At 47.4% G+C, this 71,050-nt stretch overlaps 2 protein-coding genes across 6 annotated transcripts; one reads left to right on the top strand and one right to left on the bottom strand.

The window, feature by feature from the left end:
• The first annotated feature begins 32,319 nt into the window (after positions 1-32,319).
• HAND1 (heart and neural crest derivatives expressed 1) lies at positions 32,320-35,683 on the top strand. 2 transcript variants are annotated; one of them, XM_019963675.2, is made up of 2 exons: positions 32,320-33,142; positions 34,693-35,683. In XM_019963675.2, exons 1-2 carry the CDS (start codon positions 32,591-32,593, stop codon positions 34,795-34,797), a joined length of 657 nt encoding a protein of 218 aa, XP_019819234.2. In that variant the 5' UTR covers positions 32,320-32,590; the 3' UTR covers positions 34,798-35,683. The 2 variants fall into 2 exon arrangements, with proteins under 2 accessions (XP_019819234.2, XP_070648323.1); XM_070792222.1 differs by having other exon boundaries at positions 32,489-33,142; positions 34,696-35,683.
• A 13,074-nt stretch (positions 35,684-48,757) lies between these two features.
• Positions 48,758-62,485, bottom strand: SAP30L (SAP30 like). Of its 4 annotated transcripts, none has more exons than XR_011567770.1 (5): positions 61,669-62,475; positions 57,728-57,850; positions 55,457-55,555; positions 52,792-53,935; positions 48,758-51,426 (listed from the first exon to the last, which is right to left on the bottom strand). XR_011567770.1 is itself a non-coding variant. In XM_070793892.1 (4 exons), exons 1-4 carry the CDS (start codon positions 61,864-61,866, stop codon positions 53,807-53,809), a joined length of 549 nt encoding a protein of 182 aa, XP_070649993.1. In that variant the 5' UTR covers positions 61,867-62,475; the 3' UTR covers positions 48,758-53,806. The 4 variants fall into 4 exon arrangements, 2 of the variants coding, with proteins under 2 accessions (XP_070649993.1, XP_070649994.1); XR_011567771.1 differs by having other exon boundaries at positions 48,758-49,451; XM_070793892.1 differs by having other exon boundaries at positions 48,758-53,935.
• Positions 62,486-71,050: the final 8,565 nt, after the last annotated feature.

The following is a 71,050-nucleotide window of genomic DNA, read 5'->3' as shown; positions in this document are numbered from 1 at the left end:
TGGATGGCTGTGTCTCTCTGGCCCACCCTCATCATCTTGGTGGTGGTCCTGGTTGGTAAGAGGAGCTGGTTGTGAAGGGAGTGAGGAGAAGCTGCCACCACTGGGGCATTTGATTGCCATAATCTTGAGAGGGATGGCCTCTTGGCCTTCACCTTCCAGATCTCCAAAAACCCCACTTCTGGCCGACTCTAACCAGACACCTACAAGGAAGGGCATTTGGGGAAACAAAGTTGCTAGCTTAACCAAAATGACTGAGAACAGATCACCACATGGGACGATGGTGGAATAATCTACAAGACACACCGGTAACTGAAAAACACAGAGGAAAATATGGATGGCAGACACGTTTTTTTTTTAACTCTAGTAAAAGACATATAAATTTTACAATTTTAACCATTTAAGTGTATAATTCAGTGGCATGAAAGACATTCCACTTTGTTGTGTAACCATCACAGCTAACCTGCTCTAGAACTTAGTCATCCTAAATTGAAACTCCGAGCATGTCAGCTTTTCAGTACACACACACACACACACATGCGTGTGTGTGTGCGTGCAGTCACAGGCATCCCTCTATGGCTGTGTGCACAGAATCTCTTGGAAAATATACTGAAGAAAATTCCATGGTTATCTCTTGAGAGGGAGACTGGCAGGCAGGGGTGAGAAGGAGATTTACTGTTGGAGACCTAGTTTTCATGTTTTATTCTTCTATGCTGTTTGAACATGTATTTTTATTTATTTTTTCCCCTGGAAGCTGCTCTCATCCCTTCATTCTGATTGTGTTTAGAAGGAAGGTGTCCTCCCCTTTATCTAAACGAAATCAGAGCGCAGTGGCTGCTGCCCCAGTACTCTACCCCCAGGAGCACAACCACCTCCGGCACAGTTAGGTGTGGGATAAAGATGGCTGGCCTGTGTGATTCACCGTGTGGCCTTAGGCCAGCCCTTTCCCTCTTGGGGCCTCAGTGTCCCTGTCTGTATGAGGAAAGGAATCGATGGCGCCTAAGAGTCTGTGACACTCGGGGATGTCTTGATTCTAATCAAAGTTGCAGAATTCGCCTGGAGGCTGGGTCTTTGCAGTAGGCAAAGCAGCAGAGATGCAGGGAGATAGAGGGACTCGCTCAGAACTACATGGAAAGGTAGCAGTGGGGCTGGGATGAGAAACAAGAGATCCCAGTTACCTGCTGCTCAGAGACAGCCAGGGTCTGCCCGGCGCCAAACAGACTCAGCTGCAGTAATGGAAGCAGTGAGTCCCATCAAACAGTCATGGGCACTGCAGGCTCCCTCGTCACCCTAGTTTTATCTCTTCTTTTACGTAGGAAAATACATTCATAACTATTAAAACAACAGATGCTCACTTTGTATGATGTAGAGTCATCGGGTTTTCCATACTTGGGGAAACACTGATCTGGCCAAATGTGTTCACTGAACAGTGAGTATGTCTGGTACCCTGGAGATGGAAGTACTGGGCGTGGGTAATACCTTTGGATTTAGGCCGACTACCATTTCAGCTTGCCCAGCACATGGTAAATGCTGCCTTAGTGTTAGTCATTACTATTATTACGTGCTATAAAATGAAAACATCACACACTGTAATATTAAAACAATGAATTTATAATCTTGTGTTTAAAAACTAAGATGGATATCATCTCTACTAAATTAGGCAGCGAGAACCTTCAGAAAGATTCTTGGGACACTGAAATTCGTGGGCTGCCTCTAGAGACAGGGTTGGGGGCTTGGGAGTGTGCTGTACACTCTGTACTTTCAAGAATGGCTGGACTTGTAAACCTTAAAACTGTACAGCTTTTTAAAACAAATTAATAGGCTGATTCCAGGCCAGGGGCAGAAATGTACAAGATGATCATGCAACATCTTATAATACTACAGAGCAAGGAAGCTCTCAGAGACCACTGGGGTCATGCTAACCTGAAGAGGCTCCCACTGCATGCAGACAGGAGTGGGGTGGAAGAAGTATTAAAAAGGATAAACAACTGTAATACATTTAGAGTTCATTAAGAATCATAAACCAACAAACAAATACCTCATGGGTCTCCTGTGGAAATGCTGGGTCTGGCTAATGGCAAAAATGGACCCAGTTCCTCATCCTTTCCTGAACCTATGGGGAATTCTGCAGCTTCTCCCACTGGGAGGTGTAACCCCTCTCTCTGCCAGTTGAAGTTGGGTTATTCGATTTGCTTTAGTCAATAGATGCTAGTGAATATGACCTAGCAGAGTGGAGATGTGCTTACATGGTTGGGCTTGCCCTTTATCTCCTGTCCTCAACACGCTGATATGTCCTAGGGTAGCCAACTGGCCCCAAGAGAATACAAAACTAAACACAGAACAGCCCGGAACAGATCTGAGCAGAACAACAGCCTATGGCCAAGCCCATCCTACTTTGACCAGCTGCTCCACCCACGTGGCAGAGAACCATATGCCTGTCTTCTATGCAACTGAACTTGGTTTGCTTTGTTACTCAGCATTACTGTGGTGTTAGCTGACTGATACAGATGTGATAATGGTATTGTAGTTTACTTTAACAGAAGACCCTACAATTTAGATTTACAAAATATTTTCAAATTAAAAAAATGAGTTCATTTTCAGGGAAAAACCGTACCCTGTCATCATATTATATGTTTAGCCATGTGCCCCATCTTGAGTTTACTCGAGTCTCAGTGCCCCTGAGGCGTGTGTCTTCTCTCCCGTAGTGATTCCAGGGGTCTGGAATCCTGGAGGGTCACAGTTAGGAGGGACTGTGGATCAATCTGTCTGTGTCCTCATTGAGGGAGTCTATAGACTGTGGAAGTGAAGGGACTTGCCAAAGATCCCTGTGAGCTGGGACTCCCACCCTGGACTCCTGACACCTCAGAGTCGGACACGACCTACTGACTAAACAACAACACAATGCTGCTAAGAGCAGGAGGCCACGCCTGACTCTGGGCATCTCCTCCCCTTCACAGGTTCCATCTCTGACTTGACCCAGAAAAATCAGAAGTGCCAATGAGCACAAGGAGATAACTTCCAGTCTTCACCCTCTGACTGAGCAGAAGTCCCATGAAAAGGCCTGTCTGGATCCCTGAGGGCCTGGTGCAGACTCAGGACACAGGAAAGGAATGGAAAGGGAAAGCTGGTTCTTAAGCCTAAGCCCAGCTGTGTCTCCCCTATTCCTCTGTCCCCCCAAACCCTGAGGGGCCCAAACCATCACTGTAACACCAGCCCCTCCACATGTTCTAGGCTTTTGATACACACAGACACATGTCCATTGGGACATTATTCCGGCCCCATGTGACTGGAGGAGCCAAATGACAACTCCCCCCCGCCCCCGCCCCAATTTGTAGATGAGGATACAGAGGCCCCAGGGAGCCTTTCCAAATCTCTTGGGTGTCAGAGGCTGTCCAACCAACTTCCATGCGCCTAGGGCAGCTTGACAGGAGCAAGTGTTCACTGTCTATGGCTGGGCAGTTTGGGGTCCACTGACTGGTCTGCTCTGCTCTGAGTATCCTCTTCCGACGTCTGCATGGGTGACTTGCTCACATCCTACAGGTCTGTGTCCCAAAGCTGCCCTACTGTGAACCTTGTAAATATGATGCTAAGGGAAAGAAGCCAGACACAAAAGGCCACGTATCATATGATCCCATTTATATGAAATATCCAGAACAGGCAGATCCATAGGAACAGAAAGTAGACCAGGGCTCCCTTTTGTCTACTGAACTCCAGCCTCATGGATGCCTTTTAGGTCTTTGAACTTGAAGCCCTCTCTCTTACTGCTGGTCTCTGCACACTCTGTGCCCTCTGCCTGGAACACTGGTCCTGCACCCCACTTTCCTTCAGGGCTCAACTTAAATGTGGCTTCCTCCAGGAAACCCTTCCTTGATCTTCCAGACTCAGTGACACCCCAGGAAGTGCTGTGCACCCCTGCTTCACTTTCTGTGCTGTGTCATCTGCTTATTTTTCTGCCTCACTCCTTGTAACTAGGGGGGTCTTGTCCAGCACAGGGGCCTGCCAAGGCCTGCTGTATAGCAGGTGCTCATGAAACATTCCCATCAACAAATGAAAGAATGAATGCATGCACCCTTTCGTCTAGGCCTTCCTTCGTGCCTTTCTTCCTGTCTCCAGTCCCTCCTTCCTCCTTCCTCTCTTTCCCAAACCTGCCCATCTGACCAGGTATAGTGAGAGTCCTACCTCCTCTGGAAGCCTTCCCTGATGACACTAGCAGAAATGCAACTCTGTCTCTCTCACTGCAGAAATGCAGTGCCTGCCCCGGCACTGAGGGAGCACACCCTGAGCACCTGTTCTGTCCACCCCTTCACACTGCCAGCTATGCGGCCAGCCCCAGCCCCAGAGGCTTGGGGCTCAGGAAGGACACAGATAAAGCACTAAGTGCAGACGGTGCTTGGGAGACAGAGAGGAGAATAGTGCACAAGTGTGTGCCACCCGAGTTCACAGTCAGAGGGGCTGATAGTCAGTGCAGATCTCAGAGCTGTGCATTACACCTGGCCTCCCAGTGAAGGGATTTTACTAATGATCATGGAGCACTCACTATCTGCCAGGCCCCCACTGAATTCTTTATCACAGCATCTCATACAATCATCACAGCTGCCAATGAATCAGGTACTACTAACACCCTCCTTATACATATGGAGACAGTGAGATTCAGAGAAGTATAGTAACCTCCCCTGGGTCACACAGTGAGCAAATACCAAAGGAGAAATTCTTAATTTCTCTTAATGACTAAGGTATATGCCACCTAGACAGCATCGGCCACAAATGAATATCCAGACTCCACTTGCATCCCACTTGTCAGAGAGCTCACTAGACATGAGGCCATTCATTTATTCTTTCCATTAATAAACATTTATTACACACCACTGCATTTGTCACTGGGGATGAGGGATGCATGAGACATCCGCTGTCATGGAGCTTACAGTCTAAAAATGAGAAACTTAGAGAACAATGGAAAGTAAAAATGACAGTGATAATTCTAGGCAGAATTAAAATAGGCTGAGGTAACAGGTTTTCTTGTGCAGTGATTGCTTGTTAGGGACTTGGAGGACAGAGTTAGAGTCTGTGTGACCCTGGATGGGTACCTCCATCCTCCCTGGGTCTCATTTTCCCTATCTCAACCTGAAGGAGCTGGAACTTGTTCTCTAAATGTTTCCCTGGCCTGAAATGTGAGTCTCAGGCTCCCCATCAGGAGTCTTGGCCCCACACAGGACTCAGGGAGGTGGGCAGAAGCACTGGGGAGATCACAGCTGCCCCTCTCCCCAGGGCCTCTGCTCCTGGTACTGGAAGCAGAGATACAGGAAGGACCACCCTGATGTTATCAATGCACCCCACTCTTGCTGGCCCTGTTCTGGAGGGGGTCTTCCCCCAGAGTTGCTAATTCACTTTTCTTAACCAAAACTGAAAAGAAGCTGGTGAGAGATTCTGCTCCTACCTGATGGATAATCTCAGGCAGGCCCAGATTCTCTGGGACTGTTTCCCCAGCTCAGAGCTTCCTGGCACCCAGGAAAGGAGCTCTCAGCAGACCTCTGGGTGGCAGCTGGGTCACCGTGGTGGCAGGCTGACCGGCATCCAGTGGCTCCAACGTGCAGGGTGATGGTGCCTGAGTGGGGCCCTTTGTCAGGGGGCAGTCAGCAAGGGAGGCCCACATAGGGAATGTGCTTTACCCACAGGAGCAGGCCCAGGTCGGGTTGCAAGTCTGGTTAATGCCTCCCTGCATTAGGCCTGTCGCCTGTTGACAGGATTTTTTGTTTAATTGGCGGCATAAGAAAACAATAACATCTGTCGGCATGAGGAAAGTGGCAGGAGCCCAGCAGAGAGAGCTCTCAAGGAGGAGGGTATGGGGGAGTCTGGGCTCTGCTATCCTGGCTGGGTGACCCTGGGCAAGCACATTTTCTGTGGGCCTCCATCATGCTCACCAGCGATGAGCAGGCTGGACCACAGCTAGCTGACTCCAAGCATTGTCCAAAGAGCACCTGCCTCAGGATTTTCCCAGGAGCATGCTAAATTTGGATTCCCAGGCCTGGTCCCCCTCCACTGACCCAGAGTCTCCTGGGGATGAAGCTGGTGAAACACCATGTCCCGAGTGTGACTTGGGAAGCCCTGCATCGTGGGGCAAGAATTAGCACTGTGGTTCCCAGATGTCAGCACAGGGTCTGGCACACAGGAAAGGTTAGCTGTCTCAATGAGCTAAAAGTCAAAAGGATACATGACAGAATGTTAATGGATGGGAATTCTAGTAATTTCAATTATTTCCTTTTTTTTACTTTTGAGTACTTGCTGATTTTCCTATACTGAGCATATACAGCAGTGTAACTGACAAAAATAATTATGGACCAAGGAAGTCAAAGACTTACATTCTGAGAACTATAAAACATTGATAAAGGAAATTGAAGATGATTCAAAGAAATGAAAAGATATCCCAGGATCTTAGATTGGGAGAATTAATATTGCTAAAATGGCCATGCTGGAAAGCTCTCCTGATGGTCCAGTGGTTAAGAATCCACCTGCCAATGCAGGAGATACTGGTTTGATCCCTGGTCTGGGAAGATCCCACATGCCTGGAGCAACTAAGCCCGTGTACCACAACTACTGAGCTTGCGCTCTGGAGCCCATGAGCGGCAACTACTGAAGCCCATACTCCATAGGGCCCGTACTCCCCAACAAGAGAAGCCAATGAAGTGAGAAGCCTGCACACCACAGCTAGAGAGCAGGCCCCACTCCACAACTAGAGAAAACCTGTGTGCAGTAATGAAGACCTAGTGCAGCCAAAAATAAATAAATAAATATACATATTTTTAATGGCCATGCTGGGACTTCCCTGGTGGTCCAGCGGTTAAGACTCTGTGCTGCCAATGTAGGGAACATGAGTTCAATCCTTGTTTGGGGAACTAAGATCCCACATGCCTCATGGCATGGCCAAGATTTTTTAAAACAAATAAATCTATTCTCTAAAAACAATTTAAAAAATAAAATGGTCATACTACCCAAAATAATAGACAGATATATTGTCAGTTCAGTTCAGTTGCTCAGTCGTGTCCGACTCTTTGTGACCTCATGAATCGCAGCACGCCAGCCTCCCTGCCCATCACCAACTCCAGGAGTTAACACAAACCCACGTCCATCGAGTCGGTGATGCCATCCAGGCATCTCATCCTCTGTCATCCCCTTCTCCCCCTGCCACCAATCCCTCCCAGCATCAGAGTCTTTTCCAATGAGTCAACTCTTCGTATGAGGTGGCCAAAGTATTGGGGTTTCAGCTTATGATCAGTCCTTCCAATGAACACCCAGGACTGATCTCCTTTAGGATGGACTGGTTGGATCTCCTTGCAGTCCAAGGGACTCTCAAGAGTCTTCTCCAACACCATAGTTCAAAAGCATCAATTCTTCGGCACTCAGCCTTCTTCACAGTCCAGCTCTCACATCCATACTTGACCACTGGAAAAACCATAGCCTTGACTAGACAGACCTTTGTTGGCAAAGTAATGTCTCTGCTTTTGAATATGCTATCTAATGTGATCCCTATCAAATTACCTGTTTTTCACAGAACTAGAATAAATAATCCTAAAATTATATGAAACCACAAAAGACCCAGAATTGCCAAAGCAAACCTAAGGGAAAAGAACACAGCTGGAGGCACAACCCTCCCAGACTTCAGATAATACTACAAAGCGACAGTAATCAAAACAGTGTGGTACTGGCACAAAAACAGACATATAGATCAATGGAATAGAACAGGCAGCACGGGGACTTCCCTGGTGGTCCAGTGGATAAGACTGTGTGTTCCCAATGCAGGGGGCCTGGGTTTGATCCCTGGTCAGGGAACTAGATTCCATATGCCGCAACTAAGAGTTCGCATGCTACCAAAGACCTGACTCAGCCAAATAAATAAATATTAAAAAAAAAAAAAGAATACAGAGCACAGAAATAAACCCACACACCTATGGTCAATTAATCTTTGACAAAGGAGGCAAGACTATACAACGGAGAAAAGACAGTCTCTTCAGCAAGTGGTGCTGGGAAAGTTGGACAACTGCACACAAATCAATGAAGTTGGAACACACCCTCACATCATACACAAAAATAAGCTCGAAATGATTTAAATACTTAAATATAAGACATGATGCCACAAAAATCCTAGAAGAGAATATAGGCAAATCATTCTCTGACATAAATCATAGCAGTGTTTTTTAGATTAGTCTGCCAAGGCAATAGAAATAAAAGCAAAAATAAATAAATGGGACCTAATCAAACTTACAAGTTTTGCATAGCAAAAGAAACTATAAACAAAATGAAAAGACAACCTACGGAATGGGAGAAAATATTTGCAATGATATGACCAAAAAGAACTCAATTTCCAAAATATACAAACGATTCATGCAATGAAATATAAAAAACCAACCAATCAAAAAGTGGTCAGTAGACATAAATAGGGGGCTTCCCTGGTGGTTTAGACAGGAAAGAATCTGCCTACAATGTGGGAGACCTGGCTTCCATCCCTGGGTTGGGAAGATCCTCTGGAAAAGGAAATGGCAACCTATTCAGTATTCTGGCCTGGAAAATCCCATGGACAGAGAAGCCTGGAGGGCTACAGTCCGTGGGGTTGCAAAGAGTCGGACATGACTGAGCAACTAACACCTACGCTTACTTACTTACTTAAACCTAACTAGACATTTCTCCAAAGAAGACAGACAGATGACCAACAGGCTATGAAAAGATGCTCCACATCATTAATTATTGCTGTTGTTATTCAGTCGCCAAGCTGTGTCTGACTCTTTGTGACCCCATGAACTGCAGCACACCAGGCTTCCCTGTCCTTCACTATCTCCTGGAGTTTTAGAGACATGCAAATCAAAACTACAGTGAGGTATCACCTCACACTGGTCAGAATGGCCATAATCAAAAAGGTCTACAAACAATAAATGCTGGAGAAGGCGTAGAGAAAAGGGAACCCTCCTACACTCTTGGTAGGAATGTAAATTGGTGCAGCCACTATGGAAAACAGTATGGAATGTCCTTAAAAAAAAACAAAACTAAAAATAGAAATGCCATACAATCTAGCAGTTTCTCTGGTGGCTCAGCAGTAAAGAATCTGCCTGCAGTGCAGAAGACACAGGAGACTTGGGTTCAATCCCTGGATTGGGAAGGTTGCCTGGCAGCCCAGTTCAGTATTCTTGCCTAGAGAATCCCATAGACAGAGGAGACTGGTGGGCTATAGTCCATAGGGTTGCAAAGAGTCAGACACAACTGAAGCAACTTAACATGTATGCACACACACATGCACAATCCCAATCCTAGGCATATATCCAGAGAAAACCATAATCCAAAAAGATATATGCATCCCAGGGTTCACTGCAGCACTATTCACAGTAGGCAAGACATGGAAGCAACCTAAATGTCCATCAACAGAGGAATAGATAAAGAAGAGGTGGTACATATATATAATGGAATATTAGCTATAAAAAAAATGAAATAATGCCATTTGAAGCAACATGGGTAGACCTAGAGATTATCATACTAAACGAACTCAGAGAAAGACAAATACATATTACTTATGTATGTAATATAAAAATAATGACACAAATGAACTTATTTACAAAATAGAAACAGACCAACAGACTTTGAAAACAAGCTTATGGTTATCAAAGGGAAAGTAGGGGAGGGATAAATTAGGAATATGGGATTAACAGGTACACACTACTTTATATAAAACAGATAAGCAATGAAGACCTGCTGAATAGCACAGGGAACTATATTCAATGTCTTGTAAAAACCTCTAATGGAAAAGAATCAGGAGAAAAAGAATATGGATATGTACTATATATGTGCATAACTGAATCGCTTTGCTGTACAGTTAAAACTAATACAATATTGTAAAACAACTATACTTCAGTAAAAAAAAAAAATAATTATAGGTACAAATGAGATGGTTTTACAGGATTATAGTAAGTCTTGGTAGGCAGTCCTGCAAGTGTATTTAATTTTTTTTTCTTAATCGTATGACTTTCAGATTACAACAGCAGTGCAGGCTTCCTAAAAAGTAAAACGGCAGAACACAAATGTATGCACATGAAGGAGTTCCACGGTGGCCCAGTGGTTAGGACTTGGCTCTTTTACTGCCGTGGCACAGGTTCAGCTCCTGGTTGGAGAACTAAGATCCCGCAAGCTAGGCGCGTGGCAACACATACACACATGTGTAGGCACATGAGAAGTTGTTATCTAGCCCTTCCCCATCCCTACCGCTGAGGTAACCAATGCTAACAGCCAGTGGGGATCACTCCACACTGTTCCTCTGGTTCACACACAGACATGTACACCCTGGCACATGGTCTTTCAGGGATTTGTATTGTTACTGTTGCTTTCACAGAAATCAAATCCTCTTATACAGTAACCTACAACTTATTTTTCTCTCTTGACAATATTTCCTGGACATTCTTAGAAGGAAAGAAACAGCTTTATTTTTTCAGAGTTGCTCAATATGTATTTAATTTTCTTAACTTCCCTGGTGGCTCAGATGGTAAAGCGTCTGCCTACAATGTGGGAGACACAGGTTCAATCCCTGGAGAAGGAAATGGCAACCCACTCCAGTATTCTTGCCTGGAAAATCCCATGGACGGAGAAGCCTGGTAGGCTACAGTCCAAGGGGTCGCAAAGAGTTGGACATGACTGAGTGACTTCACTTTCACTTTCTTGTCTCTAAAAACGGAAATAAACAAAAATAAAAGCTACTCTGAAACTTCTAGTTTTGAGCTTTGAGATGGACCGATTCCATACTCTTCCCCTTCAACACACACACACATGCCCACCTGCCTTCTTTCCTCTCCATGCATTTTTGATGAACATGAAATCTCACCCCACGAATCCCTACCTCCTTCTAGAGCAGAAAGTGGGTCTTAACAACCTGGGTTCGACTCCCAATATGAAGTCAGACCTTCTCTCTAAAGGAGTGTTGAAAACCAGCCAAAGGCAGAGGCAGTTCCCAGAACCAGTTCCACCTTCAGACTCTGGAGATGAATTCTGCTGATTTGGGAAGAAGGCAGCCTTCGCTTTCACACAACCATTGACCAAAGCCTTTGACCCAGAGTTGCAAACAAAGGCTACATTCAGCCACAGGTGGACTGCTGCTACTGCTGCTAAGTCGCTTCAGTCGTGTCCAACTCTGTGCGACCCCATTGACGGAAGCCCACCAGGCTCCCCTGTCCCTGGGATTCTCCAGGCAAGAACACTGGAGTGGGTTGCCATTTCCTTCTCCAATGCGTGAAAGTGAAAAGTGAAAGTGAAGTCGCTCAGTCATGTCCAGCTCTTTGCGACCCCATGGACTACAGCCTACCAGGCTCCTCCATCCATGGGATTTTCCAGGCAAGAGTACTGGAGTGGGGTGCCATTGCCTTCTCTGACAGGTGGACTGAGTTTGGCCTAATCAGCATTAAAAAAATGCACCTAAAGTTAAAACCTTTAGAAACTAGGAAATTTCACATAATAACTTAGACTCTCTGCTTTTCTTGAAAACCCCAAGATTTGGCTGCTTTGGGCCTAAATTCCCAAATGGCTATAAGCAGCGGATTCTGATCATTGCTACCTTCTTAAGATGGAACACGGCCTCTGACTCCACGCAGCCCCACTAGATCCAATCCAGTCACCTGTGCCACCTGCCTGGTCTCTCAGGCCTATAACACTCTGCAGGCCCTTGGTGGGGGGGTGGGGATCCCTCATGGTCTACCTGGGATAAGGACAGAAGGCCCAAGAGAACACCGGGAGCCCAAAACAAAGTCCTCACCATGGGGCTCCTCTGGCCCTTCACTGGCTGAAATACATTCCAAATCACTTCTGTATGACAGTAAGTGGCAACACAACAGCAATTACTAACAGCTACCATTTCCTGAGTGCCTACTACATACTGCATACCAGGCTAACCACTTCACTTTTAGGACCTCCTTTAATCCCCCAAAGATCCTATCTGGACATTATGGCCACCATCGAACCAATGAAGAAACTGGGACTCAGAAAGCTTAGGTAACTGACCCAATTGACACCATTACCAAGAGGCTGAGCTTGAATTCCAACCTAAGATCCAAACCCAGGTACATAGTCTGCACCAACCCACTACCTGGAGGATCAATGGTGACTCGCTCATTGCATGTTAATCTAACCAAGAGGAGGTGTGGAGGACTGTGGCTCACACCAGCTTGCTCTTCCCCATGGAAATAGCACATCAGAATGGTTAAAAGCAGGGCTTTGCTGTTAGATCTGAGCTCCTAGTAATACCATTTACTAGCTGTGCGACCTAAGGCAGGTGACTATACCTCTCTGAGCCTCAGCTTCTTATGCGCCTAGGATGATTGGAGGATTGAGATGGTTCATTTATGTGCCCTATCTGTACACTTCTTTGGTGGCGGGCATAAGAAAGGGAGTCCGGCTAAAAAGTGAGTAAAAGGGAAAAGAAGGATGTGGAATACTCAGAATACTCAGAAGAACCAGAGGAGCTCCAGAAATCAAAACAGCAGGAATAACAGACAACCTGGTCAGAGAGCCAGGTTGCAAGGTGCAACAGTAAAGTGCTAACTCTTTCACTCCCATCCTTTATTCAGTGTCTTGAGAGACTGGCCCACCTTGGGTCACATTCCTACCTGTGTTATGCAGGGCTCCCTTGAAGCAGAGCTTGAGAAGTGGATTCTTGTGCAATGGAGTGTATTTGTTGAGAGAGGGCTGAAGCGGGTAGGGGGAGAAGGTGGTCAAAGATGTGGTTTCAGGAGACGTCTAGTCTCAACTGATCCCAAGGGCCGTGCTGGAGCATGGATTACACCTCAGAGTTTGTTCCCTCTTGAGGCTGAGGAGGCTGCATTTATCCTATATTAATCAGCCATGGACCACGAGCAGCTCCAGGTAATTTACCTGGAGCAATCCCCTCTCACGACAAGGAGGCAGCTGTGAGCTATTAGCATCCAACACTCTGGGAAAGGGGTACCATGCACATCTGCTGTATACCCCAACAGCCCACACACAATGAGGGAGAGGCAACGACCTGAAAAGAAATCAGGACGCTGGTTGCAGAAGAAGGAGAAATGAATACAGAAAACTGAAAAAACGAAAAAGAAAAAAATTCACTACAAATGGTCAGCCCTGAGCCTGCCCTATGTACAGTAAGCATCAAATCAAGGTGGCCATTCAATCCCTGGGTCTGGAAGATATCCTGAAGAAGGCAATGGCAACCCACTCCAGTATTCTTGCCTGGGAGATCCCATGGACAGAGACTAGTGGTCTATAGTCCTTGGGGTCACAAAGAGTTGGACATGGCTGAGCGACTAAACAATGATTATTATGAGTGTAATGAGATATTAAAATGGAAATGGAAGCTGAGAAGCCGAGATATAACAGATGGCACTTCCAGGGCAAGGTGCAAGCCTGTGGTACACAATTTACAGAGGGGACAAAAACTGGCTGTTCTCAATCCCTCTGTGGGTGGGTTTTAAAGGACTGAGAGTAGTTGAGGTTAAGGGGGCAATTTTTTAAGAGAGCGGTTGATGTGCTGTAAATCTTCCCTTCAAAAAGGAGTAACGGGGACACTTCCTCTTTCATTTCAAAATAGGAGGGGTGGTACTGTGAGTAACATATCTTCAAGCTCAAAATGTATCTCCTACATCTCAGTGTACACAATAGGCTGCTTCTTGACCTCTGCCCATCGCATTTAAAGGGCAACCTTTGTGCTGGCCGACTGCTTTGACCCTGGAAAACGGGAGCCGAGCCTGAGCCGGGTAGCTCACTCTCAGAATTGATAGGAGCAAAGGCTCTGCTGTCTGCGGGGAGGGGGCACTCATGTGGGACAGCTAGAGAGGGGGCCAGCAGAGGGACGGGGGATGCCTCGGGCTGATGAGGGAGAGCCGCCAGGTGGTATGGAGTTGCATTCACCTTGCCAAGGACCTGCAGGTGAGCAGCTTCATAAATGGGGAGGGCAGAGCGAGTCTCCAAAAGACGCACAGGAGAGGCCCCGGAGGGAGTCTGCTGTAGACGCCTGCCCAGTCCACAGTGCCCAAACTCAGCTACCTCGATAGGACTCATCAAGTAAGTCCTCTGGCCCCTGCTCCAACCCTGGAAGAAAGGGAAATCAAGCTTGTCAAGTTCTGAGCAGAGGGGGAGGGGGTTATGCGTGAGGCGGAAGATAAAGAGAGAAGAGACCAAATATGCTCCCTCCCCAAATGCAGCTTCCTATTGACTTGTGACAAACCCTAGCTGCGGTAGGGGCTGCAGGGAGATGAGTCCAGTGTGAAGACGTGACAATTTGGGGCGGGGGCTGAATGAGGCTATATTTAGTAACTGGAAGTAGTTGTAGGACTTTTTAGGACCTAATATGAGCAGAAAACTCATCACTAGCCCCACAGAACAAACAAAAAGGGACAGAGGGGGCAAAATTCAAGTTCCTTCCATGTTAATGCCTATATTAAATGTTCTGTAATTTCCAGTAGTGGCTACTTGAGGAAAGGACTTGGAAACATTTCAGATATGTGGCCTTGGCAGATTGGGGCTTGAATATCAGGTCTGAAAGTCTCTTGTGAAAACCAAGTCCAGTCATTTTGGGGTGTGATGAACCTGAGCCCAGGGTCACCCAGTGCTGTGAGACTTAGGTTCCAACCTAGGCTGAACAGCCCTAAATCTGCAGAATGCCATCTCCAAAGGGTCATGGCCTTTTGACACATGCCACACCCCTCCAGTGAGAGAAGCAAGTATCCTAGTAGGCAAAGTCCCCACTCCAGTCTGGGGACTGGAGTGGAAGAGGCCTGTTGGCTCTGTAGGCTCCTGACCCTGGATTCTCAAATTCTGGCCATGACAGGCCAGCCCCCATGGTGCCACTCTGACATCATAGGCTGTCAGCGAGGTCTGTGGGTTACAGCAGCTGGGCTGGGGTGACACACAGGGCTTTCCAGGGAGGGACACTAAGTGAGCATAAGTGAAGCCAGAAGCCAAGGGAAGGATCTTCCAGGTCTCATTCTGGAACCAGTGACCTGTCCAGAACTGGAGGACCTTAGAGACCATCAGATCTGTAAGGAGAGTGTCCAAAGTAGAAAATTGAGGCCACTGTATGGTGAGGGATGTAAAGGGCTCAATCTGGCCCAGATATGAATAGACCTGATCCCTGACCATCCTCTGGAAGGCACCGGGAGCAGATACCCTGGGGGTGGAGAGGAAAATTCTGGCCAAGGCACCAAGAAAGAACAGTCAGGGCATGAGGGTGGGAAGGGGTGGATGTAGGACTTGTTTCATTTGGGGTAATCACAGGGTGTGTGATGTAAGGGGGAGGCAGGCTGTCGGGCAGGTATGGACAGGTGCTGCCGAAGGCTGCCTTCCACTCTGAGGAATCTGTACATCACCCTTTAGGCAAAGAAAAGTCCTGGGCAGGGGCGGGGAGTGCTGGCTGAGAGAGATGTAATAATATTAATACTAGCAAGTACTTGGTGAGTGTGTTCTATGTTCTGGGCACTGTTCAAAGCACTTTAACATGTATTACCTCAATTAATCCTCCCTTGACCTTGTGAGGTAGGTACAGATATTAAACAAGCATCTAACAAATGGCTGAGGCACAGAGAGGTTAAGTCACTTCCCCACAGTTACCCTTGGTTGGAGTCAGGATTCCAACCCTCAGTCTGATCTGGAAACTTGCCAAGCTGGCCCCATCAACCATATGGGAGCAAGGTTAGAAGCATGTGGAATCTTCTCTACGTGCAAAGGCGGATGAGGGGGCCTTTGCAGAATTAGCCATGCAGAATTAGGAGGACCATGCAGAATTAGCCAGACTTTCTGGGTTGGAAGAATCACAGAATATAATGGGAGATTCTGGAGGTCAGCTGGCTTAACCTCCTCATGTTTGCAGGTGAGGACACTGAGCCTCAGGAAGGCAGGACGGATTCTTCCAAGGATATGCTGCTGCTGCTGCTGTGTCGCTTCAGTCGTGTCCGACTCTGTGCGACCCCATAGATGGCAGCCCACCAGGCTCCCCTGTCCCTGGGATTCTCCAGGCAAGAACACTGGAGTGGGTTGCCATTTCCTTCTCCAGTGCATGAAAGTGAAGAGTGAAAGTGAAGTCCGACTCAGTTGTGTCCGACTCTTAGCGACCCCATGGACTGCAACCTTCCAGGCTCCTCCGTCCATGGGATTTTCCAGGCAAGAGTAATTGAGTGGGGGGCCATTGCCTTCTCCGAAGGACATGCTGCTGGCTGCCTAAACCAGGCTACATCCAGATGGAGGGACTCCAATGCTGGGAACTGACGTTCAGACATTAACTATACAAAAATTTCTGGGGCCAACATGATATGCTGTAAGAAAAGCCTTTAAAACCGGCATATCCTTTGATACTTTTAGGAATTTGTCATAATATGTATGCAAAGACATATGTAATAGAATGCTTTATTAATAATACTTATAATTACTATGAAAATTCCCAAGAATAGGGGGACTGGTTAAGTAAAGTTATGATATATCTGCTTGAATACTCTGAAGTCTTTAAAAAAAAAAATCATGCTGTGTGTCAGGAGTTCTTAACCTGGGGCTGTGAAGCTCCTAAAATTGTGGGTGTGGTAAGGGAATGTGGATATTTCTGGGGAGTGGATTCATAGCTTGCTTAAGATTTTCAAAGGAATCTGTGACCAAAATTGGTGAACTAGTGTTACAGAACCAAAATTGGTGTAACTAGTGCACCCCACTCCAGTACTTTTGCCCGGAGAGTCCCATGGACGGAGGAGCCTGGTGGGCTGCAGTCCGTGGGGTCGCTAAGAGTCGGAGACGACTGAGCGACTTCACTTTCACTTTTCACTTTCATGCACTGGAGAAGGAAATGGCACCCCACTCCAGTGTTCTTGCCTGGAGAATCCCAGGGACGGGAAGCCTGGTGGGCTGCCGTCTATGGGGTCGCACAGAGTCGGACATGACTGAAGCGACGCAGCAGCAGCAGCAGCAGTGTTACAGAACAATACTGCAAAAACCCTCTATTTTAAAAGGTATACAGCAGAGTATCAATGATTTCCAACTTATGGCCAACCTTATTTTCACTCTGCTCCCACTGAATTACCCCTCCTGTATTATTTTGAAGGGAACCCCAGACATTTGGCCCAGAAAATGTCAGAATGTATCTCTAAAAGGACTTTTTTAAAAAGAATAGGCACAAAGTTATTGTTGTAGCTAAAATAAACAGCTAATGATAATTCTTTCATATCAAATATCCAGTAATGTAAATAATATTCATTGACCAAAAGAAAGAAAAGAAAAGAAAAGGAAAAAAAAAAATGCTTACAACTCATCACCAAGTGAGAAAAGTGAACAGGACAGGTTCTATGGCCCACTTTGAAAATCAGTCACAAAATTATGGCAACATAGTTAATTTGGGGGGTGGTAGAATTATGTGTTTTCCTCTGTTTCCTATGTTTTCTGTATTGCTCCCCCACCCCGCCCTGCCCCATATTGTTTATTGAATTAAAAAATAAAAGGAAGTTAAAGAAGGTAGACTTCTTTTTAAAAGTCTAAGTCCCCTGACCCAGCACTCAAGTTTTAAGAGTTTATCCTGTTCCACCTGAGATGAGAAGTCTGGAGTCTTGGCCACAGTCTCCAGGGGAGGGGAGGCTGTGGTGGGAGAGAGCGGGGTTGGGGGGGTGCCCCTCTGACTTTCCCAGCCTTTTGAGAGGAAATGTGGAAGAGGAGGTTCTGGAACGTCTCTCAAACTCTGGTCCCTGACGTCCTGCCACCTCCCTCCTCTTACCTTCCCACTTTTATCAAACCTCACACGTTTGGGCCACTTTGCTGCTGGACTTGACAGACCAAACGAAACAGAGGCGGACAGCAGATAACCAGAGCCCTTTCTGGCCACACGTAGGCCTGTTGGCTTGTTGGGCCTGCAAGAGAAGGCGTCTTGTTTCCCCAACACATTCCACAGTCATGTCCCCCAGACTGCTTGGCCTCCTGGCCAGATCCCCCCAGCCTCCCAGGTCTTTCATGGTTGGGGACAAAAAAGGAATGGAAGCCTGACAGTAGGCTCCCCTTTCCAAAGCCGAAAGTCTCCATTTTACTGTGTGACCGTGGGCTGGTCTCTCTTCTCTCTGAGCCTGGGTTCCTGCATCTGGACAGGGAGATAGGTGATTTCTGAGGCGTCCGTACTTCCTCCCATTCACCTCGCTCTTTCATTCGCGGAATTCTTATATTTATCAGAAACAGGAAGTAGACCCACCACATCTCTAAACGGCAGCTTGGAATTTCATGGCTGCCTCCAGCCATGGTGTGAATACCAATTGCTAAAACTTTTCTTGACAGAGAGTGAATAAGACAGACCTCATACCTCAAGACCCAGTACACACACCCACACCCTTGAAATAAAAGTTTCATGTAATAACATTTACCCTTCCTGCATGAGATGCAACCTGGTATTTTTACTATTCTGTTTTTTTTTTTTTTCCAAATTTCTGATAGCAATCCATTAAGGCATTTTCCCAACCCATGAAACAGACTTTGAAAAAACTGATTCCTGCAGCTCTGACCCCATATCTGACAAGGTCGTATCAGTCCACATAAACACAAATGAATTCTATTTTTTTCCCAAATGGATTCTATATTTACTATCTTCAGTTACTGGGCTACCCAAACTTGGAATGCCAACAATTCCCAAACAATCTCTTGGAATGTTTTTAAAAATGCAGATTCTGATTCAGTAGATCTGAGGCAAAGCTGAGACTTTGCATTTCTGACTAGCCCCCCAGGTGATTCCTATGCTCAGACAACAAATACCTCAGACATCTACTTCATTGGTCCAAGTGTTCTTACCAAAGGGACAACTCTTCCTTCCACCCCAGTATCTTTTCTTCCTCTCTCCCTCCCTCTTTTTTCCATCCTTTCATAAATGTGTTTGGAGAATTGACAGGTTCAAAAAAATCACAACTCTGACTCTTACCAGCTGGAGAACCTTGGACAAGTTACTTAAATTCTCTGTGCCTCAGTTTGTTTATCTGCAAAATGTGAATACAAACTGTACTTTTTTTTACAAAATACTTTGAGATAATTGAAATAACCTATATAAAGTACTTAATTCATTGCCTACCACATTATGAATGCCAAGTAAATGTTATTGTTGTTATTATTTTTGTTGCCAAAGTTGAATTGGAACTTTTTCTTATTGACTATCTCTTGTCATAGGAGTTATATTTTAAGTCTTATATTTAGTTTGGAATATGGATTATTTTTTAATTATAAAATACAATAAACAATACATTTGTGAAATTGAGGAAAAGCAAAGATATCATCCATAATTCCCAATGATTCTACCAACAATAATAATTTTAGGGTGTCTTCTTTCATGTGCCTAATCTATGGTTCTGATATTTAGTTGACACCTGAGTGCATCTTTCTCTTTTATAAAACCCAGTGAAATCACTTACTTTCATTTAGATATCAGTTCATGCTATTCGTTTTTTCTTTAAAATAAAGCCTTTCTTATTTTGAAAAAAATCCTAGTATGTTTAATCTTTAAATTTATTTTATTATTTTTTGGCCATGCTGTGTGGCATGTGGGATCTCAGTTCCCCAACCAGGGATTGAACCTGAGCCTCCAGGAGTGGAAGTGCAGAGTCTTACCCCTGGAACACCAGGGAAGTCCCCCAGTGTGTTTAATTTTATATTCTCCTTTTTACTCACCATTAAACCATATTCACCTTTTCCCTAAAAATGCATTCTAAAAGTATAAATGGGAGTAGGTACAAAGTATGACTTCTGGAACACAGGATTGGATGCAAACCTCAAATCACTCTGAAGAACGTGGCTGAGGTCTGACTCTGTGCAATGCTAGACCTGGTGATGGACACACAACTTAGGACCGTGCAAACGCTCAGACCTGCAGGCCTGGGTGATCCTTGGGGGCGACCTAGGGCCTGGGACCACATAATGAGGGCCACAGAGCTGAGACCAGAAAACGTGGCATTCCTTATGAAGGAGGCAGCAAGGGACTTAACTAAGGTGGAAAATCTATTTTAGTTCCATTTTGCTAACTTGGGTGAGACTTTCTTTTAGTAATTCCACGTGCCAGCTCTCTTCCTATAAGATTGTTCCTTCAACCACACCTTCCTAAACACCTACCGTGTGATGGAGCTGTATTGTAAGATTAACTTCTGGGTAATCATATAGGTAGAGACATCTCCTCAGAATTGTCTGTATTAAGTAAGTTACCATTCATTCATCCAACAAATATTTCCTGAGTAAATTCTATGTGTAGGTACTGTACTAAGTACTGGGGATACAGTGCTGAGTGGAACAGATGTGACATCTTTCCTCACAGGTGCTAACCTCATTATGATGAATCATCTCTTTAGAGGCAACCTGTGGCCCACCTGATGCTACCATTAAAACTGATGAACATGGACTCTGTGTAGCAGGAAGGTTTCTTAGTATGCAGTGTTTGGGGGTGAGAGAGTGACAGAGTTGCATTATTTGGGTGGCAGGTTATATTCTTTTTTTCATTAGAGTACATTACTGTTAAGATACTGTTGGAGAACATTTTTCCAAAGAGAAAATGCAGGTGACCAACAGGCATATGAAAAGATGCTCAAAATCACTAATAATCAGGAAAGTGAAAATCAAGCCACAATGAGCTGTATCACCTCACACCAGTCAAAATGCCTCTTATCAAAAAGAACACAAATAACAAATGTTGCAGAGGATGTGAAGAAAAGGGAACCCTTGTACACTGTTGGTGGGAATATAAATTGGTGCTGTCACTGTTGAAAACATGGTAGAGCTTTCTCAAAAAACTAAAAATAGAGCTACTATATGACCCAGCAATTCCATTCCTGGGTATATTGAGGGTAAAAACACTAACTCAAAAGATACACGCACCCCAATGTTCACAGCAGCACTGAATATCATTGTCAAGACACAGAAGCAACCTAAGTGCCCACCAGATGAACAGATAAGATGTGGTTATATCTATTCAATCATAAAAATGAATGAATTTTTGCCATTTTGCCATGGATGGACTTGGAGGGCATTATACTAAGTGAAGTAAGTCAGAAAAGATAGATACTAGGGGTAGGGGTATGAGAGAGGTTCAACAGAGAGGAGACATACGTATGCATATGGCTGATTCGTGTTGTTGTGTGGCAGAAACCAACACAACATTGTAAAGCAATTAGCCTCCAATTAATAAATTTTTTAAAAAGATAAATACTGTATGATATAATTTATATGTGGAATCTAAAAAATACAACAAAGTAGTGAATACAACAAAAAAAAAGAAGCAGACTCACAGATATAGAGAAAAAAACTAGTGGTTATGGAGGGAATGGGCAGTCTGAGGGGTGGGGGAGTAGGAAGTATAAATTATTGGGTTTACAATGGCCTTAAGGATCGATTGTACCACATGGAGAATATAGCCAATATTTTGTAATAACTATAAATGGAAAGTAAATTTTTAAAATTATATAAAATTTTTTTAAAGTTTAAAATACTGTTGGAGAAATAAAAGTATTTTTAGCATTTTAACTCTACCCTTGTGCGTGTGTGCTAAGTCGCTTCAGTCATGTCCAATTCTTTGCCACCCTATGGACTGTAGCCTGCCAGGCTCCTCTGGCCATGGGGATTCTCCAGGCAAGGATACTGGAGTGGGTTGCCATCCCCTCCTCTTCCTGACTCAGGGATTGAACCTGTATCTCTTGTGGCTCCTGCATTGCAAGCAGATTCTTTACTGCTGAGCCACCGGGGAAGTCCCCAACTACACTCATACCCTTACCTACCTCTAACACACACATCATTGTAGTGGTTAAAAGCAAGAACTTTGGAGTCAAGGAGACCCGGGTTTGAATTCTACTTCTCCAGTGTCCTAGCTGAGCGGCCTTTGGGCATTAACTCCACATCTATAAAATGGAGATAAGAGTGTTGCTCAGAGGATTCAGTGAGAGTCTGTGTAGAGTGCATGGCATACAACAAAAGGTTAATGCCATTGCCGTTACCATTAGTTCAGTGTGACAGAAGGAGAGGGGCCGGCCTCATGGTTTCAGGAAAGAATCACACATTTGTTTTCGTTTTTGGCCACGTTGTGCTGCACGCGAGATCTTAGTTCTCCAATCAGGGGTTGAGCCCATACCCCCTGCATTGGAGGCATGGAGTCTCAGCCACCGTGGACTGCCAGGTAAGTCCCCAAAATTCACATTTGTGAACAGCAGACACCCCACTATCTTCTTTCTTAGGTTGTGCCATTTTGCTGGAGTCTTCAAAAATCTACTCCGACTGTTCTGTTGGTACAAGGTGAGGACCGCCCCACTCAGTTCCAGTCCTCGGTGATAGCTGGGCTGCCTGAGGCAAGGACAACCCTAAACTCACATCAGATAGAGCAAGCAGAAAGCTGTCAGATCAAGTGACAAGACATGGAGAAGAAACACACACCTGTTTAAATGTCAAGAGTCCCGGTGACAAATATATCTGAGTTTATGCAATTACATTTTTTTCCTAGAGCAGAGAATGAAAAATAGAATGTCAGGGTTGGAAGTAACTTTAGAGATCATCGAATCCTACAGTTTTGTTTAACCAATTATTTCTTTTGGTGAATAATTTTTGGAGGTCCTACTGTCTGCCAGGTGTGTGCTGGGTGCTAAGGGTTAGAACAGGTGAACACAAGGACCCTGTCTCCTTTGGGGATCTATAGGATTCTGTGGAGAAAGCTTAGAGCCCAGGGAGCTTAAATAACCTGTTAGGATCACGGAAATTTTGATTTTTCTTCCTATATTTTTCTATATCTTCTAAATTTTCCACAAAGACATTGTCATATTTAACTGTGTGTGTATATTAACTTTGCTAGTCACACAGTTTCCAAGACAAAGAATTGTTGTCATTAAATAGGTTATTCCTGAGTCTCTACCTGAGGGATGTAAGTCTAAAATATCCCTGGCTCCTGAATCAGAGTTAACTAAAGGACTTTCTAGAAATGCAGATCCCATCCCATGTCCACTCCTCCTCTTCTCTGCGTTAGAAACCTGCTCAACAAGGAGACTGTGATACCTACTAAACTTCGAGAATGAACGCATGAGTTTCAAGAAGAAAACAGCAATGATTTTTCTAAAAAAAAAAAAAAGTCTGCTCCGGAAGTTGAAATTAATGAACTAAGTTCATGAAAACAGACACATTTATCTTTTATTGGAATAAAGTCAACTCCTCCTGTTAAGTTTTTCCTCTAGTGCCACAGCTAATTGCATCCATTATGTGTTCTTAACAGGTGCTATAAATCAGTGTGCCTATGAGGGAGGGGAGTGCGACAGGGGGAAGGTACGATGGAGGGGGCAGTCTCCATCTCACAAAAGGGAACACAAAACAAGCGGTGTGCGTCCTCGGAGAAGCAGCCCACAGCTCTCCTGTCTGTGTGTTTCTCCCCTCTGCAACGCTGTTCCCCTCTCCCGGCTGACATGCTTGCCCCCAGCGGCCTGACAAGTTTTGGGGGTCCTACAAATCACAGCTCTGTCCCAGCTCTTGAGCAGGCGTCCTTTACACTGCCCAGCCTTACAGTCCTCAGCATTTACAACCTCTCTCTTTTCCAGGTTATCATCATCTGTCAGATCTGAACTTAAACAACAAGAAACATGTCAGGTGAGTGCCTGGGAGAGACACTTGGCTGTTTACAAGAAATATTCCATTACAATCTGACGCAAAATGTTAGGATGCCTCTGCGCCCAGGTTCCCTTCTCTGAGGGCAAACTGATTAGCCTGTGGTTCCAACCGATGTTTATCCTCTCTGGCTCCGTGGAGAATGCCATTGGAAAATCCCGGCTCAGTTGATGCCTGGTCGCCTGGTACATTCACATTCATCCAATTAGGATACCCAGTTTAAGACATAATGGGTTTCGGCAAGCTCCATAGACTGATCGGGTTTTGCACACATGCACAGAAAGATTTTATTTCCTCTGTGGAATTTATGGCAGGGGAAAAGAGGTAATTGAATTAATTTCTGCTCTGGTTTCTAGGCTTTCGTCTCTGTTCTCTCTTTCTCCTGTCACCTTTGTTGTTGTTTTAAAAAATAGACTTTGGCAGGGTTGGGGGCTTGCTTACATAGATGAAAATGAATTTAAAATCCGGCAGCAGTTGGTTTGAGTTTGGGAGCTGGGTTTCACTGTGACTTTTTTGTTATTCTTTGCTCCATGCTCTGGATGGTTTGGGTAAGCTGATGAGGGCAATCTTGTGTCCTGCGGGGGTGGGGGGGTGGGTGTGTGTGTGTGTGTGGGGGGGGTGAGTAGTTGTGTGTGTGTGAGGGGACAGGAGTGTCCATGTGGCTAGAGAGAGATGTTCATACCAAGAAAAGGCAGTCAAAGCCAGACTTTCTGGAAGGAAACCTGCTCTGATATTTGATAATGAGATAAAACCAAAGCATCCTTCCCCTTTCGCCAGTCACCACACATACCTCTTGCCTTTCTTTTCTGATTTTTGTTTTTTTCTATCATTCACTTATCTCTCATCTCCCTGCTCCACATCAAGGCTCTGCTGCAGCAAGGGGGAACACTAGGGCAGAAAGAGGCTGAAACTGAGGACCAGGCTGGTAAGAAGATTGACAGTGACAGTGAAAACGATCAAGACTCTGTCTGCCAAGTTTGCAGGTTCCTATTCCACTCTCTCCTGATTTCCAAGGCAAGGCCCACTGATTCGTCTCTGACTTTTAAAGGAAGGACTTTCTCTATAAACTAAAGACAAAGAAAGACCCCTGAGAGATTTAGAAACTCAATGGATGGTATGGGGAGGGGGAGGGAGGAGGGTTCAGGATGGGGAACACATGAGAAATAAAGGAATAAAAATTAAAAAAAAAAAAAAAGAAACTCAATGGAAAAAGAAAGAAAGAGAAAAAAAAAAAAAAACTACTAAGCACTTAAATTCTCTCCCAAAGGACTGGAGAGCCTGCCAATTCCCCAGCAACGCCAGTGCTAAGCATTTTCCCAGCGTCAGCATTAAATCCCTTTTTTTGTTTTTCTCTTGTAAAGTGTGTTTACAATTGACCATTATGGGAAAGATGACAGATGTAGTCTGGCCCGGTTTAAAATAATAAGATTAATAATGATACCGTTTATTGCCCACAGGCTCGGTTTCTGAGCGCCTATAGGCAGAAAGAAGAGTTGAGGAGCCCGGAATGTTCACCAGTAAGTGTAGCCAGCCGCTGATCTCTTCCTCCCAACCCAGTGCGGAAAGGCTTAGCATAGATTTTTCCAAGATTAATACCTCGTACTCCAAGCAGCTCTGAAAGTCCATCTCTGGCTCTAGTGCTGTCCGGGGCGGAGGAGAATGTGCAGATCCCAACACCCGTTAGAGCAAGGCCATTTTAGATTGGAAGGAAGCAGGCCTGAGGAAGGAGGGCTGTCCCCCTTCTCCCACCCCAGACCCCGTGTTAAGGGAACCTGGTGGAAGAGGAGCCCTCTGTCCCCTCACCACTTCGGACCCATGCTACCTCACACCAGTTCTTAATCTCCCAAAACAGACTAGGTTAATCCAGCTGGGCTTTCTCTGCCTAATAAAGGTATTGCATTTCTTCCAACCAACGTTTCTGCGTATACATCAGTGCCAGCGGACTGGCTTGCTGCGAGGCAGGTGGCCGCGGCAGAACCGGTTGGGATGAGTTACGGCACCACCTCGGATTCTGGGATTCCCGCACTACTTTGCGGCTCTTCCTGCGCTCCAGAGCGCTCCTTTGAAACGAGCGCAAAAGGCACAAATTTTGAGTAGCTAAACTCGTTTGCCCGAGACAGCAGCGCTTAGACAGACAAGCCGGGAGCGGAGAGCTTGCCTTGCTCCCCGTGGGTACGCTGCCAAAGTGGCGCTTGATCGTTAGTGAAAAAAAAAGACGGAGCGATATGGCTCAGTCCGGCGTTTGCAGGGGGAAGCAGACGATTGCGAGTGAAGGCCCCATGAGTCCAGCTCCGCCTGGACTACGCGGCTCCCCACCTCTGGCGGCCGCGGCTCCTGTTCCCCAGGACGTGCTCGCAGTTCCAACCTCTAATCCTAGTCCTCAGCTGGCGCAGGCTGGCTGAAGGATCGCGCAACTAGGCGGAATGTGTTGACTCCATCCTCCAGGGGAATTCAGATTGGACTGAAAGGAAAAAATTTCCCAGACCTGGGCAGCAGCAGTCGCCGATGAAACTGACCTTCATGACACTGACCAGAGATAAACCTCTTGGCATGAGACAGCCTGGCACACCACTGATCACTCGGTTGGGGACTAGGGACAAGCAGCCCACTACCACGAAATTTACCAGCGTGTACTTAAAGAGAAAACCCGAGATGCCTAAAACAGATGGGTGCACAACAGAACACTGTTCACTGTTAACCGACCACCTGAAACCGTTCTCAGTGAGGCTACCCTGAAATTAACTTGACTGGGTGAAAGGAACCAGAATGAAATCCACCTGCCTGTTAACACAGCCACTTAGCCACAGCAAGAGATTGGAGCAGAGGCTGAAGAGTGCGGCGGGGTGGAGCCGGGAGGGGGCTAGTCTCTGGGTGCTCCTGAGAACCTGACTGGTGCCGCTGCGGGGATTGGGGGAGGGGGTTGTCCAGTGCTTTTTAATTTACGACCGCCGCGCCCCAAGCCATCCCATAAATTTGGGGGCCGTTTTCACCAAAGCTGTGAGTTACGATTTTTCAAATAAATACATTTTCCAATCAGACGGGGTTCTGTTTAGGTTGAACGCGTCCTGAAGCAGACATCTCTCTGCGCGGAACATACACAGAGGAGGAAGCGGGGCCGGGGCGAAGCTCAGACGACATAAAAACTTGTGTAAACACGTTGTCATTTACGGACTTCGGAAGAGAAAGGGAATGGGAGAGGAAAATGTTTAATTCTCCCTTGAATCCTGGGGTTCCAGACCCGAGGGAAAACGTGGAAATTTTAATATTCTTTTTCCATAAGCTTGATTTGTGTTAGGCATTGGACAATGGGCAGCATCAGGTTTACCTTAAATAGATTCCGTAATTTTGAGGCTGTTACAAACCTAAGAATGGACAGAGTTTCATTCCCCCACCCCCCACGCACACACACACCGCACACTCTTAGTTTTTCTTTAGGAAAGAGTGTGGGGGAGATAAACCAGAAGGGGTTATTTTAGCAGCAAGGTCTCCGATTTCTAGCTGTGCCTCCCCGTCCTCTAGGTCTGTTTTGCCACCTGTAAAACAAGGGGGATAGGACTAGGAATTAGAGCTGTCATCCAACCCCGCCACAGAATAGCATTCGCACAGAATTTTGTGCACAGTTGCAGGAAGCTCAGGGGTTCTCGAAGCTAAACGATAGACAGTGGAATGTCAGCTGCTGGCTTGGACCCTCTCTGGCCAGTCCACACCTCTTCCCAGGAAAAGGGGACATAAGAGGAGACAGAAGCTGTCGTGGAACCCAGGTCTCCCCTAGGTGTCTAGGCTTCAGCTCCAAGTTTCTGCCACCCATCGGCTGTGTCTCCTTAGGGAAGACCCTTCCCTTCTCTTGACAGGTTTCTCAGCAGGTTTTAACGCGAAATCTCAGTAGTCTTGCTACGCTTACACACTGGCGAAGGCAAGAAGCTCACCCCAGGATCATCTCGGGGATATAGACCCACCTTTCTGTCTCTTCCCTGCCCCGGTTGTTCCCCAACCCCCCACACCCAACCCACCCCAGGGTTAGCCCTGGGGAGCAGGTTGGGCCAGAGTGGAAAGTCCTAGACTTTCTAGATGCGGCGGAGAAATGTTTAAGGGATTTGCGCACTCAAGCTGCGGGGTAAATGGCCTGCGGACTGATTTATGGCGCGTTACTGCGCGACGCGATTCCCCAAGACAGCGAGAATATTTTACACCGCGCTAATATAAACAGGCGGCCGGCCGGGTCCTTTTTATGGAGTTCCTGTAATTACCCGGGCCCTGACAGGTCCTTGATTTACGGCCCTATTTAGATAAGGGGTCCGGTGCGGGGATTGCTGGTGGCGTCAAGGTCACGGAACGCAGCGGGAGACGGTTTTGCGGTAGGCGCCGCGGCGCGGGCTCTTCCAGGCCTGCCAGTCCCGGGGGTGGGAGTGAGGGGAGGAGCAGGGCGGGCCGGAGAAGGACACCCAGGCTTCTGAGGCTTGAGTACAGCCGGTCCACTGCACGGATGAGAGAACTGAGTCCTGGAGGAGGCGGAAACTACACCGCCAAACACTTCAGCAAATGAAATGCGGGTGGGTGAGATCCGGAATTGGAATTCAGGACTCTGGCAACATTATCCCCCACCTGGCGATGTTCGGTGTCCCCCATCTCTAGCCTCCCTCCTGACAGTGGAGTTCTGGAGGGTCGGTGGGGAAAGACGGGGACTCGATGCGGTCAGAAAAGGGAGCCATCAGCTCAGAACAGAGCCCTGCGAGGGGATGGTGGATGACCTCCCTCACCCGGGCTATGTAGTGACGCGGTAACTTACTTTCCCTGTGGAATTAATATTGTATTCCTAAAAACAGAGCCATTTATCCAGGTTTACTATCAGGTGCTAGGAGCTTCACCTATATAATTTCGCTTAATCTTACACCAGCCCTCTGAGGCGGGTATAACCGCACCCCAGTTTACAGAGGATGCGAAGTTTCACACCGGGACGGGATGAATGCCCATGCGGAGTTTCAGTCCGGGTGGGCGGGCACGATTCTCCAGCAAGACTCGCTTAAACGCTCCTTTAATACACATTTTTAACCTCTGTGTGCTTAAGATCCCGTATGGATCTTAAGAAATGAGGATTCTCGCACGACCTCACTAGCATAATTGGAGAAAGAAGCGAGCATTTAAAAATGCTGGAAGTGCTAGACCTCCTGAAGAAGCTATCGGAGCGAGCACTGCAGGATGCGGAAGGGAGGTGAGGTGGGGGGAATATGAGACTGGCGGATAGACGTCCCACCCCACCCCTGAGTCCCTGACTCCCGCTCCTTTGGTCTGTGGTTGTGGGGGGTGGGGTGGGATAGAGTCCTTTCGTTAGCGGAGCCCCAAAGCCAAGAGCTAGGTCCGAGAGCCCCCAGAGAGGAATTAGAGCCGGGGTCCGGGAAACAGCCCAGAGCTGGAAATTTCCCGCTTCCAGACTATCAGTCCTATCCCCCTTTTCTGAAAATGAGGAAACAGGCTCAGAGAAGGAAAGGAACACAGTAAGGTTCCTCAGGCTCATCTCTTGCCTCTCAGTTTAGAAAAATGTCAGCTAAACTCCTGGGTCCCAGACCTCGCGAACCATAGAGCCTGGGAAAGGGAGACAGAATACCTTTACCCCGTCCCCACTGTTGATCCACACGCACCTAAGCCAGGTTGGCCTTCAAAGCCCATTGGGGTCTCCCAGAAGGTGGGTCTGAAGCCTAGGGGCCACCGGCCATCTCCCTGACACCCATTCCGCTGGGTGCTGCCCAGTCTGAGCCCCAGTGGTCCCCAAGGGCTGTGGTCCTGGATCCGGAGCCACTCTGCTTGGACCTCTTGACTCTAGGCGGAGAGCAGCACTTTCTAGGGCCCAGGTGATTACACATACCCTGCTCTTTAACAACCCAGAGGGGACTGCCAGGAGATCTGGGGACCCTTCAAGACATCTCATGAGACTGGCCATCATTCAGTACTGATAATGCATTCCCTACCACACTAACCAGGTTGGATATTTGGAGAGTATTCAGATCACCCTGAGTGACTTATGTAACCTTGGAAAATGCTCAGGACACATGAGGGTGGGTGCTGGAGCTGGGAGTGTGTGGGTCACTGTGTGTACCTACCTATCACGGGGCGGGGGGGGGGGGGGGGGGGTGGGGGGCTGTGATAATGTGCATGCTGTTGTTCAACTTCACCTCCACGGCTTGTGACTGTGACTGTGCGGGTATGACAGAAAGGATGTCAACTGATCTCAGTGTTTGGAATTTGTGTGCCTGTGTGTAATGGACGAACATGTGAAAACTGCTTTTTCTGAGTGCTTGTGCATATATAGTAGTAATTGTGACTGTGTACCTGTGTGTGTGAGAACTGAGAATGCATGAAATGTGTGATGGGGTTTTCAGAAGTTTGTGTTATAAATACTGTCTACAGTAAGAAATACAGAAAGAAACGGATACAAACTGGTTGGGCCTGTACACAAGTGTGACAGTAAGAGTATATGTCAAGCCCTTCAGCTGTGCTATTTGTGTGGAGTTTATGTGTCTCTGCTGTAATGGTGTCTGGAAGTGTGCCTGCATAGAGGGTTGGGAGTGGCCCAGAGCTGTCACACATCCGAAGCTAGATGCACACCCCATGGGTGACGAAGAGATAACATGTAAAATCCTAGGAATGCACGAAAATTGAAATGCTGTTGTGTGTCGCATGGGTGTAAATAGGTTACCGAGATAATATGCATATTTTGTGGCGTCTGCAAGGAATGCCTAGACTTTGGTCTATGCTGGTGATTTTTTGTGAGGCTGCGTGCGTCTATATGTACATGTGTAACGGTGGACCTGAGAGATCGTGCTGGACTAGGACCACAGCTGGGTGTATGTCGACTGAGCTCCTTCACAGAGTCATTACTGTCTCTACCCTCACACCCGCACTCCCGAGCGCCTTCAGGCCGGGGAGGCGCGGGACTCCGCAGAGCCGCGGCTCAACTGGGCGCGGGGGTGCTCCCTCCCTGCGAGCCTCCGGCTCCGCGCTCGGCCCAACCCCAGCGCTGCTGGCGCCAGGCGCCCAGGAGAGCGGCGGGTTTCCAGCCGCCTCAGGCAGGAAACAAGGACTTCCCTCCCCCATGCACCTCCAGGGCCCACAGCCCTGCCGAGCTCCCACAAGTGGAACCGGCTCTGGACAAAGCTTTTTCCTCTTTTCCCCCTGCACTGTCCCCATTCCGTCTGTACAGAAGAAAAATACAGTGTATCCACTGGCTACCCGAGCCCAAGGAAAATCGTTCATTTCCGGGCCTCACTTTTTCCATCTGTGCAATGAGCTAGTTGACCTTTCTCCCTCTACCTTTGGGTTGCTAAGTGTGCAATGCACATAGCAGGGGTCAGTACAAATATTTACTGTACACGCAAATACTTGTTGAAAAAATGGATGAAGAAGTAAATCTGACGTCTAAAAAGAGCAGACATGTATTTCTCTTCTCCTCTCGCCTTCCCCTCCACGTTGTTTTTGAGAGAAGGGTACACTCCCTCTACCCCACCTAGGGAAGGGGCTTGGCTGGGAAAGGCTGGTGAGGCTGGAGGCGCCCAGGTATGAGGACATCAGCTGGGAAGCTTCCCATCAGGGAGATAAAACAGAGAACTTCAGCTGCAAGCGCCGTCACCCTGAAATTCCCAAGTCCCAGTTGCAGCCCAGAGAAAGGCCCCTGGGGACAAAATTCGACGAGCGGAAGAGCCCTAGTCAGGAGGTAAAATCGCGAAGGTGCGGCCAGAACCGTGTCTCTACGCCAGTGGGTAGTAAGTTTCTCCCACGCCGTGAGCCCCGCGGAGAGTGTGGAGGTGGTGGTCTCCTCGGTGTACATTCACCGCCAAACGCTGATTTCTTGCAGTGTGAGCTTTGGCGCCGAGAATCGAACGCCAGAACTGCGGTGGCCTGCATGCAGCGGCCCAACGTAGGTGCGCTCTGGGCCCTCCGTTCGAGTTCGGCGGAGAGGAGGCTGCCCCTCGGTCAGCCGGCCGGTCTTTGGACCAGATCAGGCGCCCCGAGGCCAGAAGAGTGATCTCAAGCTCTGGAGCCCGGAACAAACTAGTAAATGCCTGTGGGCTCGGAGCCCTCCTCTTCCTACTTGCCACCCATCTCCTTCCACCTCCTGTCCCCGACCTCTACTCGGGTGGGTGGCCGCCTGCGCTGTAGATACAAGACTTGACCAAAGTTGGCGGATGCTCTGCCAGCTGCAGGGCCTGCTGCAGTGTGGCCAGATGGGCCGGCGACTAAGGACTGGGGCGGCTTAGGGGAGAACCTTAGGGGCCTATCCTGCTCCAGCATCCCGATCCATTTTCTGGCTCTGAGGCCAAGTAGAGCAGATGGAGCTCAGGATTGGGAACCTCTGGAATTCTTATTTAGGATTCTGGAAGGTCTAGAAATGAGAACCTTTATTTTTTTCGGCGCCTCAGTTTCCCTATCTGTAAAATCTAGGTAAAGGCCTTTTTGCTCCATGATTCCTTTCCTTGGGCACACGGGGAGGGGGTGGCAGACGGCGACCTGGGCATTGACAGGCCTGTGCCTCAATCACGAAGCCCCAACTCAGGAACTGGGGACGGGGGAGGGGGGGAGAAAGGGGGAGGGGCGGAGACGGGGCGCCTCCCCGTCCCCGCACGCGGCTAGAGTCGAGTGGCAGAGCCTAAAACCTGGGACGGCCATCCCCCTTTCCTCCTCCCCGCCCCCCTGCCATTGGCTCCGGGGAGAGGTTGACATCAAAGCCCCGGCCTTATATAAGCCAGACCCTGAAGGGGAGGCCGCAGAAGGGTTAAACTGGTCTCTCTGCATCCTCGTCCTCGCCTGCGACCGAAGCAGGCAAGAAGACGGCGGGCTGTGCGTGTCATCTTCAACCTTATCCCAGAATCTCTCAAAGCCGGTGCCTACCAGAGCGCCGCCCCAGAGCCCACGGGTGGCCCCGGCAGTCTCTGGGGCGCATGGGGCGGCGCTAATCGGGCTGGCGGCGCAGGCCAGGGGCCGCTCCAACATGAACCTCGTGGGCAGCTACGCACATCATCACCACCATCACCACCATCACCATCCGCACCCCGCGCACCCCATGCTCCACGAGCCCTTCCTCTTCGGCCCTGCCTCGCGCTGTCACCAAGAGCGGCCCTACTTCCAGAGTTGGCTGCTGAGCCCCGCTGACGCCGCCCCGGACTTCCCCGCCGGCGGGCCACCGCCCGCAGCCGCGGCAGCCGCCGCCTCCTATGGTCCAGACGCCAGGCCCGGCCAGAGCCCCGGGCGGCTGGAGGCGCTCGGCGGCCGCCTGGGCCGGCGGAAAGGCTCAGGACCCAAGAAGGAGCGGAGACGCACAGAGAGCATTAACAGCGCGTTCGCGGAGCTGCGCGAGTGCATCCCCAACGTGCCGGCGGACACCAAGCTCTCCAAGATCAAGACTCTGCGCCTGGCCACCAGCTACATCGCCTACCTGATGGACGTGTTGGCCAAGGACGCACAGGCTGGCGACCCCGAGGCCTTCAAGGCCGAACTGAAGAAGGCGGATGGCGGCCGCGAGAGCAAGCGAAAAAGAGAGCTGGTAAGTCCGGGGGACCTGCGTGCTCTAGCCAAGGGCGCGGGCGTGGTGAGCACCCGCAGGCCGAATACGCAGTGCAAGGAGTCTGCCTTGCCCTGCGTGAGATTTTGAGAGGCTGTGGGGAGTTCTGAGACGGTCGAACTGTGGGATTGTTTGCGTGGAGGGAGGCAGATTCATGTTTGAATTCATTTGTAATGCGGATAGTGTTTGTAAGACTGAATTTATACGGAACCTCATCCTTTTCGGACAGGATCATAGGGTCCCTTTTGAGAATCCGTTGGAAGCTTCAGACCCCGAGAAAATGCACACACCATATATTTCACTTACATTTTCGAGGGGTCCTGATTCATCCCTGGGTTCTCCTGGAAGCCAGGTTAAGAATGCTGTAGGAGTTTGTTACTTACATTTGCCTGAATGTGAATTTATGCATATAGACTCAGCTGTTGTTTTCAAAAGATCTTTGCTGGAGAGGCTGGTCTATTTTCATCATTGCACATAGGGAAACTGAGGCCCAGAGCTGGACAGGATGTGGAGGCCACCTACCCAAGGGGTTGTTTACTTCGGTAGAAAAAGTCAGTTTATTCTCTGTCCAGAGGACGTTTCCCTGCTCCCCACTCCCACCAACTGGTTCCTCAGTCACCTTGATGACTTCTTTTTGGCTTTGGAGATCCCAGTCCCTACTAGGCCTTTCTGGATTCTCTCCAGTGACAATTTCTGGAGGTTGGTTTCAGTGGCCCAGGGCTCTGGGGCCTCTGAAGACAGTGATTCCCAGCCTGGGGAGCCCAACTAGTTTCTCTAGATTGTTGCACTGGGGACCACCACGCGTTGTAGTTGACTAGAGAGCCCCCCTGGGTTTTCTCTGACCTGCAGGAGCAGTGCTAATCTAGGGAAGTCACTTCGGGAGACTGGGAAAGACCATGGTCAGCGAATCTCTAAACCACTGCCTTGGGCTGGAAGAGATGCAGGCCCAGGGATCGGGATGCCTGGTTGGAAGTAGTTATTGGGCGTATCCCCACCCCCGGCATATCGCTGATTTTTTCAAGTAGCCGGGAAAGGGGATCCTAGGCCAGACCGACTTCCTCCCTCATTCGAGGAGACTTCTGAGAGCCCAGAGCCGGTTGGAGGGACCCGGCCCGGTATCCATGCTCAGGCGCTAAAGGAGAAAAGCCGGTGGATGTGTCGCCGGTGCAGGTTCGCGAGCGAGGAAACTGTTGATTTTCACCCCTCCCATTGCAAACCCTGAAGTCCCCCTTCGGCGCCATAAAGCCAAACCTACGAGCAACAGTTTCAACAGCCGCAGCAAATTCTCAATACCACCCCCCAGAAGCTGCCCAGCCTATCCGGGTCCCCCGGGAACTCGGCGTATAAAGGCAAATTTATGAGCCTGTTTGCCTATTTTGCAAACAAAAATTCGTCACTTATTTAAAGGCTCCCAGTTACTGCTCCCAACACCTTTCACCCCACCCCTACTTTTATTCTACGCCTGGGTGAGCGGAGCAGAAACATTTAAACCTGTCTCTCTCGCCCCCTTTCTTGTGTGTGTCCTCTGGCAGCAGCAGCACGAAGGCTTTCCTCCTGCCCTGGGCCCAGGCGAGAAGAGGATTAAAGGGCGCACAGGCTGGCCGCAGCAAGTCTGGGCGCTGGAGTTAAACCAGTGAGCCGAGGCCTGCGCCGAGGATCCCGCCACAGCTGCCCGACGCAGAGCCCCGGGAGGAAAGAAGGCGGAGGCCAGTGCCCGGCTCTGGATGCCAGGGTCTTATGGGAGCATCCCGCCTAGCCTCCGCTGCGTGCTGGCAGGTCGCCGGCTGCAACTACACACTTCAATCGCACGTGCAATGTCATTTGAAATTGTTTTTAATACATGAAGAGAAAGAGAAATATATATATATATATAAAACCATCCCCACCCCTACGGCAACCGAGAGGGCGGCTCTTGGCTGCACGATTCGAGAAGGAAGGACTGCGGGACCCAAGCACGCTAAGACGTAACCTTCCAACCCTTCTGGGGCGAAATCAGGACCCCTAAACGCCTTCCCCTTTACACTATCTGCCTTTCGTTCTCGCGCCCCTCTCGGCTTCGCGTCAAAACCCTCCGCGCGAACGCGCGTTCTCTCCTCCCTAATTAAAATGCAATAAGAGGAATCAATAGTTTTCTGCCAGGGAAAGAGAACCAAACCAGGAAGAAGAAAGGGCTGCCTTTGTTGTTTTTCCTCAAACAGTGATGTTTTTATTGTATTTTATTTTTTGTCACTGCACTTCCTACTTAGTTCAAGGAAAACGGCTCTTTCCTTCCTTATTCCATTCTTTCTTGTCTTTTCTTCCTTTCCCTTCCTTCCTTCCTTCCTTTGTAAATAAAAACTTTTCCCTATGTTGAAAAGTTTTTATGTATTTAAACTACCTACCATGCCTGCTCTGCTCAGGTGTTTGTTAATTCCCCCCATCCCCACTCTTTTTCTACCTCAAATCTATATGACCACTCACCGTCCCCTCCTTTTGCCAAAGCAGTATCTATGCTCTTGACTAATAAAACATTTTTTGAAATCAGCAGAAGCCTGTGTGATATATTGGCAACTATCCCCGGTCTGCTCCATCGTTTCTGCTAGTTGGAGAACCTCCTGTTCCTACTACTTCTTCTTCTTTTTTTTGATAAATGTCGAACCAAACTGCAAATTAAATCAAGGGCAGGGGGAGATAAAGAATTTACTCCTGGTATAAAAAGCAAAGTTCTCCTTAGAAGATGATGGGGAGACATGATAGCTATAATGAACCTAAAGAAGGGAAACCTGGAAATGAATTAGACCCAGAGATGACAGGCTAGGATTTCTGTGGGCCAGCATGTGGGCCTGTCTGTGGATGGGTGTTGCACATCGGTGTCTGCCATCGGCGGTCTGGAGCAAGTGGGAAGGGGGCCCGTCACACAAACGGAAGGCTACACAAGGGCAGGGTAGCTCGGAAGAGGGGAATGCCCTCCGGAATATGTTCACTTATGTGAAATTATGAACCTACAATAATAGTTTGTGCCTTGGTGCAAGAACTCACATGGAGCCCCGTGGCTGAGGTGGGGCCGACAAACGGCTGTGGAACACAGACCCAGCGCACTGTAAGGACTCGGCAAGACGGAGCAGCTATGATCTTAGACGTGAGGGAAGGAAGTTTGTGAGTGCTCATGGTCAAAGTGAGGCATTTCTCCCGAGCAACAAAGCACTCAACAAGTATTTGTGCAAGTATATGGATTTGTGCAAAAGGATGGGGTGAGGGGCGTGGTGGCTAATTCGCACACTTCGGGTCCTTGGAGGAGAGCAGCGGTTTTTGAGCCTCCACGTGTGCATCCATGGCTAGGTGTGAGGGTGAAAATAAAAGTGGCTGCGCTTGTCAAGGCTTGGATGCGTGCTGGGATGAACTGGGGCGGGCAAATGCTGGCGTTTCTGTCCCTGAATAATAGTGTACAGACAACCAGTTTGGTTTGTGCCAACTGTATGCGAGGCTCTATACTAAGCGCTTTTGTATCTCACGATCGCCGGAGGGAACGCATACTCTGCAGTGCGGGCAGGTCTCCGGCGCGCTCTGCGAGCCAGGCGCCGGGACGCCCGTGCGCGGGTCTCTCCGCGCTTTCCCGCTCCACATCCGGAGCTGGAGGCCGGAGCTTGGGGCCTAGAAAGGAGACTCGGGCAGCGCCGGGGCCAGGCGTGTCCCAGGCGCCTCGTACCCGCATCGGGGTGAATATGGGGCCCCATTAGTTTGAGCTGTAAACACCCGTGGCAGGGCTGAGCGGCCACGGGGGCCTTTCCGGACGCGAAGGAGTTAATAAAAGGTGTTTTATGGGCGCGAGGAAACGGCGGCGGAGGTGTGAGCTTCTCTTTACTCTGACTCCCCTACTTTTTTCTTTATTCCCTTTCGCCACCCGCCGCCAGATCAAACGGGCCGGCGATTTAACTAGGGCAACACCTCGCGGTAATGAGCTGTGCGGCCCTGGTACCCGGCCTGAGGCCCCAAGGCCCCTCGGGGAGGAGCAGGAAAGAAAAATCGAGCTTTCTTTTTTTCATTTTCTTACGGAGAGCTGTGAAGCGCCTTAGAAATCCAGGCACGCACAGGGAAACTGGGACTCGGGGAGCAAGCCACTGGAGGTGCCCCGGCACGAAGGAGACGTTTTCTGGATTTGAACCCAGGACTCCAGTTGAGTTTACCGACCATCCGCTCGCTATACACAGAGCACCCGCCCGCGACTATTTTTAGCACCATGAAGTATCCCAGGCACGGGAAGAATGCGAACCCGGTCCTGCTTTCTTGAAGCCCCAGCCAGGGAAAGGAGAGCGGGGTACCGAGGGGTACCGACCGCGGCAGCCTGCTCTGAAAACCCCATACCGCCGGGCGCAAACCCTCTTGGAAAAGACAGCTGGGAACCTCACATTCGGTCCCAGCCACGTCTGATCCTGATCTCGGACCTGGCACCCGGGAGCTGAGACACGGGGCCAGCCAGTGCCCACTGAGGGAGTCACTGGGATGTCCCCAGGACTTAACTCCATCGCTAGAACGCTCGAGCCACATTTCCAGTCTTCACTCCCAGCTGTAAAAGCAGAGGTCCCTGGGCAGAGCAGAGTTGCTCCGGGTTTCAGGAACCAGTTTTCGCCGATGGCTCTAGACCTTCTTCACCAGGGGTCCAGACCTTCTTCCTGCACCGGGCTCTCAACCCTCTCCTCCGTCATTAGCTCCATCTCCATGGAGTAGCTTTGGAGCCTGCCTTTTACTTTCTCATTCTCTCCCAGGGTTCAACGCCTTTTCTGGGAAACCTACCTCCACCTGGCTGTGACAGATGGTATCATTATTAATTTGAATTAAGGACATCACTTTTTTTTTTTTTAACGGGGAGTGGAGTATAATCACTAACTTCAAAGTAAATTCCAGGAGTTTGCTGTAAGAAAATACTGATGTTATAAAGCTTTAAGCACAGAACTAGTCTACTAAAGAATGAAATCTTTAGTAGGGATCTAAAGATTTTCTAAAGATCTAAAGGGATCTCCAAAGTTGTTATAATTACACAACTGGTTAAATAAATCCATCAGTGGGTTACTACTCAGCCCCTAAGAAAAAAATATAATTGATACAGAGATTGTTCCTGATATAACTGAGGGAAAATAAAACCTTCTCAGTTTACTGAAGACTGTCAGTAGCGACCTGCTTTACATAAAAATAAATACATAAATATCATTCATGGAGAAAATGTGGAAAACTGTACACCAAAACATTTATACCTCTACCTCTGAATTGTAGGAATAAGGATAATTTTGACGTTTCCTCCTGTTTAGCCATATGTATATATGTATTTTTATACAATGAATAAGTATTATTTTTGCAATAAAAAGCTGAAATTTCCTTCTGATTTCTCCTGTGGCCAGTGTACTTTCAGTACACTGTTTATTCAACGTGCATTAATTGAGCATCCACCTTGTGCTTGGCACTGTGGGTATAAATAACAAATGAGAATCCTAATAATCATCACCAATTAACATACAATAGTAAATATCTGTCTTGAAGGGCTCATTATTCCTTCCACACAGTAAATGTAGTTTTTTTATTGAAAAAAAAAAAAGTTGTCAAATTTTATTAAGGACATTATTTAAGCCCTTAGCATGTATTATTTCATTTAAGCCTTAAGAGGATTGTATGAGGTTAATACTCAGGCAGGTGAGGCTTAGAGAGGTGAAGAACTTTGTTCAAGGTCACATAGATGGTAAAAGGCAGGCTGGGCTTGGATCAAAGGGCAGGTCTGGCTGCCTCCGGGGACTTGGGTTTCCCCCACATCCTGGAGCACCTCCAGGGAGTGTGTGTGTGTGTGTGTGTGTGTGTGTGTGTGTACAAACAAATACAGCCTCTCTTGGTCTAATCTTCTTTGGTCTCCAAAATGAGAAAGAAAGAAGGGGGTTTGTAAAGGGATCTAGATTCTAACTCTAGTCTTCCCCTGGAATCCTCCTCCTCTGTTCCAACTCAGAATGGATCCCATCTATAAAATGAGGAAGGGGTGGGCTCCTTGACCTCTAGCTTCTTCCCTAACTGTAACACTGATTCTAGGAATCTACATTCTGCTGGTGAAAAACACCATGTTATTCTTTGCTCCAGCCTTTGATGTTTGTATAGTACATTCACCTTTCCTCAGTACTTTTCATTTCTATTTCATTTCTACTAGACAAAAATGTCTAGTAAGGACATCTTTGTCCTTACTAGAAGGGAGAAGGGAGAAGGGCAGGAATTATGCTCGCCTGGGTGGAAGGAGAAAGGAAGACTCTGAGAGCGACAAGGCCAGCTCGGGTTCACACAGCAGTCAAAGACTGAGCTGGCATTAGCTGGCAGTCAGCAGGCCCAGGTCTCTACTGGAAAAGGCTCTGGATCTTTCTCTTCGAGCAACCAGCTTAAGTGAAGTGAAGTGAAATTGCTCAGTCATGTCCGACTCTTTGTGACCCCATGGACTGTAGTCTACCAGGCTCCTCCGTCTATGGGATCTTCCAGGCAAGAATACTAGAGTGGGTTGCCATTTCCTTCTCCAGGAGATCTTCCCGACCCAGGGACTGAACCCTGGTCTCTCACATTGTAGGCAGACGCTTTACCATTTGAGCCAATAGGGAAGTCCTAAATCTTCATAAAAGAAATGAAACTAAAAAATCAGCCAGTCTCATTTTTTAAATGAAAAGTGACTGCTAAGAAAAAATACACAGGCTCTAAAGTGTCTGAAATCAGCCTCCTGATTTAAACCTAATTTGTTTGAAAAAAAAAAATTTTTTTTTCAACCAAGGGAGTTTTTACAGCTGAGCTCTCCCAAACCCATAAAAAACAAGGTTTATATGGGAAATAGTGAAAGACTCTTAACTATAATACACAGCGTCTAATGTAAGCAGACATAGACACTATATAAAGCTCCTACAAATGTTATTAAAACAAACAGAAATGCACATTTATCCCCACAGAATGGACAACGGAAGGCATCGGACTTTCGAAGCCATCCAGAAATCTTATGTTTCCTGAAACGTTCAAGCACCCCATCACACTGGGACCTCAAAGATCCTTATACACCATCCAAACATTTCTGTCATTTTATAGAAGGGGAAACTGAGGCCTGCAGAGAGGAGAGACTTGCCCAAGATTACCTGGGGAGTTGTACTCTTCTTTCCCCCTTGTCTACTTAACCCCACTCTTTCCAGGAGGGGGCATAGAATCCGACAGTGCCCATGAGACTCTGCGAAAGTTACTGAACACTTCTGAGCCTCAGTTTCCTCATATACAAAATGTCCCAACTTCCTGGGGCTTGTGAGGTTCAAATGAGATAAAGTGTGCAGAGCACTTAGTGTTGTGTCCATGGCAGAGCTATTTTTATTATTTTATTTAATCCTTGCAATAGCCTTGTGAGGCATTGAGCATTTATTTTGGTTTGCTTGTTTTGGAAAGATTGGCACAGAGATTGCAGCGACCTGCCCACAGGCACATAGCTAGTGAATAGAGTCCTGGTTCAAAGCCCTTATATCCCGCATCATTAAGACAAACCACGGGGCAGGCAGGCTGAGGCAGCTGAGTTTCTGAAACTGTCTAAGGCAGCACTAAGTGGCATAGTGCTCTTAATGTAAGAATATAGTAGTATATTTCTCTTATGCAAGTCACCAAAGGGAGCCATGTATGTAATTACAATTTTTCTAGTAGCCACATTAAAAAATAAAGGGAAACAGGTGAATTTATTATTGAATTAAAATATGTATATTAAATATATATAATATATTGGGTTGGCCAAAAAAATTTGTTCTGGTTTTTCCATAAGAACTTTTTGGCCAATGTAATATTTAATATTAAATTTGATATATGTATTTAACTCAATATGCCTAGAATATAATATCAACATGTAGCTAACATAAAATTATTATTGAGATATTTTACATATTCTTTCCAGACTGATTGAAAGTGGGGTGTGTTTTACACAGGTTAAAGCACATCTCAGTTTGGACAAAGTTTTAAGCATTCAAAAGCCAGCAAACATGGCTAGTGTCTACCATTTGGACAGTGCAGACCTAATAGATCGTGTAGCAGGAGTATTAAATACAGAGCTTTAGTTAATCATATCGATAAGTAGCCACCATTTACTAAGCACTTCCTGTGTACCCAACAGCAGTGCTCAACCTACATGGACTCACTTACTTGTCCCAACAACAACAGAGGGTAGTTTATGGTCACATGACTTATACAGGGCAGGCAGACCCAGTACCGGCTGTCTCCCAAACCTGCAGTTTTGGCCACTGAGTTCCATGATTTTCAGGGACAGATGCAGGGGTGTAGGTTGGGCTATGAGATGTAGAGAGTCTTCTAGAATGTCCTGCTGGTGGTGGAAACTTGTTCCATATCCAAGTCTCCCACGAGTCAGGTGACTTCGGACCAATCATCTGCTAGGGCTCCAGTCCTCTAATCTCTAAGATGGGCTAACAATACCTTTCCTCACCCCACTGAATTCTTGTCAGGCAAAGGAGGGGGAAAGGTCTTTGATAGTGTTTTGAAACAGAGAATACAGCATGAGAGACCAGGCAGGTATCAACAGGGAGGTTGGGATTGGCCCGAGGGCCTGTACTCACAGCCAGATGAACTGGTTAGATGAGCTGTGTGGCAATGTACAGGTTTCTTAACCTCTCTGAGACTTCTGTAAAAAGGAAAGCAGAATAGCTTGCAGCGACATTGCCAAGATCCAGTAATGATTAAATAACCAATGGGAAGCTCTCAGCTGGCCCAGAGTAGGAAGTGATAAACCTGAGCTATTGTTCCTGCTGCTATTGTAGCAGCTGGGGATTGGGCTTCAGGGCCTGGTGAGGAAACAGCAGGGAATGGCAGGGAAGCTGAGCCAGCTCTGGCTCAGGGTAGGATTCTGGCAGTCTCAGGTTACGTGTGGGAGGTGTTCAGGGGAGAGTGAGAACAGTTAGCATGGTGGAAAAAGCAATACACCCAGCAGTGAAGAGTTCAGCCTGCTGTGTGAACTTGGGCACTTCCTTGCTCCCACTGGACCTTGGTATCATCTGTAAAATGAAGGGTTAGGACCAGAGAACTAAGTCCCTTTCTGCTCTGACTGTCCAGATTTTTGCTTTGATATGAATCAAGGCGTTTGCCAAACACAGCAGCTTATGAAGGGCACAGAAAATAGCCCTGAGCCTTCCCCGGTGGTCTGGGGTTGCCACTGACTAAGGGGAAGGCGCCACCTGGTGGCAAGTTCAGTGTATAGCATTAGTCAAATTCCCCTTAGCAGTGGCAACCCACTCCAGAATTCTTGCCTGGAAAACTCATGGACAGAGGAGCTGGTGGGCTACAGTTCACAGGGTCGCAGAGTGCGACATGACGGAGTGACTTCACTTCCACTCTCAAACAGTGATCCCAGAGTCCCAGGGCACACTTTTTCTAACTTCCTTTGGAAGCTGAGGAGAGAAGAGAGGGGACCCAGAAAGTTCACAGAGTTAGGAGTCCTGGGCATGAGGTTAACTCCTGCGGGATGTTGTTGTCATTGTTGTTCAGTCACTTCCAACTCTTTGCAACCCCATGGACTGCAGCATGCCAGGCTCTCCTGTCCTCCACTATCTCCTGAGATTTGCTCAGATTTGTGTGCATTGGCTTCCCTGATAGCTCAGTTGGTAAAGAATCCGCCTGCAATGCAGGAGACCCCAGTTCAATTCCTGGGTCAGGAAAATCCACTGGAGAAGGGATAGGCTACCCACTCCAGTATTCTTGGGCTTTCCTTGTGGCTCAGCTGGTAAAGAATCCGCCTGCAATGTGGGAGACCTGGATTCAATCCCTGGGTTGGGAAGATCTCCTGGAGAAGGGAAAGGCTACCCATTCCAGTATGTTGGCCTGGAGAATTCCATGGACTGTATAAGTCCATGGGGTTGCAGAGTCGGACACGACTAAGTGACTTTCACTCACATGTCCATTGAGTCTATCCAGCCATCCTATCCTCTGTTGCCCCCTTCTCCTTTTGCATGCAATCTTTCCTAGCATCAGGGTATTTTCCAGTGAGTCAGCTCTTCACATCAGGTGGCCAAAGTACTGGAGCTTCAGCCTCAGCATCAGTCCTTCCAGTGAATATTCAGGATTGATCTCCTTGCAGTCGAAGGGATTCTCAAGAGTCTTCTCCAGCACCACAATTCGAAAGCATCCAACAAAGGACATTAGGGTTTTGCAATCCAAATCCTCTAAAGGCACCTTAGGTCAGGGATCTGTATTTTCCTACTATGTGGAGTGTACGATGCATCCCATATATATATATGTATGTATGTTTTTTTTTTCCTTCTGTTTCTTTGGATGGGAGCTACTGAACAAAACATAATCTTCTGTTGGTAACAGCATCCTTCTGTCACTATTGCTCTGGGCTAACAGAATGCAGGGGGCTGTTTCCCCTTAAACACTCTAGACTATTGGGATCCTGAGTTTTTCTAACAGCTCTTGAGCCTCAGTTACCATCTGAAAACTAGGGATGGTAACAGCTTCTCTGCAGGTTTCTGTGAGGATAATGACTGTGAACTTAAGTGTTCTAGCCCCGTGTCCAGCACCTAGTAGGTGTTTAACAAATAAATGCTACCATTGCTACAGGTCATCCTGACCACTTTTCTTTTTTCATGTTCAGTTTTGGAAACATTCCTAGATAGAAACAGGAATAGTATGCATTTGAAGATGATATGAGCAACCACAAAGAAAATACCCTTACCATTGGAGATGGCAGGGCCTCCTTGGACTGTGGGCTCAGACAAGTTTCAGTCTCACCTAGTTGAGCTAAACCCTGGCAGGCAAGCTGAGCTCTCTTAGACCTCATTCTTCCCGGCGGTGCTGAGCTTCATCACATGATTTCATTTCAGGCAGTTGCTTGCTGACATAGCCTGAGTCTGACCCCTGCCCCTCGGCGGCACTGGCTCTCCTTGGGGCCCTCTGACTCCTGCCGCCCCGTGTCTCGTGAGGAGGATGCTCAGAGGGGTATGGGTGGGCACGGGTATGCTGCCTCTGCTCCCTTAGCAGAGTCCAGCCTTGCTGGTGGCCGTGCGCTCTCAGGAAGTCTCATTAGCCACCTTGGCTGAATTAAGCTCATCACACTTTGTAAGTTTCACTGGCTTCTCCAAGACCTCAGCGCTCATTACACCCGGCTCCTTCATCAGAACTCGGGAGGCTCCAAGGCTTCCTCACAGATCCTAGGATATCAGCAGTGGAAGGACTGCTTTCCACCCCTGTCAGGGTGTGAACTCTGAAATTCCCAGCTCCTGGAGGGCAGAGTCCATTTCCAGATTCCCCCTGGCTCCCGGTAGACACACAAGCATCTTCTTGATCACATTTCCGTGTTTAATGAAAGCAGGTTTGGTGACTCCAGAGTACAAGCTCCTCAGTCCAGCGTGTGAGGGTTTCTGTACTGGACTGGACTTGCCCTCACTCCTGTCTCCTGTCTTCCATTTCCCTCAAGGGCCTACAGAGGAGCCTTTTTTCCAGGAAGCCCCCTTGATTTTCAGAAAGCCCTTTCCTTCCTGACCTTTCCCCTTTTCTCTGAATCATAGATACAGCAGGCTACACATGGAGTTGGTAGATGTTTTGATATGCCTACAGATATGCCCATAGTCACAAATTCAGGAATGTGTGTGTATACATACACACATACACACACATGCAGTGTATACAGTCTGAATCTCTCTGTATTCACAGGGAGATGGCTCCAGGATCTCCAAAGATACCAAAATTCATGGATGCTCAGGTCCCTTATATGAAACGGCATGGTACGGTTGGCCCTTTGTAACCTCGATTTGGAACTTGTGGATATGGAGGGCCAACTGTATACATACGATATATAAATATGCACACCCGCCCACACATATATATTCATATAATATGCATACATAGATATACATATCTGCTATTTCTAAACTGATAGGAACAGCCTTCTATGTCATTACATATTTCACAATGGTGACATAAGTGTAATACTGTTAAAATCAGTCCCCTATTATTTGACATATTTGAGAGTTCTTCACTGTTCTAAACAATGCTTCCACAAAATACTAGCTTAACCAGTTAGCAGGCAGCCAGGCACACTGGACTCGGGTCAGACAGACCTGTGTTTGACTTATCCCCACCTACCACTCTCTGCTGACCTGGGACAAACCGTTTCACCTTTCTAAATTTCTGTTTCCTTATCTATCAAATAGAACAATAGAACGTAAAGAGCTTAATATTGGGCCTGGCAGATAGTAAGTGCTCAGGCCAGAAACTGCAGCAATCTGGGAGACAGAGGAGGACTCACTGTCCCCCTGACCAGTGTCATTCTGTACACTGCTGTTTTGTAGCGTGTGACAAAGACCCTCAGAGGTAACAGGTGGCAGCCCTCTGCAGCAGTTAAGTGCTGCTTAATTTAAGAATGTATTACTGCTTCTGTTTTCATTTCTCTTACTGTTTTCCACAGGTTTTAGGACGATGAAACACCCCACTCCAGTACTTTTGCCTAGAAAATCCTATGGATGGAGGAGCCTGGTAGGCGCAGTCCATGGGGTCATTAGAGTCGGATACAACTGAGCGACTTCTCTTTCACTTTTCACTTTCATGCACTGGAGAAGGAAATGGCAACCCGCTCCAGTGTTCTTGCCTTGAGAATCCCGGGGATGGGGGAGCCTGGTGGGCTGCCGTCTATGGGGTCGCACAGAGTCGGACACGACTGAAGCGACATAGCAGCGGGAGCAGCAGCAACAAACCATACAAAGGGAGAGTAAATGCATTTGAGAGCACTTAAAAAAAAAACCTGCTTTGCTATTTTACAATTTTGGTGAAAATGATTCATGCTCATTCTAAATAATTTAGACAACACCAAGAAAGCACAAAGAAGAAAATAAAATTCCAGATCCCAGTAACCAGGATGGAGCATGGTTGGCACGTTGGCTGTGGTCTTCTTTTCCTTGCTAGCCCTGTGGTTCCCCAGGGCAAGCCAGGGCCAGCATCTGCTTTTTAATGTCTGTTGACCTTCAGCAGATTGACTCGTTAACAGAGGTGTGCTCCAGCTCTGTCCCTCTCAGCCAACCTCTGACAGTTTCATTAACCCCATTAAATCATGCAGGTGCCGTTACACCTCCTGGGCTTGTTAATCTCTGTTCAGCTCTGGTAAGTTAAAACCTGGCTGGAAAGCTGGATGTGCCTTGTTAACCTCCATTAAACCCTATTAAATTTCCTAACTAGAGTCTGAGTGACTTCGAGGAATCCCTCATTAAAGTGGAGTGAGTCCAGTTGATCAGGACAAGGGGAACTGTTGCAGCTGCACAGCTGCATAATGTGGTGCTCCTGAGCCCTTTGGTGGTGGAGCTGACAAGTGTCCCTCGGCTGGACAATCCTTGGACTCACTCCAAGGAGTGCCTCCAGCTCTTGTTGTTAGTTGGACAGTTCCTAGACCTCTCTGAGCCTGTGTTTCCTTCTGTATAAACTGGAGTTAATAACAGTTCCTACTTGGTATGACTGTAGTGAGACTGGATATACCAATGCATGTAAAATTAGTATCAGGTTGTCTGGTATGTACACTGCCTGCGTGTGTGCTCAGTCACTTCAGTCGTGTCTGACTCTTTGTGAAGCTATAGACTGTAGCCCTCCAGGCTCCTGTCCATGGGATTTCCCAGGCAAGACACTGGAGTGGGTTGCCATTTCCTTCTCCAGGAGATCTTCCCGACCCAGGGATTGAACCCACATCTCCTCTGTCTCCTGCATTGCAGGTGGGTTCTTTACCTTCTGAGTCACCTGGGAAGCCCCGCACACTGCACTCAATGGCTATTATTATGTCTGGATGTAGAAGATACTTACAGACTAAAAAACTGTTAAGTAAATGGAAGATTCAATTCCAGACATTTTTTGTGTCTTCCTACATGCCAGGCACTGTGGATTATTTTCATTCTGTTTTTCGTTTTTTCTCCAGAGGGAAGAGCATCTATTCCAATGATTCATTTTCAAAGTGTCTTCGCTGTGCACGTCACTGCATTTGCTCAGCTCTGACCTTTCTGAGCTGCTTGAGGCTGATGGTAGCTTCTTTGCCTTCCTGGGCCTTAGGCGGTTGGACTCAGGGCCATCTGCATCTGGATGCACAAATTCCCCAGGAGATTTTTCCTGGGCTGCCCTGGCAAAGAGTTTCATTAAGTAGGTCTTACTGGAAATTTCTAACCAGTATTCCTGATGAATTTGAAGTTGCTGAATTGAGAAACCGCTGGACCAGTTTTGTACTTCTCAACTCTAATAAGCTTGAGTCTTAGTTGGGGAAATTAAAAAACTCATATTCCTGGAATTTAGCCCCTGAGCTTTCCATACTGAGAACCAGGGGTGGGGCCCAGGAATTGGCATTGTTAAGAGTCTGATGGGGGTGGGAGGTGGCAAGTGCCACCCTTCCAAAAGGCTGGACCTCAGCTGATCTGATATTCAACATTCTAAAGGTCTGTTTTGAAAAAAGGATGTCTGGTTCCTGGTAGAACCTCTGTCCTAATGGTACAGTAAGATGTGGGCTCATCCTTCCAACATGACTGTCCATCATGACTGATGTCTGTGGATCCTCACGTGAGGTCAACCTCAGCAGGGGTTGGCCAGTTCAGGGGAAGCCTGGCAACAAAGCACCTCTCCTAGGTTCAGTGTGAGGGGCCAGAGGCAGCCCTCAGCAGTTTCATGTGAAAGGGAGGGCACAGAGAAGTGGAAGGAACTACTTTTTGTTATACCTCAGATCAAGAGGCTGCACAGCAGAAAACTGGGCCTTCCTTTGCTTTCTGAAGCAAGATGACTCTGAAAAATGGCATGCTCCAGCAACAACCTGTCACTGACCCTGAAGGCTCCAGGTGACAAGTAAGACTCCCCACTCTCCATGCCACCTAGGATGCTGAGAAATCCACTTCCACACTATGGAATGGGAGAGGGTGAGGGTGCTGAGGAGGGGAACTAACTGTACTTTGAAGATTTCTGTTTAAAATTTCAGAGTTTGCACTCCCATGTGGCAAAAACAGGCTGGCTTCCCTGGTGGCTCAGATGGTAAAGAATCCACCTGCAACGCAGGATACCTGGGTTCGATCCCTGGGTCGGGAAGATCCCCTGGAGGAGGACGTAGCAACCCACTCCAGTATTCTTACCTGGAGAATCCACACAGACAGAGGAAGCTGGTGGGCTATGGCCCACGGGGTCGCAGAGAGTCAGACACGACTAAACGACTCAACACAATGTATAACACAGAGTGGTGGCCGCCCTTAGAAGGGACCTGGATTTTCCAGTTTGCAACTCCCTCTGCGCCCCCAGCAGGCATTTCAATTTGCAACCATCCATCCCGTAGATGGGTGGACAACTATACATGGATAACCGAAGACCAGAGTGAAGCTCCGGGGCCAGGGTACCTGCTATGCTGGGTAGCACTTAGGCTCGATTCCGGCCGATCAGCTGCAGTCAGTTTGCACAGAAGTGAGCAAGAGGGCAGGGTCAGACTTCTGTGACCTGTGCAGGGTGCACTTGGGGTGGAAGGGCAAATGGAGGGAAGACGGCTATCACCAGTCACTGTCCTATACAGCTAGGGGCCGAACGCACAAGTGAAAGATCTGAGCTCCATGTGGGCATTCAAAGGGAACAACAGAATGTGTCTCTTGTTTCTCATTTAGATCGTTTATTAAGAGCAAAAGTCGGGCCATCCCATCTGTGTGATATTGCAACATGAAAAGTCATATACATACTAAGGAGACCCCACAGAATTGAGAGCCTTTCAACAGTACAGAGCCATAGATTACAAAATTAAAATACAAATGATCCCCCCAATTGGCAGGAAACATGTACAATGAGGAGGCCTGAAATGGAAGGGCACTTGCTTTTCGATAAGGCAGTTACAAAATAGAAAAAAAAAAAACCCAAACCAACCCGCACCCCTAAAACACTCTGATGGGCTGAGCAGATAATAGACATGTGAGACAGGGATCCTGCACAAGCCTCTGCCACTGGCAAAGATGTGCTCATTAAATGAAAGCCACTGAAGAGTTTGAAGATGCAAGCCAGATGAAATGACTGTAGACATTCCTACTGTAAGAAAAGTCCCACCCTGCCTCCGGCTGGATTCCACCTCAAAAAATGGGATTGACTTTACCCTTCCTGACCATGAACTTGGAAACAGTCTGTAATAAAATGAATACAAAAGCACCCCTAGAGCACCACGCTTCCCAGGGCGTGGTCTTCAGCTCACCTGTCCTTCAGTTCAACTGCTTCTCTCGCTAACAGGGACGGGGGCTGCGAATGGCAGGGCCACAGAGCTGTGTCTGCTCAAGTCAGGGTCACCTGATTGACCCACCTGAAAGGCAAGTGCATTTTGTGAGAACTTACATTCTAGGACACCACATTTCCCGCCAGGACTCTGGAATCTTGGTCTTAAATTACAGGCTCCTTCCGATCTCCCCTCCCATTCATTTTACAAAACTCAACTGATGGCCTTCCCAGTCAGGTCTTACAGCCTTGAGTTCTGCAGGTTTGTTCACAGTCCCTGACAGCCAAGCTGGCCTGGGGAACCTCTGCTTAGTGGCAGGTCTCAAGGATCTGAGGGCAGCTCCCTTGCAGACTGGGTTCCAGCTATGCTGTGAGTTGTGAAGTGAACCAGCGCTAAGTGGGTCTAGATGATGCCAAAGCATTCGGGCAAGTCTTTTTGAATCTTGGTTTCCCCATCTCTAAAAATCAATGACTGGGCAATGGCAACCTTTAAGGAGTTTCCAGCTGGAAAATATGGCACCTCTCTGACACTGAGACATGTGGTTCCCCCAAGTTCCTAAGCTTTGCTTTCTCTATAAAAGCAGTGTGTGCAGTACTTGCAGCAATCTTAAGGTATACGCCCTTATGGGCTATTTAACCTTTCAACTCCAGGCAGAGCATGATCATAGTTTACAATCTTCCAGCTAAAACTTTTCCTAAGTTTTGTGAGGCAAACACAAAACTAAGGCCTTTTCTATCCTAAGGTATTTTTTTTAGCAGTTCTGAGAGCACTCTCTTCTCCCCTGACCTCCTCCATCAGCTTTAGCAAGATTGAGGGAGAATAACTGGGGTTTCCTCAACATCTTCAGTAAGGACTAAATGGACTAATAATACTTAGGGGGGAGAACACTTGGGACAACAAAGTGTCTTGTTTGCTAGCTGCTCCTTCCCCAAAGACAAACACTATGCCCTGGGATGGTGCCAGCGATTAGTCCTTGGCTAACTTACTTGGCCCCCATTAGGCAGAGACTAAGATGGAAATTACAGAGAACATAGAAAAGCCAGAGGTTTACAAAGATAGGACAGGCTTCCCCAGGAGGTAGTGAGTTCTCTGTCCTCAGAGGTGTTTAAACCCAGACTGCTCCAACCTTGGTGGGACGGTTGTAGGCAGAATGTCAGCACCTATGGGAGACTGGACTGGATGACTTAGAGGTCCTTTCCCAACTTTTGGATCTTGTCGCTGTAATGACAGAGTCCTCAGATGATTTCCGTGCAGCAACACCTCTGGGATCCGTGGTTGGGCTCCTGAGTAAGTTCCCACTCCCACTCTTTCTCCTTCCTACAATGCAGGTGCCCTCCAGGATGTTAACAAAAAGTTCCCACTAAATAAACAGCTGAAATGCCAAGGTTAGATGCAACATTCCAGCTGCAAGCAGTTATTCATATCTGCTCTCTGGAAGACTAGCTGTGACTATTTAGCTATGACAGGAACATCTAACAACTTGGCGGCTGCATCACATACATGAAATTCCTCTTCCTTTTACACCCCTGGTCTTGAATCCTTTGGTTGCAATCTCTCAAGGGATTTGGCTATGATCTTTTTCACATGCTGTTGCCAACCTAAGAGTTTGTTCACTGAAATAAGAAGTTTGTCCATTTGTTTTCTAAAAACCTTAAAAGGAAGCAACATGGATGGCAAGATGTTGACAATTCCATGTGACTCTTCAGGGCACAGGAAAGAACCAAGCAGGCTGGAACTGAGGCAGGAGCCGTGCTCTTTAAGAAGACAAAGCCAGTTCTGGATTGCATATTCCAGTTTTGCCCAGGAGCACCAAGAGGAGAGAAGGCAATGCTGCGACATGACAGGTGGAGAGAAGCACGAGTCCTTGACAGGTGGTAGCAAAACGCAGGCAGCCGCGATGAGCGCTGAGCTCCCCAAGCCCCACTGCTCCCCACAGCCAGACCTGGGTGCTTTGGAGGGTCAGCCACCTCTAACAGGTAGACGTCTCCTGCTCCAGATCAAACCGAGGGAAATTGCAGAAGAGGCTAAGGCAAGTGGCTTAGTGGTCTGATGAAATAGATTTCTGCACACAAGAAAAATACAAGCTCAGAGAGTTTTGTCTTTTTTCTCATCTAACATGCTTTCAAAGGTTGAAAAGACACCCACAAGCTCCACTCTCCAAAGGCCCTCTCCTTAGAGGAGAGCTGGCACACGACTTGAGGGCGCATAGCATCTGGCTGAGGGGGAAGCTTCCCCAGGCTTCACATGGGAACGAAAGCACTCTCACAGCCATGCTTGAACAGACAGAACCTAATACCACAGCTTCTTGTACAGAAGTGCACTGCTGTCTCTTCACTGGGAACACAGATCTGCTGTTGAAGAAACAGTGACATGACCTACACGTCCACAATTCTGGCTCAAACATCAGAAAAATACACTTTTTTTCTCAATGAGTTGTGGACATTTCCAGAGAGCAGGTTTCCAATGCCTTAAGCCTATCTGCCCCCAAACTCCAGCCTGACAAGAAAACACTTTCCTGGATAAAGGGGACTTGGTGTTTGATGCCTTCAAAGCCGTTCTAACTCAGCTCCTCAGGGGAAAATAAAAATCTACTTTAGAGCCTTCTTGATGCCCACACATCAAGAGCCTTTAGCTGTGAGTAGTGAGACTCTCTAAACACCTATTGAATCTGCACAACTGGAAACACGCCCAGAACACCCTGATGTGCCATCCATGGCCAGGTGTACGCAGATAAGATCCACTCAGTCTCAAGTATGCTCTAGGTACATTCATGTACACATATCTTAAAAGGCTGCAACCTGCTAGACATGCGTGGTGAACACTGGTGAAAGCTGGGCTGCAGCTGAACACATGGAGCTACTGAGCGAGAGTGGTGGCCCTAACCGTCCATAGAAAGCACGCTCCGTGGAACGGATACCTTTGGCCACTCTACCACCCTGCTGGGTGTGTATGTGTTGGGGGTGGTTCTGACTTCTCTGTGTGGATACTCAGATTAAGTCATCTGTGAGACACTAAAACACTCTGCCAGGCTACGCTGTCCAATGCTGCTTCTATTTTTTAAGGCTTAAGGAAGAACTCAGAATGAAAACTGAGTTAGAAAGCGGTACCTTTGACCACAATATGTCAAGGTGGTCAGAAATTAGAATTCAAGTCCTTTCTTCTCTTTTCTTCCCACTCCCTGTCCACATCCTCTGCCCTCCAATACACTGACTAGAAAATTTTGCAAAAGCATACTTTTGGATATAAAGCTTTGTTTTCAAAGGATACTTTGGCTCTGATATAATTAGATAGAGGAATCTGAGGTTTTGAACAACAACAACAAAAATTAGGTAATTATTAATACTTAAAAAGAAAAAAACACTTTAGCAACTTTCCCCCTAAAAGAGAGGCAAATTGCTCACAAAAATGAACATCAGATGGCACTGACCTGTGTTGCTCAAACCCATGATTTGTTGCTGACCCCCAAAGAGGCCAAAGCTGGTCAGACTTTCTATCCCAGAGCTGGACTTCGGAGCAGAAACCACCCGATCCTTGGAAGCTTCCTTGTGGTTGTGAATTAAGGATTAGTATCTCTGAAAACATGAGCCCCAAAGCACTAAATGTCTCCATGTGTCAAAGCATTTCTGGCCCAGGAGAATGAAGTCCCAATACATCACTTGACCCTGAAGCATGAAGCGTGGAGGGGTGCACAACGGACCATGGCTCCCAGGAGGAGCTCTGCATCAGGGTTTCTGGCACCTCCACAAATACAGCTTGGCACATGAGTCTGCCCTGGAGTCCCGGTCTGACCTGAAACCTCCTGCTGGTGCATCAGGACTTCCTCACGCTCTAGAAGTGAAGTGGTGAGCAACAGGAACAGCAGAGGCCTTGATACCAAGAGGTGGGAAGCCCAAGACTGGCTCTGCTAGTGACAGTTGGATGTGCCAGTAAACCCTGCCTGAGTGCCTACTGTGTGCACAGCACAGAGCCGGTGAGGGGCCGGGGTCAAATGATTTGCTGATAAGTGACAAAGCGTGGTGTCTACGTCCCGGGCAGATGTCTGCTCATGCACCTCTCTGCCAGCCGTACCTCGCTGTTGGTCCGGGGCTATACCTCACAAGTGGTTGCGTGGAATTACAAGGTGAATACCAAAATATCTGTCATCCCACACGTCCAGCAGAAGTGACTTAATGCTCTGCAGAATGCGGCAATGCACTGTTTTCCTTTCCTTCTTTTTCCAATCTTGTGTTTTTTTTTAGTCCGGTAGTTGCCTTAAAAGAAAGTCTGTGTATAAACATGCTGAATCATGAGAATATAATCCTCCTGCCCGAAAAGATTTACAGTATTCATTATTCAAACTTTTTTATTTACAATAAAATTTAACAGTCTTTATGGGCTTAAATGTAGCAGATGTCACCTGTGCATTAATATTATACTTCATTCCTTGAAGGTGTGCTTCATCATCACTCAAGCTGTTTGCCACTCTCTGACTTCTGGTCCAGTCTACTCTTGTTACTCTTCACCATGTAGATGAAGTAAGCGAGGGTCTCCTTTTCATTCACAGGTATGTTCCTGAAGTGTCGGCTGACAGTCTATATGGGAGGGAAAAACAGAGCCCGTTAAACCATGTTAATAAACCAGGGCCGCGGATTCTCAGTTGTGTAAAAGGTAAACAGCAAGCTGCTTCCAGAGCTGGGAGGGAGTTATGATTACTGCACAACTCCCTGCAGTGCTCCAGAATGCAGAATGTGAATGCCCTTCTTTCCCAGGCTTAGGGGATTTGGTTTCCAGGCTTCCAAAAGCAACGTTTTAACCCACAGCACTCCCAAGATGCAGTCCTATTTCAGGGGCAGCTAGCCTATCCATCACAGCATAGTCTCAAGGTCATCTCCATGGAGGAGACTGGGACTGCTCTGGGTGACCAGCTGCTACCATAACCTCTTAGGCCCTGGAACTGGGCCGAAAAGTGTCTTTTTAAAATTGTGTCAAATAAACAGCCAACTGAACAGATGTAAGCCCTGACCCCAAAAATCATCTAAATAGTACGTAACTACCTCTTGAAAGACATCAGATTTGAAGGAAAATTCATATGTATTCCCAATATTTTGATCTATTTCAAGTCCTGAGAATGCAGTCTCCACTTGCCCCATCTCATCCCATCCGTCCCACCAGGGGTGGGCACTGGTCTTGAAGTATGAAAGGCTTATGTACTTCTATGTTTTAACTGGATGCTAGCGAAGGAGAAGTTTAAGAAAAAATGATGGATCAGCAAGAAAGCTCTCAAGTAAAGATCAAAAACCAACAGGGATGTGAGCCCATAAGGAAATCTCTGAATGGACCAAGGGCTCTAGGACAGATAGATAAAAAGGGAGTCAGAGAATGAAAACTACAGAGTGGCTGTCTTTGAGGGGTAGGAGTGTACTTTTCATCATTTCCAAATTTTCTATAAAAGATAGAAAAACACATTTAGAAAAGAAGGATGAGAGGATGCCCATATACATACCAATAGGACAGAAGTATCAAGGCAGGCTGTCAGTATATTAAAATAATGGACAATGGAACACCCCCACCCCCATCCCATGCCCTGAACTAGATAAGGACTCAGGGCAGGAGAACACATTCTTGGGCTCCATTCATTATAATAAATACTTCTATTACCAATACCAGAGTAGAAAAAAATCAAGGAAAGAAAACAAAGAAAGAAAAATAGCTCCTACAGAATATGAGTGAAGGTTTAGGGATGATTAATCAGACACACCTCATGTGCAGAATGGAACATATCTGGAAAGAATCTTGCAAAACAAGATTCAAACAAACGAGCAAACAAAAGAACTCTCAGGACTTAGAATCAGGAGTCATGAGATTCCAAGCTACCAACTTGCTATGTGATTTTAAGCAAGTCCTTTCTTTCTCTCTGTGCCCTGGTTTCTTTTATGGAAATCAGGCCTTTCTAGGTCTAAAGCTGGGGGATTCTAAATTGTGCAAAAGAGGGAAGAGGAAGTTGCTTCCAGAGGTATGGAGGGGTTATGTATAGACACACAGGGAGAATCAAGGTCACGGTCAGCAGCACGGTGCTGGTGCTCCCTCTGTAGAGGGCAAGTCTGTCTACCTACTTCTGCTAACTGGGCCTTATTGAAGCCTGGTCTGGTCTGCAATTTGTAGTGTCGTTTATAACGTCGGAGAGTGTTCACCTGCAGCTGGAACAGATCAACCTAGAGAGAAGAGGAGAAACACATTATCCATCACCTGACCAGCCACGACTCATCAAATGCCCCCAATGTGCCTAGCACTATGCTAGGTAGGGGCGGGGAGGGAGAGGACTACAGACAAGTCTTAAAAGTGGCCCACTGAGGACTAATTACTAGTTGGGAGGACAGAAGCAACAGTGGAAGCAGAATTTTGGCCAGGGAGGGGTGGTCCTAGAAGGCTGATGGAGGTGGTGAAGCGTATGCTAAGGACAGGCAGGGTTTCAAAAGGGAGCAAGGGAACAGACAGTAGGGAATTATAGAGAAGGCCATGAGCTCAGAAAGCCAGGGGAGAGACACACGGGCTAGGGGATCAGGGGCACTTATGGTGGGTTTAAAGGGTGAGACTGGGTGGTAGCATGTCTTGACAAGCAGAAGTAGTGATCCTGGTTTGGGGAGGGGGGTGCTATCCCCAGAAGATTAATCTGTGGTGTTTGTAGGAAGACTGACTGGGGTGTGGGGGGATGACAGAGGGAGCTGATGCAGTGATGATCCAGAAATGAGATGGGAAAGCAGGGGTGCTGATGCTGGAGGGGGCAGCAGGCAAGGAGAGAAAAGGGAGAAACAGACAGACATCCTGGAGGACAGGTCGGAGCTCGGCCCAGAGTGGACACAGGGGCGTGAAGGACAGCGGGACGCACTAGTGTTCTCAGGTAGTTCTCCCCTAGGCCTAGCCTTCGGGTGTGAGGGTCCTTAACCGCCCCCCCCGCCCAGAGACAGCTCAAAGTACTGCAGCAGATGTACAAATTGGCAGGCTAGGGTCTGGGTCTCTGCAGATGACTGGGTAACAGAGGGGAAAGGACTCTCCTTTTATTTTTGTCTAATAAAGGAAGAGAGGAAAGCTGCACAGTCATGAAATAGTGAAGGCCCGGAAAGTTGGGCTGCCTTTACCTGCCTCTAAAAGAGATGTTCTTGCTTCAGGCAGGTGGAGAGCACTTAAAAACAAAATGAATGATCAATATGAGGGACCAAAGTCCTTCATTCTTTTCAAACATTCCTCAAATTTTTTTTTTTGTGAAAAGCATTTTGATAGTGAATACATCCATTCCTTCATAAAATAATAATAATAATGCTAAAAGCATTAGAAAGATACTGTAAACCAGTGATAGAAAAGGGGACACAGAGAGGGGCAGGGGGAAAGGGCCATATTTTCAAAGATTTTCTTCCGCATCTGCAGACAAAGGCCCACCTACTCTTTCTATTCCTACACAGTCATTTTCACCCTGAGTGCTAACAGGCGGTTGCCTTATGAAATATTCATGTGTCAAATATTCAATGTACATTATAAATGGTTCTTCTTTTGCTGAGTCTAAAGTGAAAACAATTTAGAAAATTCGATATTCATTCCTGTAACCCTGCTTAATAGACACTGGCACTTTGAAGGGATGGTGGCCTTCTGGTTTGAGAAGTGATGACAATTCTCAGCAGGACAATTCTGTCCCCAGAGGACACCTGCAATGTCCGGAAACACTGGGAGTGGTGGCGTACCTGGCACTTGGTGGGCAGAGGCCAGGGATGCTGCTGAACATCCTACGAGGCACAGGACAGCCGCCACCACAAAGAATTATCTGGCTCCAAATGCCAACAGTGCCACTGTTGAGAAACTCTGTGCCAGTGTAACTGACCTTGGAATAGATGTCTGGGAATAAGCCTGGACCAGGAAGCAGAGAGTGATAGAAAATCCGAGCTGGTGGGACAGGACAATTTACACCTTCATTTCGCAGACCAGGAAACAAAGCGGAAGTGACTTCCCCGATCCATACACACTCAGTCTCCAACTTTAAGGGCAAAACCAAAGTTCTGAAAAACTCGGCACTGTGGTTCTATTTAAGTATTTTTCAGGGGCTTCTTGAAGAAAGGCAGCACAGATACTGAAGAGGGCACCGGACTGGGGCCCCCAAACTGAGTGTGTGGCCCTGAGTGTCTGTGCCTGTCAGTAAAATGGTGGGGCAGTTAGACCAGTTGATTTCAAAGCTTTCAGCCCTCAGATTCCATATTACTATGATGCTATGATTCACTTTTCAGATACACCACAGCAATACAAAGGCGACTAAAGTTACTTCTTAAACCAGGCCAGAGGTAAGGATCAGGTCAGAATTCATTCTCCAGCTTTCTCAAGGTGAAGTTTTGGACTTTTACCTCAGGAATGTCAGTGTCATGCTCAGGAGAATCTCCGCCATCGTCACTTGTCTTCCTCTTCCTTTTATTTCGTACACTCTGGATGAAATTTTTGTGGAAATCGCAAATATACAGATGCCTTACCTGATGGGAAGCAAATTAAAGTCAGAGTTGCCAATCCCATGGAAACAGCAACAGGTATCTGTCAAATTATGGGCCTTTTCTCCTTTGTGAGGCATTGGAAAGACCACAGGAAGAAACAGACACAAGCCATCATCTCCTCAAAGAGAACACTGATATCACACCGAGCAGTTCATCATAAATCAAGTTCCCCCTGAATAAACACAACACATGTGACAGATACCGCTGGAGTGGAGGTCCCTGACCAGAAGGGAGGACCTGCAGCGAGACAGGAAGCATTCTGGGTGGAACAACCAAGACTGAAGTTTCAAAGGAGGCTGACAGAAGGCGCGAGTGAGGAGGCCCTGAGGAGACTGTGTCACTTAGGTCAAAGTGACTGCCTGTGCAGGAGCATCAGGAGAAATGAGGGGGTTTGGGACATGAGAACAGCTTAGACTTTCCTTCAGACAAGACAGAGTCCCCCTGCGATGTGACATCTTCAGACCTGTAGGAGTGAGTAATTTACATGGGGCTGGAATGCACTGCCCCTGGGAGCAGGAAAGCGGGCACTGTGGCAATGATAGGATAGCCGCCATCCTATTTTTCCATTGACAATAGCAACTACTGTACCATGACAACCCTCTGAAAAACTATTTCTATGTATCAATTTATAATTCTTGCATCAGCACTCACAGAATCCACAAAGAGAAGCAGAAAGAGGTGCAGAGATTCTCACAAGGTGAAACCACATAAAAGAAGCTGGATACCACTACTGATTTTCTAATGTAGGCTGGAGGCATAATAGTAAGTGAAGGTGGAAGCAGCAGCTAAGATGTGAAGGACGTGTTTTTATTAAGAATATAAGTACCAGGGTTGAGATGGAGGAACCATTCAAGAACCTAACAAACTGAATGCCTGTGTAAATGACTTGGGGTTGTTGACACTGAACCAGCTGTTACACAAATGTTCTTGAGAGACTTCTGAATATGAGTTTATTCCTCAACTGCTTAAAGATAAAAGTAAGCTGATAGGAAACCAGCATAATTCAGGCCTTTCCATGGAGAAAATAATGGAAACTGTTTCTTATTCACATGAATCAGCACTTTCACGTGGTTAGATTAGTGAGCCACGAGCAGTTTTACGTCTACACTGTGATAGTGTCTTGCAGACAGCAGGCACCCAATAAATGCTGCTGAACCAACACAGGCAGCCCCTTGCATCTGAAAGCAGCTTAGGCCAGTAAAAGCCACATTTACGTATGGCTATAAATTTGAATGACTTTGCCAGATTCAACTCTGTCAAAGGACTTTGAGACACAGCACGTGTCACCGTCTCAAAGAATCCCATCCAGCTGATGCATAGAGGACTGGACATGCTTTCATGAGGGAAGAAAGCACATTCACAACATATCCTACATCCTTCATGCTAGCTAGTTTCACATGTAAGACTAAGCTGGTCTTCAAATTCACAGACTGACAGACTTAAGAACAGGCAGAAGGCATGATTCCTAAAGCTGTGACTGGGAGATTTCAGGTCAAGATGCTAGAATAATAGAGTCCTAGATGGAAAAGAACTCAGCATTCACTACTGCAAACCCCCTGGCTCCCATCTCATTTTCTAGAGATATAAACTGAAGCCACCTTGCGTGAGGAAATGACCTGGCCAAGGTCATCCAGACCTTCTAACCCTGGGCACGTGTCCTTTCCTACTGCAACATCTTCCTTACACTGTTCTCCACTTCCACTTTCCTCCAGAAAAAAGCAGATATATGTCAATTGGAGGGATGTTTGAAAGCATGTTATATCTTAATAAATCACAGAACACTGCCAATGTCTATACAGAAGGAGTTAAACTGCCTGAGTTGGATTTAAGGTGCTATTATTTTAAAAGGTTCTCTGCTAGACCCTTTTACAAGATAAATAGTCATTATTCTTCCTTAACCATTTTCAAGTACTTATTGGTTTTCAGAAATTTCAAAGCCCAGTGGCCTTTGGGGAGTTGGGGGTGGAGGAAGGAGGGTGATAGAAAAGGCTCTAAGTGTTGTTGTTTTTTTTTCTGTTTCACTTTCAGCAACAGCTAAAAATTCTTGTAACACAGCAGTTACTTAGAATTGAATTCCTGCCTAAGCCTGTGAGAATGAAATAGAATCCCTTTCAGAAATAATGACTCTACAACACCACCTTGAAACAAACTGTGAGTGAGTGAGTCTGCCTTGAAATCCTACTCCTTCAAAAGCATTACCTTTTGGGGACTCGAGTACCGGGCTCAGGCTACCTCTCTTCCAGACAGTGTGTATCAAAGTCAACTTAGCCCTACACAGGTTTTCCAGAGGGGTCACTGGGAAAATGGAGTCCCAGATGCAGTAATACAACTGTTCAGATGGTGGGTTTAAAAGAACTGGGAATTTCTGTTTCTTAAGGACTGGAAAAAATATTAAGTAAAGACTCCCAACAATCTACACAGAAGGTGGGCAGTGCTTCCATGAGGATGAATCCACTGCTGTCCTAGAATTGAGCATTTCACTTCCATATTGTCCCATTCCAGGCCACCACAGTGGCTAGCCAGTTACTTGCGCTCAGATGAATTCCTTTCTTTCATTGATAGAGACTTGTAGTGAGAAAGCCATCAATTCACCCCTAACCACTTAAAAATAGCATCTTTCCATTGAAGAGTTGCAAATATAACTGTTAACTTAAAACAACAACTGGATGTGAGAGTAAGAGTGTAGAAGAAAGCACAGGGAAGATATTTTTAATTTTTTATTTATTGAAGATTTAATCAAGGCTTATGTATGAGGCCCAGAGGTAAATCAGACAACAGATTCAAGAAATTAACCAGCCTCTTAGGTGCTGTGTGACTTTGGCACCCTCGCTTCTTATCTCTGGGTCTCAGTTTCCCTTGTAACATCAGAAGTGGAAAAAGTGGGTGTCCTTTCAGTTTAATGAGCAATCTCTGATTTCCCTCCAAAGTGGAGAAATTTTGGTCTTAACCACGTAATCTAGCTGGTCCACCTGGTATTTAATAATACCCCTCCCAACTCATTTCCAATTCCTAATCACCTGGCAGCTACTTTAGGCTTACAGCAACAGATGTCAAACGAAAAAGTTCTTAATTGGTTGACAATAGGCACATCTTCAGAATTTTTAGAATAGTTAACTACAGTGGTGAAATCGCACCGGAAAAGTTTTCTATTCAAATTTAAAATTACCCACCCCCACCGCTCTCCGGGCATTTCTAAAGAAATTAACCCTATAAAAGTGTATTTTCTTCCTTCCAAGTCACGTTGACTGCCTGAGCCACCTCCCAAGACCAGGTCCTGGCCTTATTTCTGCCACATCCTTGAAATCCCATTTCCCCACAGCTGCCTGCTAAGCAGCGAGCTTGGCGACCCTGTGCAGAAGCTGAGGCCGCCGCAGACAGGAAAGGAGCTGCCACCTTTCCTTTTCTGAAGGAATAACAGGGATCCGAGAAGGAGGGAGAAGTTGGATAAGAGCCGGGTCCCTTCATCACCTGCTCCTCCGTGGGCCAACCAAATGAACCCACCTCTTCCTGCTCCCCTGTCTACACCGATAAAACTCGCTAAAAATTGGTGTCAGATTTTCCCAGGCAGGAAGGGTCCTCGGAGCAGCCCCGCCACCAACCTCCCGTATTTGGGCAGAGTCCTAGTTAGAACCCGTCAACGCCGAGCGGCCTTTGCAAGCCCGAGTCCAACTCCTCAATTTGCAGATAAAGGGCTGCGAGGCCCAGGGCGGGGAGGGCCCCAGAGTCCCGCCCGCAGCCCAGGGCAGCGGCCCGAGAGCCGCCCAGCGCGGGGACCCAGCCGCGGGCGGGGGCGGACTCACGCTCTTGTCGATGTCCAGCTTGAGTTTCTTCTGCGAGATGCTCTTCTGGACTCTCTTGCTGAAGGAGGCGTTGCCCGCGGGCCGGACGCAGCGCTCGCCGTCCTCGATGAGGCAGCAGCTCTGGCCGTAGCCCGGGGCGGCGGCGGGGGCGGCGGGGGGCCCTTCGCGGCTGTCCTCCTCGGTGCTAAAGCCGTTCATCTCCTCGCCCCGGGCCGGCCCCTCTGGGGGAAGGTCCCCCGTAGGCCACTCCACAGCCGCGCTCCCCGCGGGGCAGGTCGCCGAGGCCCCCGCACTCGAGGGTCCCAGAGTCCGTCTTCAGCCGAGGCGCTGCCCGGCCCCACGCCCGGGAGGCCCGGCTCCGCTCCGCCGCGCTCCGGCTCCTTCGGTTCCCGGCCCGCGTCTCCACCAAGCCCCTTCTTCCCTGCTCGCGGCCCCGGGGTCGTCTCCCGCGGCTTGCAGGGCCCCGCCGGGAGTCACCCTGAGGCGCCTTCTGCCGGGGGCCCTGAACCGTTACCCTTCGGCGGGGACGTCCAGGAGGGCGTCCCAGGAAGCAGCAGCTCCCCGAGGACTCCGGGCCCGGGTTGCCAGAGGGTTCTGAGGGCCCCCGCCGGCTCCCGCCTTCTTTCGGCTGCCGGGCAAACTCGCCGCCGGGCAGCTCCCCCGGGGTGGCGCGGCCTCCCCGCGCGGGGCCCGGCCTCGAACCCGCGGCGCCCGGGCCCCGCGGCTCCTCCGGCCCGCCCCACCCCTGCAGCCGCTCGGCTGCGCCCCGAGTCCCGAGGCAGCCCCTGGGCCGCCCGGCCGCCGCCCGCCCAACGCTCCGCACCACAACAGTTCGCTCCCCTCCCCGCCCTCCGCGGGACAGCGGAAGTCCCGCCTCCGCGAGCTCATTGGCAGCCTTTCCTCTATGGGCGGGGCCTCCGCCGCCGCTGGCACGTTCCATTGGGCGCCATCGCCGCCAGTCCCCGGCGCTTGGCTACTTCCTGGACTCTGCTGGGATGGGTTCAAAGTAGAGAAAGTGGAAGAGGGAAGAGTTCCCCGGGTGAGGGAGACGAACCGGGCCGCAGACTTTCCGGGCTCTGGGAGGGATGGTTAGCGGGGTCCCGGCTGGACGGAGGACCCGACTCCGGGGACAGAGGATCACCTTCGGGGGACAGAAGTACAGACGTGGGCGGAGGCGCAGAGGGACAGTTACGCGGTGGGGCTTGTGAGGGGGGCACCTAAAGAGAGAGGTACTGTCATGACAGGTTCAGACTGGGTGAAACGGAAGGACCAGGGCCAGAGGACCCGCAGACCCGCGGGATAGAAACCGGATAGAAAGACAGTCATGGGGGGAAAGACAGAGGGACAGTCGGGACAGATAACGTGGAAAGACATGGAGAAGAGGTGATGGGGGTCTGATGGCGGGTCTTGTAAGGCGGTCAGAAGCTTATGGGTGGCGGAGACTCCCCACTGTAGAGACTAGGACAGGCTTAGTCGGTGCGGAAAGAGAAGGGGAGAGGGACGGGGACCCGAGGGGCTTGGGTGACCCTTCAGCTGGGAAGAATCGGAAGTCGGTATTAGGTCTGGAGGGTGGACTGAGTGAACCGCGCGGGGAAGAGGAGGGGCTGCCGAGGAGATGCAGAAAAAGGCTGGGCCAATCTCCGCGTGGAGAAGGATTTGCCGTATTTTGGGCCCTCCCAGGAGCTCTGTAAACTGAGGCTTCTATTGCTTTAAGCCGGAGATTTACTCGCGAGGTGGCCGCGCCCTGCAGAGCCCGGGACTTGGGGTTCGGAGCCCAGAATGTCACGCACACCCCCAAGGCCGTAGGGAAAAATGCTCCAGCACGCCTAGTCGGGCCACCTCTCCACTGGGTGGCCTGGGGACAAATGAGGGCCAAAGGCCCAAAGGGACTAGTCCAGGGTCAGGCAGTCACGCAGTCTTTTAGGGCTGGGAGGCATTTTCTCCGGGGGAGGGGCGTGAAGGGGACAGGGAGCGTTAGAGTCGCACGTGTACCTATTTTGGTAGTACTAGGTAGCATTGAAGAGGCTTCTGGTTTGTGTCTTGTTGAAAACGGGAAACTACCAGTTTCCGTGTTTAGAAGCAGATGCCCTGTGATCTTCAGTTTTCTTCAGTGGCCTTCAACGTATTTGTACCCTGTAGCCTAGTAATTTCTCATGTGAGACAGCCATTTTAGGAAATTGGCCTACTAGAAAATATTTTAAACACAACAGTGTTCATTATGGGATTATTTATAATGGGAAAATGTGAAAAGAACAGAAAAGTTCCATACTGGAAATGGTTAAATCAACAACCTAACCCTGTGAATGGGATATGATGTGTGTACATCTATGTTTTTTAAAAAAGAAAAACAACTATTTGTACATAAAAAATACACCAGAGTATCAACAGTAATTATTTTTGGGGAGTGGAAATAGGATTAATATTTTTCTCCTGTTATTCTACGTTTGCATTTTCCCCAATAAACATTTCTTGCCTTTCTAGTAGGAAAAAATAGAATAAAAATTAATAGAAAAAAAGGCAAGTTTAATAAGATTCTTCCCTTGGAGTTCATAAATTCAAAAGTAAATTATTGAACATATAGTGTATATACTCATTTCAGGCTTGGCCACAGGAAGAAGATGAAATATAATCCAAGGCTTAAAAGAGTATAGCCTCTAGCAGGGAAGTTCAGACATACACACAGAAAAACAGCTGGTTATCTGTACAAGGCAGTGTGTGATATTGGTTTCAAACTTGATTGGTATGGATAAGAGCTCCTACATTCTCCATATTTTTTCCCTATATTTTTTCCAAATAGCATTTGCACCTAGCACCAGGGTGCTGCAGTACACAGAGTTTCTACTGCACCAGCTTCTCCTATCACCACCCTTCTGGTAGGGAGGGGAATTGGGTCCTTATTCTTGGGGGCAACCCAGATGGCTCAATGGGTAAAGAATCCTCCTGCAACGAAGGAAACACAGGAGATGCGGGTCAGATTTCTGGGTTGGGAAGATCCCCTGGAGAAGGGAATGACAATCTACTCCAGTATTCTTGCCTGGAGAATCCCATGGATAAAGGAGCCTATCGGGCTCCAGTCCAAAGGGTCACAAAGAGTTGAACACGACTGAGCAACTAGAAGAAAGCCCTAGAAGAAAGTATTGTCTTTGAATACTTTGAGCCCTAGAAGAAAGTATTGTCTGTGCCTTATATCTGTTATTCTTATTATTTTTGTGTGTGAAATATTTATACTGTATCACTGGCCATCATTTATTTGGACATCTATTTAAAAAAACTTTTTTGTTAAAGTATAGTTTTTTTTAATTAATTTTTTTGGCATACAGTAGGTTTACAATGTTGTGTTAGTTCCTCCTTTACAGCAAAATGAATCAGCTTTACATATACGTATGTCCCCTTTTTTGGATTTCCTATATCTGCTACTCCTGTATTCTTTAGAGTTCTCTTTACTTCTTACTGGGGAATGCCTCCTTACTACAGTCTCGTTATAATTAATAGATCTTTACCTTTCTCCATTGAAATTACTGTTTCTCTCCGAATTACCTCCAGCCTCTATGTATTTTTTGGGGGTGGGGCACATGCTTTTAACTAGCATTTACATACAATTTTGTAGTCTTTCTTTAGGGGAAACATGACTAATACAGAAGGGTCAGAGAGATACAACGTTGCTGTCTTTGAGGATGAAAGAAGGGAACCATGAGCTAAGGAATCACCTGCTTGCCTGGAAATAGGAATAGCTGTTTTAGGTGGCCTGGATTACAGGGCTCCAAGGACAGAGAAGCAATGCACTTTTGCCACGCAAGTCTCCAGCCTCCTTGACCTTCCCTGAGTTCCCAACACTGGACTGGAATGGTTGAGGAGCAGCCTAGAAACCACCTGAGGCAGGATTAAAGAAACCAGAGAAGCTCATCAAGATTAGGAGACCAACTATGTGAGATGAGATTAAAGGAGTACAAACCCTATTCACACCCTAATCTTGTCAGACCCCACCTTTGACCCTCTGGAGAAGGTAATGGCACCCCACTCCAGTACTCTTGCCTGGAAAATCCCATGGATGGAGGAACCTGGTAGGCTGCAGTCCATGGGGTCGCTAAGAGTCAGACACGACTGAGCGACTTCACTTTCACTTTTCACTTTTCACTTTCCTGCATTGGAGAAAGAAATGGCAACTCACTCCAGGGTTCTTGCCTGGAGAATCCCAGGGAAGAGGGGATCCTGATGGGCTGCCGTCTATGGGGTCGCACAGAGTCGGACATGACTGAAGTGACTTAGCAGCAGCAGCAGCATAAAAACCCTCATCAAATTCCTTGGGGTTGAGACATAGTTTTTCAAGGCAGAAGCCTGGTGTGTTTCCCTTTGCCTGGCAAAGCAATAAAGCTATCCATTCTGCTTTACCTGCCCCACCCCCACCCCCAGCCCAGCCCAGCCCACCGCAAAGAGACAAAACAACAACAAAAGAAACCTTTATCATAAACTTTCCTTGTGTTATTATATAGATTAGTTACAAATAGTAAGATCTGAAAAAAATTCCAATCTCCTTGCTGGGGGAATAAATCTATAACTCCGGAAAGGAGATATGAATAAGTAGTCAGATACTGCAGGAATGAATACAGGAGAGAAGATTCTGTGATCTTGTCCTGCTTTGTGTAGGATTTAAGATTCTTGAAATGGCCCTGAGAGTCTGACTTACAAGTTTAGGTAATTAATTTACAACATTTGCTTAAGTGCTTAGAAATATCTGACTTTTTAGATTTGTAAGTCTACCCTGTTGGCCATTTCAAATGTTTGAGAAAATCAGGCACATTAAATTAGTAATTGTAGTTGGAAATGTCTAAGGAAATTTGATTAATTAAGGCTGTAAGTCTGTTCAATGTTTAAGGAGGACTGAATCTACTAAACTTAATAGTAATCACAGAACAAGTGAAAGTGATTGCTCTTATCTTTATACAAAAAGTTTATGAGATTTATAATAGAATAGTAAGGTTCATAAGTTGAACTTAAAGTCTTTAAGAAAAGCTAGGTTTTTAAATGGGCAACTAGCATTCTTTTCCATACCCAAACCTACCCCTAGGTATTTAAAATAGCAGATCAGTAGCCCCCAATTTTATAGTTCTAGCTGGGACCTCTCTTCTGAACTCCAGATAACAACATTCAGCTCTTTGCTTGGAATGCTTTAGAGGCATTGCAGACCACAATGTTCAAGTTAACTTTTTCTGACACCCAAATCCATAAACTCTAACCGGCATCATCCTTGACTCTCCCACCCTCTCCCTCTACTTCAAGCCAACCCATCGTCAAGGCATTTTCTTCTATTTCCAATAGATATTCAGAATTTCTCCCCTTCATTTTCTACAGCCAGCAGCTCAGCCCAGCCCAGCATGATCTTTTGCCTGGAATGTTTCACTGGCCTGTACCTAAATCACTCATTCTCTAGGGAGCAAACCTATACCATGCCACACCCTCCTTAAGGCCCCTCACCAGCTTCCCAGTGCATCCTGGGAAGCTGCCATCTCTTTGCCCTGCTTCTCGTTCCTCAGTTCTGTTATTCTTCTTTAAGCTCCTCAAATAAGCCAAGCTCCTTCCTACCTTCAGTTCAGTTCATTTCAGTCGCTCATATGTGTCCGACTCTTTGCGACCCTATGAATCACAGCACACCAGGCCTCCCTGTCCATCACCAGCTCTCAGAGTTCACTCACACTCACGTCCATCAAGTCAGTGATGCCATCCAGCCATCTCATCCTCTGTTGTCCCCTTCTCCTCCTGCCCCCAATCCCTCCCAGCATCAGAGTCTTTTCCAATGAGTCAACTCTTCACATGAGGTGGTCAAAGTATTGGGGTTTCAGCTTATGATCAGTACTTCCAATGAACACCCAGGACTGATCTCCTTTAGAATGGACTGGTTGGATCTCCTTGCAGTCTAAGGGACTCTCAAGAGTCTTCTCCAACACCACAGTTCAAAAGCATTAATTCTTCAGCGCTCAGCCTTCTTCACAGTCCAACTCTCACATCCATACATGACCACAGGAAGAACCATAGCCTTGACTAGAGGGACCTTTGTTGACAAAGCAACGTCTCTGCTTTTGAATATGCTATCTAGGTTGGTCATAACTTTCCTTCCAAGGAGTAAGCGTCTTTTAATTTCATGGCTGCAGTCACCATCTGCAGTGATTTTGGAGCCCCCCAAAAATAAAGTCTGACACTGTTTCCACGGTTTCCCTATCTATTTCCCATGAAGTGATGGGACCGGATGCCATGATCTTCATTTTCTGAATGTTGAGCTTTAAGCCAACTTTTTCACTCTCCACTTTCACTTCCATCAAGAGGCTTTTGGGTTCCTCTTCACTTTCTGCCATAAGGGTAGTGTCATTTGCATATCTGAGGTTATTGATATTTCTCCCGGCAATCTTGATTCCAGCTTGTGTTTCTCCCAGTCCAGCATTTCTCATGATGTATTCTGCATAGAAGTTAAATAAGCAGGGTGGCAATATACAGCCTTGACAAACTCCTTTTCCTATTTGGAACCAGCCTGTTGTTCCATGTCCAGTTCTAACTGTTGCTTCCTGACCTGCATACAAATTTCTCAAGAGGCAGGTCAGGTGGTCTGGTATTCTCATGTCCCTCAGAATTTCCCACAGTTTCTTGTGATCCACACAGTCAAAGGCTTTGGCATAGTCAATAAAGCAGAAATAGATGTTTTTCTGGAACTCTCTTGCTTTTTCCATGATCCAGCGTATGTTGGCAATTTGATCTCTGGTTCCTCTGCCTTTTCTAAAACCAGCTTGAACACCTGGAAGTTCACGGTTCATGTATTGCTGAAGCCTGGCTTGGAGAATTTTGAGCATTACCTTATTAGCATGTGCTGCTGCTGCTGTTGCTGCGTTGCTTCAGTCGCGTCTGACTCTGTGCGACCCCATAGATGGCAGCCCACCAGGCTCCCCCGTCCCTGGGATTCTCCAGGCAAGAACACTGGAGTGGGTTGCCATTTCCTTCTCCATATTAGCATGTGAGATGAGTGCAATTGTGCGGTAGTTTGATTATTCTTTGGCATTGCCTTTCTTTGGGATTGGAATGAAAACTGACCTTTTCCAGTCTTGTGGCCACTGCTGAGTTTTCCAAATATGCTGGCATATTGAGTGCAGCACTTTCACAGCATCATCTTTCAGGATTTGAAATAGCTCAACTGGAATTCCATCACCTCCACTAGCTTTGTTCGTAGTGATGCTTTCTAAGGCCCACTTGACTTCACATTCCAGGATGTCTGGCTCTAGGTAAGTCCCTTCCTACCTTGAGGGCTTTGAATTGGCAGTTCCCTCTGCCTGAAATGCTGTCCCGTCTGCTCCTCTGTTTGAAGGCTCCATCCTTCAAATTTTAATTTAAATGTCATCTTCCTAGATGGCACCCCACTCCAGTACTCTTGTCTGGAAAATCCCATGGACAGAGGAGCCTGGTAGGCTGCAGTCCACGCAGTCGCTGAGAGTTGGACACGACTGAGTGACTTCACTTTCACTTTTCACTTTCATGCATTGGAGAAGGAAATGGCAACGCACTCCAGTGTTCTTGCCTGGAGAATCCCAGGGACGGGGAAGCCTGGTGGGCTGCCATCTATGGGGTCTCACAGAGTTGGACACGACTGAAGCTACTTAGCAGCAGCAGCAGCATCTTCCTAGAGAGTCTCTCCTGATTAAGAGCAGTTGGTTTCCCCCTGCCCATCACTATTCTTTATTCAGTGTCTTATAGCATTCATCACAACATGTAATTAATCTCTTTTGTTATTTTTGTTGTGTGACAGTCTCTCTTCATACATATAAACTCCATGAAGGCAGGAACAACTCCTGGATTATTTGTTGCTGTTGCTCCCCTGCCTGCAACATTAATTCTCCAATTCTGGTGGCTACCAGAGTAGAGAATCAGTCAATATTTTTTCAGTGTTCAACCATACCAAGATACTTATTAAATGAAAAAGAAACACAAACAGTATATAGAGTAGAAGCTCCATTTGTATTTCAAGAAAATTTCACACACACATATACATACACATGTATATGAAGGATACACAAGAAACTAGTAATTGTGGCTGCTTCTGTGGAGATTGCAGGTCAAGGGAGGAAAGGCAGAAAGAAGTTGAAGTTAGTAAACGTTTTCCCTAGTTGAATATTTTAGCATGTGACTATATTTTGTATGTAATAATAGCAAGACAACTTCTGTGGAGATTGCAGGTCAAGGGAGGAAAGGCAGAAAGAAGTTGAAGTTAGTAAACGTTTTCCCTAGTTGAATATTTTAGCATGTGACTATATTTTGTATGTAATAATAGCAAGACAAATACCTCTTTTGGTACTACTAGTAGGCAATATAGAATACCAAAAAAGTAAGAAGAATTTCAAAAGCCAGTCATCTAAATGGAATTGTGCTCGTGTTCAGTTGTGTCTGACTCTTTGCGACCCTATGGACTATAACCCACCAGGCTCGTCTGTCCATGGGATTTCCCAGGCAAGAATATGGGAGTGGATTGCCATTTCCTTCTCCAGGGGATCTTCCTGACCCAGGGACTGAACTGGAGTCTCCTATGGCTCCTGCATTGGCAGGTGGATTCTTTACCACTGAGCCACCACGGAAGCCCCCGAAATGGTATACATTTAGCCTCATTTTCCTCATTCCACCTATGAGATCTTCTGTGACTCTGGCTGTGGTCTGCAGTCTGGCACTTGAGCATGGCTCTTGGTATTGTGGATAAGAGCAAGGACTCCTTACTCAGAAGTACTTGGTTTGAATCCCAGCTCTGCCACTTTACTCCCTGTAGAACTGTTGACAGCTTAAACTATAAGAGCCTGAATTTTCTCCATCTGTAAAATGAGATGATGGCTCAGTGGTCAAGAATCTGCCTGGAAAGCAGGAGACACAGGAGACTTAAGTTTGATCCCTGGGTCAGGAAGGTCCCCTGAAGAAGGGAATGGCAACTGACTCCAGTATTCATACTGGAAAAATTCCATGAAAAGAGGAGCCCAGTGGGCTATAGTCCAAGGGGCTGCCAAGAGTCGGACATGACAGAGCAATTAATCTCTCTTTTACAGGACTTTGAAAGTGAAAGTGAAGTCACTCAGTCATATCCGACTCGTTCCGACCCCATGGACTGTAGCCTACCAGGCTTCTCTGTCCATGGGATTTTCCAGGCAAGAACACTGGAGTGGGTTGCCATTTCCTTCTCCAGGGGATCTTCCTGACCTAGGGATTGAACCCAGGTCTCCTGCATTGCAGGCAGACGCTTTCCCTCCTGAGCCACCAGTGAAACTTAGACGTGATCAATGTAAAGCACTTAGCACAATGTCTAGCACATAGTAAGTGCTCAATATGCAGCAGTTATTATTTCATATATTACATGCTAACAGCTCTA

Source organism: Bos indicus, chromosome 7, assembly GCF_029378745.1.
Source record: "Bos indicus isolate NIAB-ARS_2022 breed Sahiwal x Tharparkar chromosome 7, NIAB-ARS_B.indTharparkar_mat_pri_1.0, whole genome shotgun sequence".
Classification (NCBI taxonomy): domain Eukaryota; kingdom Metazoa; phylum Chordata; class Mammalia; order Artiodactyla; family Bovidae; genus Bos; species Bos indicus.
The sequence above is the reverse complement of the archived record's forward strand: the minus strand, read 5'-3'. Positions and strand labels throughout refer to the sequence as shown.

Excerpts from the sequence above, each read along its gene's own strand:
- SAP30L (XM_070793892.1), bottom strand. The coding sequence starts at position 61,866 with ATGAACGGCTTTAGCACCGAGGAGGACAGCCGCGAAGGGCCCCCCGCC. Across the intron at positions 57,851-61,668 it reads AGCTGGACATCGACAAGAGC|GTAAGGCATCTGTATATTTG; the intron begins GTGAGTCCGCCC and ends GCTTCCCATCAG. Across the intron at positions 53,936-55,456 it reads ATAAGGCCCAGTTAGCAGAA|ACTGTCAGCCGACACTTCAG; the intron begins GTAGGTAGACAG and ends CCTCCCATATAG.
- HAND1 (XM_019963675.2), top strand. The coding sequence starts at position 32,591 with ATGAACCTCGTGGGCAGCTACGCACATCATCACCACCATCACCACCAT. Across the intron at positions 33,143-34,692 it reads GCAAGCGAAAAAGAGAGCTG|CAGCAGCACGAAGGCTTTCC; the intron begins GTAAGTCCGGGG and ends GTCCTCTGGCAG.